The sequence below is a fragment of the Temnothorax longispinosus genome, chromosome 7 (genome assembly GCF_030848805.1).
Source record: "Temnothorax longispinosus isolate EJ_2023e chromosome 7, Tlon_JGU_v1, whole genome shotgun sequence".
NCBI lineage: Eukaryota > Metazoa > Arthropoda > Insecta > Hymenoptera > Formicidae > Temnothorax > Temnothorax longispinosus.
Window position 1 is genome coordinate 11167027 of NC_092364.1, and position 67446 is coordinate 11234472.

Sequence of the window (67446 nt, forward strand, 5' to 3'; positions counted from 1 at the left end):
CCCATACTATCTGTAAAAGTTATATACCAGTTAATATTTATAAATTTACATTTCAATCGCGAATTGTTATACACACCCCAGTCACCGGATAAGATATTTGAATCACATCTTCAATATAAGCCATTATATAGCAGTTATGTAACAAAATGTATGTAATAAGCCGTATGTTTGCAAAGAGAGACTGTGCTCTGACTCGAGGCAGAGCTTAATTTATAGGGCATTGAAAAATGAAGAGAGAGGGTTGTACGTGATTTATCTGCGACATATTATATTATCAAAAACTAGCTATCACGAAACAATAATCTTCTACTTACCTTTGCATCTTGCAATCGCGGGTGGATACTCTGAACCGCTATCAAATAAAATGAGAAGCGAGATAGTCCATATGGAGAATTTTTAAACCACATAAGCTTCCTCCCATTATCAAGACATCAAATTTCAGAACGTAGTTTAAACTTGACCACACCGTTGTCGGACATAAGATTTAACGCCTTTTAACAACTGACTTGGTTCGTTTTCGCCAATCAACGAAGAATAATCATGGATTTACCTCTGACTACTGACTTGCGAATTTACGTATATACAATTTTACATTGCACAATTGACTCTACAGAAATCTATATACATATATACAATTTTATATTTTACCATTAGAATGCTCTCATGTAAGATGTGACTCCGAATGACTTTGTTATTTCCATCAAATTTGTTTCCTTTTACCGTTCACGTTTTTACTGATTATTGCGCGACTTTATGTAATTATTTAATTTGTATCGGCTGAAGAAGACCCTGTGCGGTCGAAACGTCCCGTTCTATATATACTTATGTTTAATAAACGAACTTTAATTTGACATCCACGTCTATGCTCGATTGTTGGCCTTTATTCTTACAGTTTAAAATTGTTTAAACTTTTTACCATATTACATACTTATTTATTTGTCATGTGGCATGAATTTTGTGTCAACATGAATTCATACAAATAGGTTAGATTACTATGCACTTTATTCTCCTGATGGGGTTGAGAAAGGGCGTTTTTAGGGACGCCAACCTTTTACAAAATCATTTTACATTTACTCGCTTCCTGCCACCTAATTACTCTGCCTATACACACACACACACACACACACACACACTCATACACGCACACAACGCTCGCCTTGTCTTATCCTTAGAATCCGTACAAATATATATTGCTTATAGATAAGTTACAAAATTGATATAACGTTTTCTTAAAAGCGCAACCTTAACTGAGGAAGTAAGAGAATAATGGGAGTTCTCAAGGCAACTTCTTTACCTAAAACACCACAAATGTATTAACAAGATGATTAATATAAAGCAATGTTTATTCAATATTTTGTATTGGAAAAACGAGTAACTTACCAGTGTTCTTCTTCTTCTTCTTCTTCTTCTTCTTCAAAGTCATCCATATCGAATAAACGACGTAATCCAAAAATATCGATGTCCCCGGAATTTTCCCAGATTTCAGCGGTGTTTTCCTGGTCAATTAGACTAAATCAATTAGACGTTATATTCTCCACCGTCTTCTCGACCGTCCCCTATTCTTTTCCAAACTTTAGCTGTTTTTAGTTGTTTGATAGCTGTTTTTAAAGTTGTTTTAGTTGTTTGATAGCTGTTTGATAGCTGTTTTTAGTTGCTTGATAGTTGTTTTTAAAGATGTTTTTAAAGATGTTTTAAAGATGTTTTAAAGAAGTTTGATAGCGGTTTAATAGCAGTTATACAGATCAAATCACCGAAAGTCAATGGTGCGATATCGTTTTCAAAAACATACATGTCCCACGATGATTTCATCGAACACGTACAAAACTGCACATCATAGATTTTTCGGAAAACGCAACCGTATGGATGTTGAGATCACGGTGAAATTAAATATGATAAAAAAGCAAACGATGCATTATTAGTAGAATATAAAATGACGAATCTGGGGGATACGCTTTGTAGTCGAGAATTGGAAGTAAGAGTCGGTTGGCGTGCTTGATCGTGCGGCTTATACAACAATTGGTTCGTCCTGGCCATCAAGGCGCACCAAATTTAATGTGATATGAGCGAGTATGTAAAACTTAGCAAACACCCGTTGTGGTCGAAACCGATCGTGAAAATCAGCGAATCGCTCGTAAGGAATGAGGATCCGTCCCCGAGGTATGGGGATACCGCGGACCGTCGACGTAACGAGATATCTGATCCGTCGCGAAATCGGAATCGCCGATCTCCGATCGCGGCGGAAGTTTCTCGATCTTTATGTATATGGTGAAATACTAATGTGGCGGGATTTTGATGATCATGAAATGTTTAAAAGAGACATCGTATGAAGCGAAGAGAGAAGCCGCATATATGCGTTTGTAGATTTTTTCCTGGGAAGCATCTGTCGCGGAAATCGGAATCGCCGATCGCCAATCAAACTGGATGTTTCTCTATTACCAAATATATTGGAAAAGAATAGGGGACGGTCGAGAAGACGGTGGAGAATATAACGTCTAATTGATTTAGACGCGTTAGTGCAACACCGCGGTTTCATCATTAAAGTAAAAATGGATTTCGAAGAATTGCAGTTTGAAGGACAATAAGGACATGAAATGGAAGTTGAAGCAAACGTTGAAGAAATGGAAGTGAATGAAGAAATGGAAGTAAATGTGCTGCACATACTGTTATTTTACTCTAGGACATATGAAGTTTTGTGCGTCATGCATTGTGACATTACACGGATTGTTCTCGATGTTATACGTTGTTCGCAGACATGACACATATCCGTATATCCTCATGGATGGTCTCTTTTGTTCATCTTGTGGAGACCCATTATATCTTATTTCACCGTGTAATCTGTGCCCTATGTGTGTTTTTGTGTAAATTTTAACGGTGTAAATAGCCTGTGTAAATAGCCTGCAGTATTTTTACCTATTTTAGTGTATACATATTATTGTCTAAAATTAAGAGACTATGGCCTGTATTCTGAAGGTGACTGACTCAAGAGCCAGGGGTTTCTGGTTCAAATCCAGCGGTGGTAGGCAAATTTTCTAAGTACAATATAAATTTATTTAATTAAGCTTGCACGTAATAGCGTGAAGAGTTAATAGAGAAACGCGAACGCGATACCCCCCCCCCTACTTCTCCGCGGACCGACGCTGCCGTTGCACGCGGACCCCTTCCCGATACGATAATTCCTCCGCATAAACGAAAGATTTTATAGTAACTACGATGATATCGTTCGTATAAGTTACTACAGAAGTAATACTCATGTAAACTATTATAATTCCTGTCACATATAATCATTCTTTTTGTTACAGTGCATATGGGTGGACAACGTGCCCGTACTTGAAATAGAACTATATAATATGGTGAGGATTCGGATCCCTCGCAATCCGGTACGTATGAATATTTTCATAGATTTCACATTTTTTAAATTTTTGTTTATCCTGTTTTCAGCACCATATATACATGCACGAGATAAATATATAAGGATTTGTAAATTTGGCGCGCCTGCGTTGGGTGCGTTGGTTTAGGACGATTGACCAGGAAAACACCGCTGAAATCTGGGAAAATTCCGGGGACATCGATATTTTTGGATTACGTCGTTTATTCGATATATATGGAGGACTTTGAAGAAGAAGAAGAAGAAGAAGAACACTGGTAAGTTACTCGTTTTTCCAATACAAAATATTGAATAAACATTGCTTTATATTAATCATCTTGTTACATTTGTGGTGTTTTAGGTAAAGAACCCAAGGAACACACCAAAGTCAACAAATAGTCAAAATGACTGTATTTTGATTCAAAATGGTCACGCATTTTCTGTATGACAAAAAATTGACGGTCATAATAAAGTCAAAATTATATCAAAATGTTTTACCATTATTTTACCATCATTTTGACTTTTGTGACTTTTCCATGTATATATATACCTATGTATATATATATGTATATATATATGTATATATATATGTATATATATATATATATATATATATATATATATATATATATATATATATATATATACATATACATTTGGCGCAAACCAGAAGTCGATACGTTAACTCGTTCGGGAGTTATTTAGGCTCAAAGTTCGAAAAAGCCAGTTTATTCTTACTAACACATTATAATTTTTATTATAAGCAAAAACGTTACTTTATAAAAACACTTGGTAATTGTATAGATGGGGGGGACCACCTTGGATGACCTTGATATTTTAGTATGTTGTCAAGGTCACCCTCCTGAGTGACCTTCAGAAGGTTTTAGCCCGCGCTCGTTATTCGTTAAAAAGTTATTAACAAAAAATGTTTCGAAAATATAGCAGCTATTTTGAGTATTGGAAGGCATAAATGACTAATATATATGTCGAAATAGTTCACGCATACACTTTTCACGCAAACCGAGGTTTACGCACACCTCCCCCTGCTTTCGGGGGAGGTGCGGTAGTCCCGAAATAGTTCACGCATACACTTTCCACGCGAACCGAGGTTCACGCACACCCCCCCCTGCTTTCGGGGGAGGTGCGGTAGCCCCGAAATAGTTCACGCATACACTTTTCACGCGAACCGAGGTTCACGCACACCCCCCCCCTGCTTTCGGGCCGGCCCGAAAGCAGGAGGGGGTGTGCGTGAACCTCGGTTCGCGTGAAAAGTGTATGCGTGAACTATTTCGGGGCTACCGCACCTCCCCCGAAAGCAGGGGGGGGTGTGCGTGAACCTCGGTTCGCGTGGAAAGTGTATGCGTGAACTTTTCATGCGTGGAAAGTTAATATGCGAGATGCCATATGGGTTAGATGACGCGCTTTAAAAGTATTCAACTGTTTAAAGCGCGTCATCTAACCCATGTAAGTATTCTCTGCTTTAACAAAAAGACTTCAATTTATCAACAATTTACTACTTTAAATGTTGTGTTTTGGTAAAGCAGCGACTTTCTCGCGAAATAAAGTATTCTCTGCTTTAAAGAAAAACGTAATATTAGTCGTTTATGCCTCTCAGTACTTAAAATAACTGCTATATTTTCGAAAATTTTTTGTTAATAACTTTTTAACGAATAACGAGCGCGGGCTAAAACCTTCTGAAGGTCACTCAGGAGGGTGACCTTGACAACATACTAAATATCAAGGTCATCCAAGGTGGTCCCCCCCCATCTATACAATTACCAAACACTTTACTTTATTAAAATTAAAAGTACTTTTTTAATAAAGATATTACGTTACTGTTTCCTTTTTACGCGTTACCGTTACTTTTTGTAAAAAAAATAGCATGATATCGTTTAAAAAATTATATGTATATACATATACACACGTAGAAAAAAAAGAAAAAGAGAAAGACAGAGGGCACATAAATATAATATAAATTTGCTGGCATAACAGAAGTTTGGCTATTTTTCTAATAGAATCGATGTTAATTATAGGTTTGTTCGCGTCGCATGCTCCAATGTACACCAGAGAGCACTTGGATCACAGATAAGATGACGGTTGGGTCAGATGGGTTTATGTGCACCAACGCTCAGTGACACGAACGGACTTTTGGATCACAGATAAGATGGCGGTTGGGTCAGATGGGTTTATGTGCACCAACGCTCAGTGACACGAACAGACTTGAGCACTCCCTTCCCTTCTTCCAAACTTCCAATCGCACATCGCACATCATTGACTGGTTATTCCAAATTGGTAAATAATGGATCGTTTAGATTTTTTGGGCGGTTTTCGTATGATAATAAATAATATTAATGATGACTTTTTGGCTGAAAATCTTGTACCTTTGGCAAGAATTGGTGATTTGTTAGAAGACAATGGGAACGACGATGAAATAGAAAGTGAGTATTGATGATAAAGATGTGGCGTTTCTAACTTTGGCGTAATCTGTAAAGATCTTGTAATTTTAAATTTATTTTTTCTTAAGTAGTTTGTGCACTTTTATTGTATTTTATGATTGATATTTGCAGATATTGCCATTAACGCAATTGTTGAAATTGCAGAAGGTTTCGTCCAAAGAATACATAGAACATGCATAACTAATTACACTGAAAATATAGTGCCTATGTATACGGATAGAGAGTTTGTTATGCATTTTCGTTTGAAGAGAACACTTTTTATAAGTATGGTAGAGAAATTTAGCCATTGGCCATATTTTAGAAATTTAGGAGGTAAGTATTGATTTTTTTAAATTAGATATGTGTATACTAAAAATTTTTAACTTTATTTTGAATAAAGTTTGATCAATATTTTATAGGACATGGAGGATTCAAAGTAGTTTCGGCTGAGAAACATATTCTCACTTTTTTGTGGTTTGCTGGCCATCAAAGTGCTAGTTTCAGAGATGTTGCTGACAGATTCGATCTCTCTCTTAGTACCCTTGAATCTGTGTTACGTAGAGTCACACAATTTTTGTATGATATGAGGAATGAAGTTATTCGGTATCCTACTGAAGTAGAGAAGCAAAGAACGCAAAGATACTATCTCGAAAGTAAAGGTTTTCCTGGAGTAATTGGTAATAATGTGATTCTCTTCGATGATATTATATTTAATTTAAGCTCACAGTTTTGTAATTCAGTATGTGTAATCCAATTACATTAATTTATTTAGTGTATTTCTTTTTTGTTATAGGATGTATTGACGGCTCACATATCCGTATTGACAAACCTTCTGAAGATCCAGTGGCTTACATCAATAGAAAGCATTATTTTTCCGTACACATGTAAGGGACCGTTAATGAACAGAAGAAGTTCTTAGATGTATTCATTGGCTACCCTGGTTCAGTGCACGATGCAAGAGTATTTGCAAATTCCAGTTTGGCTGAAGATTTGCCAATACTTTGTGAAAGTATAAACTTATCACATTCATAATTTACTGTATTTTTGTATATAAACCAACTAGCTTTGTATTTCTTATTCAATTCAGTTAAAATCGTAAATATCTTGTAGATATGGACTGGTAATTATCTATAATTTTTGTATTTGAAAGTGTCCGGAGAAGATATTCACTGCCAGTATTATAAATTTGTAGTACATGTAAACTATAAATTTTCAACGCTGGCAGAGTGAATATCAAAACGCAGCCTTAGCATTAGCTGTTAATCTTAAATATACGTGCTTTTATTTCAGATGGAAGCCGATATAAATGCGCAAGTATTGTTGCATACTTCTTGGAGATGCTGCATACCCATGCCTTCTCCAATTAATTACTCCATATCGGGATAATGGACATTTGACGCAGGCCCAAAGAAATTTTAATCGTATACATAGTCAGTGCAGAATTTCAGTTGAGCATGGATTTGGAATACTGAAACAACGTTTTAGACGGTTATATTTTCTCAAGCTGAGAAATATGCAATTCATCGTCAAATTCATCTTCGCTTGCTGCGTTCTTCACAATTTGGCTGACTTGGATGATTTGCAACACATGGAAGAACCTGAAGTCGACAATCATGCCGATATAAATGCGCAAGTATTGTTGCATAATGTCCCAGCAGCAGATAGAGATGAAGATCCAGATGATGATCGACATGGTCGCGATCTCAGAGATGAATTATGTAGACAATTGTTTCAACGACGATTTGAATAAGAGTATCCAAATAAATTTGTTTAAATATTTTCTTCTAATATTAATATTTAAATATTATGTTTATTATTTTTTTTAAATATCGATATCGTGTCGTTAACATTGACATATCACATGCTGCATCGTATCAATCTGTGTCGTTCAATTAAAAAATATGTATGATGTACTTGACGTATAAAACTATCTCAAAGTGCTTTCAAATATTTATGTTGTTTTTTTTTAGTTATAAAAATTAGGAAATATAATGTACAAAATGTAATAAACAAAATGTATAAATTATATTTTCAAGAATTGCAACAACAGCAACGCGTTATTTAAATTTTAGATTGTAATTATAACGATTATAACAATTAACGATTACACAAATATATTTCATTTATTAATAATTATGAATATTACAATTATATATCTTCTATTCAGCTCATTTTAATTAAAATAGATTAAAATTTGATATTAAATTTGATGAAATAAGTTCTCATGTAATATCATAAAAAAGACAACAAATAAAACAATTTTGTTAAAAATTTATCCATACATCAGTCTTTTATTGTCATATACGCCTATTTTTTCATACAAATAGAGAAATATAACTGCATAATGTAAATGTATATTTTACTATTATATGATTTTTTTATCGATAATTATCAAAATCAAAAATGTTATCGAGAATTAACAAAAAATGTAAATTGGACAAGAAATGACAGTTTTGATTTTCAATCATTAGCTTTGTACGCTTGACTGCAAGTAAATAATGCTGCTTTATTATGTAAAAAAAAAACTCAATAAGTAAATGCAGCTTTGCTCTGTTGCAGAGTTTGATACAGCTTTGTTACGCTGTTTATCAAAATAACAGAAAAGAAATAAATGAAAAAACTGAAATAAACTTTAATAAACTAAAAATTATTTAAACTTGAAATAAAAATTTTAAATACAATTAACAAAATTATATAAACTTTAAATACATATAACTACATACGTATATGTGAAGCGTTCATAAAGTTTGTAACTTTCTCAATAAAGAAAAGAATGAAGTCGATTGAAAGTGTACACATTTATTAGCCTTTATTTACCTATGAATCCTGTAGTTACACATTTTTCCCAGTGATGCAAGATCTGTCAGATATAATTATTGTAAAAACCAACACATTTTTGTTTTTTAACAAAATTAAAATTAAACTTAATAAACTGTTTATAAATTTTATAAATTAAAAGGTGTATATATATATATATATATATATAAAAGACAATGTGTCTATTTTTACAACTATTATACCCTTACAGATCTTGTCAGTAAAAATGTGTAACTTCGCAGAATTCATATGAAAAGGTTAATAAATGTGCACAGTTTTACTACTTTTTCACTTTTAAGCCCAGATAGCACAGTGCGTCAAATAACGTTGTAATGCCGTCAAAGTGACGTCTCTTACGACAACAATCCGCCACTTTGACTGCACTATTACGCCACTTGATGCCACTGTGCTATCTGGGAGTAGACAAAGAAACAAACTTTATGAATGTCTCATGTATATAATTTGATGAACCTTCAGTCTTATTATATCTTATTAATCTTCTTCGTCTGATAATTTTTGTGTTGAGTATTTTTTATTTTCTATTCTCTCTAGTATCTTAAGTTGCCTTTCTAAGATGCTATTTCGCTCTTTTTGCAATTGTAATTGTTCTGTTTGTAATTCATTACATTTTTTTAGCTCCGCCAGATATTTTGTACGTATTTCTTGTTTGGCATCACTTTCTCTTTGTAGCACAGCACAGATGGATTCCTTAACTGATTGTAGAGTAAGCGCCAATTTGCCATCTCGTACTTTTGCTTTTGTATTTATTAAAGATGAGCAACTGCTATCCGTTATGGACGATCTGCTGCTACCTGCTACTGATAGAGATTCACTGTTAACTGCAGATGGTGTCGAAGGTGGTGAGTTTAGTGCGATAGAAGATTGTTCTTCATTTTCATTCCTGTAATAGAAAACATTTTAAATTATATATCTAGAAATGAATTAAAAAACATCTTAAGGAGATGATTACTCACTGAGACAAATGTTGATTGACCACCCTTTGCAAAACTTCTTCTTGAGAAATCATTTCATTGCGGCCAGCTACAAAAGGTGGCACTCCACTGTGACTTTTTCCAAATAATTTTATCATTTCACTGCAAAGATACATATGTATTCTATTACCTATTACTCATTAACTACTAAATATAATACTAAATACTTAATAAAAACAGAATATTGTGAGAATAACAAAATAAAAATATAAAGCAAACTGACTGAACTGTTAATTATAAATGTTTAATTCAAAAATATTACATTTATAGTTACATACAGAAAATACAAGATAGAACTTACTCTTCATATGGAAGAGGTTTAGTGCCTTTCCCAGAACTGTTTTTTCCCATGGTCCGTTCAATATGTTTATCCCATTTCTTCTTCAACAATTTAAATTTATTTTTCATGTGATTTTTAGTATCATTCACATAACCTCTTTCCTGGAAAGATTCTGCTATCGCTTGAAACATGGCCTCTTTACTTTGATATTTTCTTTTCTGGAATTTTTTTTCATGCTGTTCATACTCTGTGAAAAACAACATTATGGTTCTATGGTCCCAAATAAAATAGCCATCATTATTGACACCAGAAGTATTCTCTTTTTCATTATCTGAGCCTTGATTTGAGTCTTGAATTGAAGAGTCCAATGAAGATACAATTGTAGGCGTGTGCTGCATAGAGCTTGTTGCAGGAACCGTAACAGAAGGACTCTCATGGATTTTAATCTGAGGCTGAATTCTAGAAGGACCTGCTTTATTTGGTAAAGCATCCAAAAGTGAAGAGTCCAGTGAAGACACAATTGTAGGTGTGTACTGCATAGAGCTTGTTACAGGAACAGTAACAGAAGGACTCTCATGGATTATAGTTTGAGGCTGAATTGTAGAAGAATTTGTTTTATTCAGTACAGAATCCAGAGGCGCAGTTGTGGTTAGGAACTGTGTCGAGTCGGTTGTAGTAGTTGCAACAAAAGTCTGGGGAGGCTTGAATAACTTTATTGACACCAGTTTAGGTTTCACAGCTAAAAAATAAAACAATATTAATTATAGTACAATATTCATGCAATTTAAATTACCTTAGAATAAAATCATTTAATCTATCTTTTAGAATTTATTTTATTAGTCAATTAAGTAAAAATATAACTAAAGTATTGTATTTAAGTAATCAGCATCATATGAAATTCTTACGTTTAAAAGAAGTCTCCATAATTGTTAATTTTGAAATATTCTCTGGACTCTAGACCCGACTGACTTGAGCAATGGCTACTGTTTACACACTTCACACGCATGCGCGTGATGCGCGCATAACATAGCCTCAATTGCACCACCTTCGAAGGTGAGGCAAATAGAGCGTGCTTCTAATTGCTCCTTGGAGTGTACTCTAACGTGACGCGAACATCTAGTCGCCATCTTGGTTCAGGTGACGCGAACGTATTGGAGCGCATTGGAGTGAGAAAGAGCATGTTGGGGCATGCGACGCGAACAAACCTTATATTTAAATTAAATTACATACATTAATTTTGGCACCGTATTTATGTTACCATAGTGTTACCCTCTCCACACACACACGCGCACGCACGCACGCACATACAGAGTGAGTCATTTTAATTTACCCATCCCAATAACTTTCTTATTTTTAATTGTAGAAAAAAATGCTTCAGACAAAAGTTGTTTGGTTTAAAGGGGGATATATGATTCCTACATTAGTCATGTCGTAGATGTCGTCGTTTTCAAGAAATTTTAGGGGAAACTCATTTTTTAAATAAAACTTTATTTTTTTCCTTAAGATAAAAGTTGTAGAGCTCGTCGAGATTTTTTCAAAACACTATAATAAAACTCTCGTTTGTTAAGGATTTCCTGAGATATTTTAAATTTTGTTATAATATTTTTAATATAAAATATAAAATACCTTGTAAAGTATTAATTCACTTTTCGATGACTTTATCTTGATACTTTTATACGTAGATAATGAAAGAAATCGATTGTTGTAAAAAAAGAACAAAAAAATTTGATTAGATTTTGTAAACGCATTCAATTTTGCAAAATTGCAAATGTAAAAATTAATTTCATTATTATACGCTTTCTATTATTATTTTATATACAAAAGTGTCAAGGTAAAGTAGTTGAAAGGTGAATACTTTAGACTAACGAGGTATTCCATATTTCATATTATAAAAACATCATGAAAAAATTTAAAATATCTCAAGAAATCTTTAACGAAAGAGAGATTAGTGTTTCGAAAACGTCTCGAGATCTACAATTTTTCTCTCAAAGGCAAAATCAAGTTATTTAAGAAAATAGTCGCCTTTAAAATTAAAAAAAAACGACATCTACGACATAACTCACGTAAGAATCATGTGTCCTCTTTTCAAACCAAACAACTTTTGTCTAAAGTAATTTTTTTCTACAATTAAAAATGAAAAAAATTTGGATGTAATTTGAACAGTCAAATATCGATATCTCATGTAGTTTTAGGAAAAAATGTTTTAGACAAAAGTTGTATGACTTGGAGAAGAACAAATAATGGTAAAATAAATTTTTTAGGTCACATAAAATCATCGTCATATAAAATTCTATTTTTTTAAAATAGAATTGTATGATTTTTGTACACTGCAATAAAGTTTTCTTTTGTTAAGGAATTTTCTATTTTAAATTATATCCTGATATTTTTAATATAAAATATGAAATATCTCGTAAAGTATTCACTTTTCGATAACTTTACCTTCATATTTTTATACACAGAATGGTAAAGGAATCGAATAATAATATTAATTTTTATATTTGCAATTTGCAAATTAAATGCGTCTACAAAATGCAATCAAAGTTTTTAAAATAATTTTTTCTGTTTTCTTTTTACAACAATCGATTCCTTTCATTATTCTATATATAAAATTATCGAGGTAAAGTCAATCAAAAAATCAATACGTTACAAAATATTTCATATTTTGTATTTAAAAAATTTCATTAACAAAATTTAAAATATCTCAGAAAATTTGATTCTTTTATGAGCCTTTTTTCATGTAATCCAATTATTCTGTTTCTATCTGTTTAATGTAACGGTAACGATAAGTTATTTCTTTAAATGAATAATGAGTAACGGTAACAAGTTACTTCTTTCAATAAGAATAACGAGTTATATACAGTAACGATGAGTTACTTTTTTTAATAAATAACGAGCAACGGTAACCAGTTACTCCCGGAAAGAACGGTTTTGTTGAAGTATCTAAAAATTTAGCTAGATACAGAAAATAATTTTGTTGCAAGATCAAAATAATTATAGTAGGTCGCTAGAGTATAATAATAATTTTGTAAAAAATTTTGACATTTTAGAAATCAATTGAAATCTACATAATTATTTTGATGGTGCAACAAAATATAATCAAATTATTTTCAGATTTGTATCTAGCTAAATTTTTAGAATTTTCAGCAAAACCGTTCCTTCTGTGTTCTTGCAATGAGAACAACGAGTTACGGTAACGATAAGTTACTTTTTTGAATGAGTAACGAATAATGGCGAGTTACGGTAACGATGAGTTACTTCTTTCAATGAGTAACGAGTAACGGTAACGAGTTACTTTTTTTAAGAATAACGAGTTATATACAGTAACGATAAGTTACTTTTTCAATGAGTAACGAATTATGGTAACGAGTTACTTTTCAAATGTAACTTTACCTGATATTATATTATTAATTAATATACTTTGATATTATATTATTAATTAATTATTTATTTATTTGAAATATATTATTATAAAATATTCTTAAAGTATATGTTGGGACAACTTTGCCGAGTAATTAAGAGTTTCCGCACAAGACTCTCGTATAGTAATGTAGCGTAACGTAACGTAGGTCAACGCACAAAAAAAATGTATAACGTCGTAACCGATACGTTTCTCGTGCGCTGATCCACGTTACGTTACGCTGCATTACTATACGAGTCTTGTGAGGATACCCTTACAGTCATGATGAACGAATATCTAGAGACGGAGCACGCGCTCTGAATATGCCCCGATACGCGTGCAATTTCAAGTGAGAAGGCATTCCTGTCCCCGTTTGTACATGAGCCAGGCCACGGTCTTACATACAGGTCTGGAAACTCCACTGGAGGGGGTAGGTCGCTTATTGAAGCAACTTGTAATTCGCTTTGTCGCCACGAGAGGCACTGCGGGAAGGTAATGCCACTTGGTGTGAGACACTACCGTGTCTCTTGATTACTATTTTTATAATACAAACTTCCAATTTAGGAAATGTAAAATATAAAATAATTAATGTATTTAATAATGTATAATGTTATAATATATTAATATAATAATAATTTATAATGTAATAATATATTATGTATTTTAAATGTAAAATATGACATTTGCAAAATGATATAGTCTTGTTTGCAAGTGAGGGTAAGTAACGACGATTGATTCTTTAATAAAACCTGTTTTTCAAATACTGTGGAAACTGCATAAAGAAAAATATACTTATTGTTGCGCTCGTCCGCGCGTTCGCTGCTCACTCACTCGCGCACACACACTCGCGAACGCGGCGCGCAATCCCGTCGCCGGGAATAAGTACTCTCGGATGGAAGAGAACTGGTTTAATCAACAAATATAGTTTTTACAATAGAGCTCGTGAACACGTCCGAACGGTCCAGCTGTTCAAGAACAAATCTGACAGTCATTCGGAAAATCAATAAATCAATAAATTATATATGTGTCCCGTTGTCAAGGGACGCGCTTCGACTTGAAGCTTCCGCAGAGCGCAGCCAAGTTCAGCCCACGGGTAACGGGTGTCACGGCACGGGCGCAACACTGCCCTCCAAGAAGAACTTCTTCCCTTGATCTGTGGACTTCTTCAGGAACTCCATGCCTAGAAACAAACTGGCTGACAAAAACATCCGCCACAGTCTTTGCCCTGATATTCCTAAGCGGAAAAGCTTCCACTGGGCGAATGCCGAGGCGGGGACTGGGGAGTCTTGCGAGACGCAGGGTCCACGGAAGTATTCCCCCCCCCCATGTCCAAAGATTCAAGAGGATTCAGCGCCGGGAACAGAAAGGGGTCCACGTTGGGCCGGGAAGAAGCGGTACAAGAGGAGTCGTCCTGAAGCCGGCGAGGGGGGGAGCCTGGCCAGCTTTCCCCCAGGAAGAGCCGAGACAGGAGATTCGCGGAGGAGGAGGTCGAGAGGACCGAACGCTTCCGAGGGAGAGGACTCAGGGGACGGAGCCCGGTAACCCGCAGCAGCAGCTCGGGGTAGGGCAAGAATTCGTCTCGAAATCCCGAAGATGTGACCGCTGAAAAGCTGCCCTTCTGGATTGTCGGGACGACAATCTCGAAGAGGGAGGGCAGTGTTAATTGCGCCCGTGCCGTGACACCCGTTACCCGTGGGCTGAACTTGGCTGCGCTCTGCGGAAGCTTCAAGTCGAAGCGCGTCCCTTGACAACGGGACACATATATAATTTATTGATTTATTGATTTTCCGAATGACTGTCAGATTTGTTCTTGAACAGCTGGACCGTTCGGACGTGTTCACGAGCTCTATTGTAAAAACTATATTTGTTGATTAAACCAGTTCTCTTCCATCCGAGAGTACTTATTCCCGGCGACGGGATTGCGCGCCGCGTTCGCGAGTGTGTGTGCGCGAGTGAGTGAGCAGCGAACGCGCGGACGAGCGCAACATTATTTTTATTATTTTAAGGGAGTAAAAAAGTACTTTTATATAAGAAATGCTTTATTGGTTTGTCAATTTCGACAATTTTTTTTTCTGTACAAATTGTTTTTGCATTTTTTGATTTTCTTGAAAAGCGTATTGTCGCATACGTAATCTAATATAATAAACTATTACATATGAGAGGATTTCGGAGGCATGTTCTGTGCAAGGAAAAGAAAATGTATAGGTAGTAAGTACTTCATCGACAGTTAAGTCAAAAACGTCGATGCAAGAGCAATACTTCGCAAAGCACGCTTCAATGTGGCGGATGAGGTCGAAAAACCTTAAATTAGCGTGAATCAGTTTGCCGCGGGATTTCATGTCGACCAACTGAGACACAGCAGAAGGGCTTGTGGACTGGGATCTTACAGCTTCTTCACAACTCACACAGGATTTGTACTTTTTAAGTATCTGTTTGCACAGGTACCCTAGAAGTACAATTTATAATATTATTATGTGATTGAAAAAATGTAAAAAATAGTCGGAGCGAGACAACACGTATTCTACATTAAATACCTAAAAGCGGAGTTATGTAAGCACATTAGTATAGTAAGCACTAGGACAGAACATTAAGCTGAATTAGTGAGCTACAAACTTCAATTTTGGTTAGTAAAAAGCATTTTAAGCGGAAAAAATTAGTTAAAACGAAAAACCTGTTACATAATAAATTATACAGTCAAGGATTGGGGATTGTGTATAATTATGATCAAGGGTATTGTCAATAATATCGTCCGCTTCCCAATCGTCGTTTTCGAGTACCGCGTCCAGTTTCTTCTGAATGTCTTGCAGATACCTACAGTATTTAGCCTTACTCTTTCCATAGATAGCCTGCAGATCGCTGATTGAGACTAAAATTGGTGGTGATCTATCGTTCGATACTGTGCAATTCCCAAATTTTGGTGGCTTAATTACACTGTATACAGACAGCATTTTATACAGCTGTAAGAATGTAGGGCAGTTTGGATGGTCATTACATCCCGCAGATTGGCGTATTGTACCAAAGAATTTCTAAAACGAATTCGACGTAGTTACAATAATACGTTAAGCATTAATGCAATGCAATGACCGTGCGAACACCGTCGTATATGACACACGCAGAAGAACGTCGAAAATAAAAGTGGACAATCAGGCGCAAGCAAAAGTTTTGCGAAAGTTTGTTGAACAAAAAAAGAACTGTACCTCTAAGTTGTCCTGATTTACTTTTCCTGTCAGTAAGTACTGAAAATCGAATTTCTCAATGAGATAGCGGCACATATCCATCGTAGATTGAAGCGACAACCTGAGTCCTTTGGATGTTTCAGGAGTAAGATATTCTTCGGGCTTGATGTCTCCTTTGCAAACTGCCGACTCCCAATCGTTCAACCAACGTAATGAATCTTGTAGCACCTGATAAAAAAATTAAGATAAAACCATTATTGTTTAAAAAACTAATGATGGTTTTACCTTGAAATCGTTAGAATCCGGAGTTAGCCCTTCATTTGGAGACTTCCGATTTAATGCGTTATGGTGCGTCTCCACCAGCGAGTAAGAACTCTCGAGAGCAAAAAGAAAGAGAGAGAGAGAGAGAGAGATACTCTCGAGAGTCTCTCTCTCTTTCTCTCTTTTTGCTCTCGAGAGTTCTTACTCGCAAGTGGACACGCACCATTAAACATGTCATTTATTTGTTTGCAGAAGGAGATCGTCTCTTCACATCCAGTGAGCGATTGACATTTATGCGACAAGTAGAACGACAATCCATTAGCTACAGAATTACTAAAGATCTGTAATACAATGAATTAGTTTAGACTTATTGAACGACGATATAAACATTTATTTGCTGTCGAACTAATGTACAAAAGTACCTGGGTTGCGAGTCGAACGCGCATTTTTGATGTATTATCCAATTCCACGTGTCTTTTCGTAATTCTTGGGCATGCGCGGGCGTTACCTACGTGAACTTTGTCGAGATCGTACAAATTTGTTAAATATTCCCAGCGAATGTACTTTTTCGTAGGTGCTATCTGCAATTCAACGAAACTATTAAATATCTGTACGACGAATATAAGAAAAAATAAATAATACTTAGTATTATATTTTTCCAACTATTCTGGTATTGAAACAAAGGCAGTTATTAAGGAGTTTTGGCAATACCGTCTTTCAGATACGGTAAACGTAATCGAATGTCTATAAGACACTTATAAGATTTAAAATAAAAACACCATTTTAATATTACATGGAATTTCGATGTTAAAGAGGTAAGTAAAAGCGGAAATAAATTCTTTTTAATGTATATTTTTCTTTTTTTAGGTTCACCGAAAGGAATTGACAAAATTTTTATTGGTAAGTACGGAAACGTTAAAGAGGTAAGTAAAAGTGGAAATAAATTCTTTTTAATGTACATGTTTCTTTTTTCAGGTTCACCGAAATAAGCATGGTCAATAAGGAATTTTTGCAATACCGTCTTTCAGATACGGTAAACGTATCTGAATTGTTCAGATACATTCACTATGTACTATCTAAACAATTTAGATACGTTTACCGTATCTGAAAGACGGTATTGCAAAAACTCCCTATTGACCATGCTTATCCCATTACATTTTTTTTCAGGTATTCCGGTATTCAAATGAAGCTAATTGTAAGTATCTCCTTTGTGTGACAATTATTGATATATTTTATATTATATCTAATATATATTATACTTATGTTGACGCTATTATACATTTTTGTAACTTACCCGTAATCGCTTTTTGTTATACAACCGGTTCCGTACCCTTATGAAAATGTGCCCTTCATTGCCATTAAAAAATGCCATTGAATTCCCATTGTTCCAGACGCAATGGAAATGAAGGCATTTTTGCCAAAGATAAAAAGTTCCACACAAAATCCCATTGGTATTGCTATTGGTATTGCCACTGGTTTTGCCGTTGGTATTGCCATTGGTATTGCCATTAGTATTGCCATTGGTATTAACACTGACAATACCAATGGGATTTTGTGTGGAAATTTTTATCTTTGGCAAAAATGCCTTCATTTCCATTGCGTCTGAAACAATAAGAATTCAATGGCATTTTAATAAATGGTACTATTTTGTCTTTAATATAAATGCCTTCATTTCCCATTGCCTTTGGTTCAACGGACAATCTAATAGGAGCTCTTTATGTTCTTGATAAGATGTGGTGTATCAGAGAAAACAAATACTTTTCTTTCGTCATCCAACGGGTGCGTAAACCAGGTCTTAGTGTTTTCCATCGTGCCCCTGACGTCCAACATCTTCCACATTTTTGCATTTGTCGCAGCTCCATCGGCAACAACACCGTGGATCGTTGCTCCGCACTCTTCTAAATAGATGATCCCTTTGACCACCAATTTGGCAAGCTCTTCTCCCTTTACAGGGTTTTTCGACGCAAATACTCCGATTGTCTGCGTGTATGTGTCGGCGAGGGGTTGGAACATCATAACAAGGCCGTGTGTTGCTTGATCGTTGACGTCTGTCGATTTTGGTCCGTCATCCCCAAAATCCGTCAAGCCAGTGTAAGTGAGATTTTTTGAACAAACGGCGACCGATTTCCTTAAGTTTATTTCATCCAGCAATAGTATCCCGTGACGTTGCATACGTGTTTTAGAAGTAAACTTTTCCTTCAAGAGCTCCGCAAACTGCTTGTCGAAACCGCATTTCATATTTATAAGTGACAAGTATGTGCGTACCGTTCTTCTGCACGGTAATGGCAGAACATTGCTTCTGCGTAAAAACTCATAATATCCGGGCGATCTAATGTTCATTAACATACACAGCATCATCCACTCTTCTGTGTATCGTCTACCTTTGGCACTTGTTTTACTTGCAGCTCCGATAATTTCTTTCAGGGCTGCTTTCTGAGTGGCTGGCACGTTCAATTCTAAACACTTCTCGTCTAATGTCGTCTCTTGAATTTTAGCTATTTGGTCCTCTTTTTCTTTGACAGTCTGCATCAACAGATTGGCCTGCAACTTTGCTCGATTCTTTGCACATCTTTCGCGTCTTTGTTTCATTCGCATTACTTTCAGCTTACGTTGATCGACAGGATTCGGAAGATCACGAATACGATGCAAAGATGGACGATTTTTCAATCTCGATACTTGTTGAAGTATACGTTTTCTGAGCTTCGTGCAGTTGTCGCATTTTTTCGTTTCCAAAACCATACTGCACTCTTTGTGTCGCCATTGTTGGGTCCAGTCTTGGAATGCGGTATTAGCGGGCACACAGTGGACATCAATGTCGCCCAGACCACTACAAACATTCATGTTCTGGAATTTTTCCAAAATGCGTGGCATGGAGTCGGCTATATTATAAATTTGCTTCAGTTTCGTTCCCTGTGTGTTGACGTGACGCCCATTAACGTAATACTGCAATTGTCTGTCAGTGTCAAGAACAACATGTTTTAGAGCCAGCGGAAAGTGCATGCCGCTATCAGTTCTCGGTTTCGCATATGAAAATAGAATACGTTGTCCCTTTTGAGCGGGCAATTCACCGACGCTCCAGAATTTCGGTATTGTAGCAGAATATGTTTCACGGGCACTGGTATTCGTACTCGCTTCTTGAATGCCTATAAGACACTCATAAGATTAAAAAAAAAAAACACCACTTTAATATTAATACATGGAATTTTGATCTTAAAGAGTAAGTAAAAGTGGAAATAAATTCTTTTTAATGTATATTTTTCTTTTTTCAGATTCACCGAAAGGAATTGACAACATTTTTATTGGTAAGTACGGAAACGTTAAAGAGGTAAGTAAAAGTGGAAATAAATTCTTTTTAATGTACATTTTTCTTTTTTCAGGTTCACCGAAAGGAATTGACAACATTTTTATTGGTAAGTACGGAAACGTTAAAGAGGTAAGTAAAAGTGGAAATAAATTCTTTTTTATGTATATATTTCTTTTTTCAGGTGTACCGAAAGGAATTGACAACATTTTTAATGTAAGTACTGAATCATGTATTTTACGTTTATCACTGTATATTGCCCATCAACGATTCCTTTTCTGAGGTAAAGGGGGGGACATACAGGCCTACAGCCGCTATTGGTTACTTCTATTAAAGTCACTAGAACTTCTATGCTCCCCCCTTATCTCAGAAAAGGAATCGTTGACGAGCAGTGTATGTACACACGCGGTATTAATGCCTGGACACCGAAAATTGGATGCGTTTCGGAAACTCACTCTTTGTCTTTTTCTAAGGGGGACAGTTACAAAGAGACGAAGAGTGAGTTTCCGAAACGCATCCAATTTTCGGTGTCCAGGCATTAATGACCGCGTGTGTACTCAATAATTCAACTTTTTTTAGTTTGCATGTATATTTGTGAGTATGAATACAATCCCACATAACATCGCACATTTTATGTATATGCATTTTTTCTCCACTAATGTATATACATTTCATATACATGATTTGAATATACATTACGGTACACATAATACGTGCATCCATTAATGTATTTCGTATGTATGTGCAGCGCACAACAAATGTATGTACATTTCATATATATAATAGACTGTGATTGGTTAAACTTCGGTTAACTCGAGTTAACCGCGAATTGTGGAACCGGGCCTTACAGCCTGACTTGGCTATCTAGGATAATGTCTCTAATGTATGCCTGTATATAGCATACACGTGTAAAATGTCTCAATTCATACTTTAATTATATTAAATATTTCATAACAGCAACGTATTTTGGTTAGGCACGCAACCGCTCGTTTGACGGCGTTCGACGCGCGACGCTCGGCGTTCATTTGTTTACCTGACGCTCTTGAGTGTAGTACATATAATAGGTTAGTCTGTTAGCATTCGCGCGGCAAAAGTTGGGCGTCGAGCGTTGGCGTGAATCTCTGCATATTATTCTTCGAAGACGAATACCGGTCAATGACGAAATTCGTGCATGTGCACAGAAGTTAATTCATTGGGGAAGTCTCTATATATGGTAACAATCTGCGGTATCGATTACAGTATCAACCTGTATTGTCTGTATTCTTCGGCGTATTGGTTTTTATATGTGACTATCAGACAGAATTTTCTTTTCTAAAGTAAGTACACACTATATGTATACAGTATATATTGTATAATTTGGTTTTTGATCACTTGTATAACTTCAGTCTTTCTAACCTAGTTCTAACCTAGTCTAACCTTTAATCATGGATAAGTATGAAATAAATAAAAAAAAAAGTTTTATAGAAAACTTACAAACAGAATACACCGATCCGTAGCAATAATGAGCAGTAATTCTATGTCATCTCATAATATTAATATCCATAATAAATATATTCCAGAAATCTGTTCAAATGATAATGTTAGCACTGATAGCACAATGTTGGATAAAGATTCATGTGATAATAATGATAATTATATAAACGTTAATATTTCATACTGTGGATTACCCAATAATGTAAATAACGTTGACAAATCATCACATAATATTGAATATGATAAAAATAATGGAAATAGTGTTCCGTTACTCTCAAAACTAGCTGAATGGGCTATAAAAGATAATATAACTTTGTCGTCGTTGGGAAATTTACTTTATATAATACGAGAAATACCAGGATGTAGCGATATACCAAAGGATCCAAGTACTATTCTAATTCTTAAATACAAGAACTCTTGTAAAAACATCTAAAAAAGTAGTCGTAATACCTTTAGGATCCGGGACATATTACTATTTTGGTATAGAGAAAACAATAAATTTGTTTTGCAAAAATCATAAAATTAGTATACAACAAAATGAGGAGTTTTTACTAACTGTCAACATAGATGGTTTACCTTTAAGTAAAAGTTCTAATAGCTCGTTTTGGCCTATTTTATGCATGGTAAAATCAATAAATATTCTTTTGAAACAAGTGTTCTTAGTTGCTCTATATCATGGTTCCAATAAACCAAAACTTTCTGATGACTTTTTTAGAGATGTTGTAAATGAATGTATCCATCTATCAACTAATAAAATATTAATAAATTTTCTTAAATATAAATTCCGAATTTTAATGTTGATTTGCGATTTACCTGCAAAATCATATACTTTAGGTATTAAAGGTCATACAGGTCATTATTCGTGCACAAAATGTGACCAAGAAGGTGAAATGATTAATAATGTATTATGTTTCCCTGAAACAGAGCGCATTTGCAAAAGAACTGATACTTCATTTAGAACTGCTGCTCAACCAGAGCATCATATTAGTAAAAGTATGTTTTTACAAATACCAAACTTTAATATGATAGATAACGTACCTATAGATTATATGCATAATCTTCCATTAGGTGGCATGAAAAGAATCCTTTGTCATAAACGATACGGATGGATTTACGGTAAACCACCTTATAAGTTACGAGCTCGTGATGTTAATAACATTTCGGAAAATCTTTTAAAACTAAAGCGATATATTCCTCATGAATTTTCTAGGAAAACACGTTCCATACTTGAGTGTAAAAGATACAAAGCTACAGAATTCAGATTTTTTTTACTATATGCTGGTCCTATAGTTTTAAAAGATGTCTTATCGTCTAAAATGTATAACCATTTTGTTACATTGAGTCTTGCAAGTTCTTTAATGATAAGTCCATATTATTCGAGATTTGAAAATTATATATTATATGCTAACAGTTTGATGAACCATTTTATTTGTCAATCTAATAAAATTTATGGTCCGGACTTTGTATTTGTGGGGTTGTAGGTTGTAGGTTAGGATTAGGTTAAGGTGCGTTGTTCCCACAAATAACGAAACGTTCAATTGGGTATAATCTCGCTAGGTTTATTCATGCTCTCTGTACAAAATAAATATCTCTTCTATATGAATGTGTAGATGGTCGTGTGTGTTGGTGTAAGTTATCCTTGTGTAGTGTAATATATGCATTACTATTCTTTGAATAATTGTTTGATAATTGATTTCTTCTTCTCGAAAATAATTTCTCGCGGGACCACCAGGTTCCGTCCGGGAGTCCTAGGCTTGCCTTTTGGAGTGGACGGAATGGGACTCAGTTGGGTCTGAAGAAATCGAGGTCGTGTAGGCGTCTTAAAAATGTGGTCTGTTTGAGTTGCCACAGAGTTCTCCAGATCGATAGGATAAAGTGGGCGTCGAACACGTGGAGCTCGTGGTGGTATGTCAATCGGATAGAGTTTCCACGGTAGGAAGGTTTCTATCCTGAAGATCGGTATGGAGTCCCTCGCCTGGATCTCAGGAGCCGGTATGTCCTTGGGAGCCGGAGTAGAGATGGGTACGAGCTTCCAAGGTAGGAAGGTCTCTACCTTGGAGGTTAGGATCGGATCCCGCGTCGTAGCCTCAGGAACAGAAGTTATAGCTGGTGTAGGGCTCGGTAGGACTGGAGTCGGACTTGGAATAGATGGTGACTTGATTTCCACCGATTTCAGTGTTGCTGGGTCAGTATGACCCCACTTGGAAATCAGGGTGAATCTCCACTTCGTCTTGGACTTGGTCTGCAGGATACGTTTCCCAGGAGGTAGAGTTTCTACCTTGGTAATCAGGATGCGATTCTTCGTCTTGGTCACAGGAACAGGAGTCGGAGCCGAGGCCGTAGTCAGAGGAGGCAGCGCCTTGGTCTCAGGAGCAGGAGCTGGAGATGAAGAAGGCAGCGCCTTGATCTCAGGAGCAGGAGCCGTGGTAGGAGAAGGCAGCGCATTGGTCTCCACCGGATATGGAGTTGCCCGACGGGCTGGGTCGCGACGACCCCGGAAACCTTTCCGCGGCAGGGTGTCGGTTGACTCTTTACCGTAGATAGTTAACGCCCTGCCAAGCAGGTATAGACGAAGGCCCTGAGGAGAGCAACGCTTCGTATCTACGAAGGCCCTGAGTAGAGCAACGCTTCGTACCAAAAGAGAATTATGTTAGGGGTCCCGGTAGGTAGCACGCCCTGACTGGCGTTCTCGAAGATCGCTGGGGAGGCCCTGCTGAGCTGCCCTTTATATAAGGATCGATGTCGAACCTTACTTACGAGAGAGATACGCCGCGCAGCGGTGCGCGCCGAACTATCCCGCCGATCAATACTCATGCCGCGCGCCGATCGATATTATGCTACTATCCGTGCTGCGCGCCGCGCGCCTCCCGTCATATTATTCGTGTAGCGTATGTACAGTGGGGAGCATAAATGAGTTCCGTTACCCGGTGAGCTACGGTGCAGAGCGGTGCAGGCGAGCGCGCTACGTTACCGTTACGGTCGATAAAAGGTTCAAATACAGAACCGCGAACGCGTAAAAATGGTCAGTCACGCTGTATTGCTCGCGCGTGCATTTGATTAAAAAAACATTTTTAATACAATTTGATACACACAATTAATATTTATTACATACAATATAACAATCATAGGTGATTATGTAATTATAATTGTATTGTGCATCTGCAACTATTATTCCACCGACTAAGTATGTGTTTACTGGAATAATATAATTATAGATCATATGATAATTATAATTACAACATAATTACCTATAATTATTCTATTGCATATGAAAAATTATTTCGCGATGTTTTATAATTTTTACGATGTCGTATTATTTTCAGTATTTTATTTATAAGTAAATAAAATATTAAAATTAAAAGCTAAGTAATGTTACGGCCGATATTCCGAGCAATATTAAAGTATTAATAAAAAGCTAGACATATATACATTTTGAATTATAATTATCGAGTCAACGTTTCGACCTACTTGGTCTTTCTCAGGGCATTACATTTAAACTTACAAGTGATATAAATAAAAATAATAATAACTGTTGAAGTTCACATTATCAACACTGAAAATTATAGTCATCGCCGATGGAACGATTACGACACGCAAAAGAAATAAGGTCAAAGCCAACTTCGAATTAAACGCCGTCACAGGCCACATAATTACAATAATTGTTACCGATTACAATAAATCCTGATCTGAGTTGCAGCTGACGGAGATGCTAATTTCGTGCATTTTCTGTATATTTTAAAAGGGGCAGTCCCCTCTGTATGATCCTGGTATCAGCCATGCTCAACGTCGGAAATTGCTATGTCCGATATTAAATGGAAGTAGAGATCGGTGTTGCGTCAAGAACCTTTTAAAATATACAGAAAATGCACGAAATTAGCACCTCCGTCAGCTGCAACTCAGATCAGGATTTATTGTAATCGGTAACAATTATTGTAATTATGTAGCCTGTGACGGCGTTTAATTCAAAGTTGGCTTTGATTTTATTTGATGCTAATTTGTTGCTCGCAACACAAGTGTAAATAACAGCGGAAAACCTCAGCGTGCGGATAGTCATAAGAGTATAAAGTATCAGAAAAGAATTTGTTGCTCGTTTAAATTTGCTACTGGCGTATTGTCTGAATTTGTTGCTCTCGATATATTCAAGTTCCGAATTTGTTGCTTGCAAAATAAGTATAAACAATAGCGGAAAACCTCAGCGTGCAGCTAGTTACAAGAATAAAGTATCAGAAAAAAATTTGTTGCTCGTTTAAATTTGCTACTGGCATATTGTCTGATCTTGTTGCTCTCGATATATTCAAGTTCCAAATTTGTTGCTTGCAAAATAAGTATAAACAATAGCGGAAAACCTTAGCGTGTAGCTATAGTTATAAGCGTAAGGTATCAGAAAAGGATTTGCTGCTCGTTTAAATTTGGTACTGACGTATTGTCTGAATTTCATGCTGAGATGTTTTCCGCTATTGTTTATACTTATTTTGCAAGCAACAAATTCGAAACTCGGATATATCGAGAGCAACAAATTCAAACAATACGCCAGTACCAAATTTAAACAAGCAACAAATTTTTTTCTAATACTTTACTCTTGTAACTAGCTGCACGCTGAGGTTTTCCGCTATTGTTTATACTTATTTTGCAAGCAACAAATTCGGAACTTGAATATATCGAGAGCAACAAATTCAAACAATACGCCAGTACCAAATTTAAACAAGCAACAAATTTTTTTCTAATACTTTACTCTTGTAACTAGCTGCACGCTGAGGTTTTCCGCTATTGTTTATACTTATTTTGCAAGCAACAAATTCGGAACTTGAATATATCGAGAGCAACAAATTCAGATAATACGCCAGTAGCAAATTTAAACGAGCAACAAATTCTTTTCTGATACTTTATACTCTTATGACTATCCGCACGCTGAGGTTTTCCGCTGTTATTTACACTTGTGTTGCGAGCAACAAATTAGCAACAAATAAGGTCAAAGCCAACTTTGAATTAAACGCCGTCACAGGCCACATAATTACAATAATTGTTACCGATTACAATAAATCCTGATCTGAGTTGCAGTTGACGAAGATGCTAATTTCGTGCATTTTCTGTATATTTTAAAAGGTTCTTGACGCAACACCGATCTCTACTTCCATTTAATATCGGACATGACAATTTCCGACGTTGAGCATGCGGCTGATACCAGGATCATACAGAGGATTGCCCCTTTTAAAATATACGGAAAATGCACGAAATTAGCATCTCCGTCAGCTGCAACTCAGATCAGGATTTATTGTAATCGGTAACAATTATTGTAATTATGTGGCCTGTAACGGCGTTTAATTCGAAGTTGGCTTTGACCTTATTTCTTTTGCGTGTCGTAATCGTTCCATCGGCCGTAACATTACTTAGCTTTTAATTTTAATATTTTATTTATTTATAAATAAGATACTGAAAATAATACGACATCGTAAAAATTATAAAACATCGCGAAATAATTTTTCATATGCAATAGAATAATTATAGGTAATTATGTTGTAATTATAATTATCATATGATCTATAATTATATTATTCCAGTAAACACATACTTAGTCGGTGGAATAATAGTTGCAGACAATACAATTATTACATAATCACCTATGATTGTTATATTGTATGTAATAAATATTATTTGTGTGTATCAAATTGTATTAAAAATGTTTTTTTAGTCAAATGCACGCGCGAGCAATACAGCGTGACTGACCATTTTTACGCGTTCGCGGTTCTGTATTTGAACCTTTTATCGACCGTGACGGTAACGTAGCGCGCTCGCCTGCACCGCTCTGCACCGTAGCTCACCGGGTAACGGAACTCATTTATGCTCACGGTCGCGCGCACGTGGCGGACAGCTGACCGCCACAGTATCAAACAACATACATAACTTTCTGCATTTAAGTGATTGTGTTAAATTATATGGCTCACTTGATAATTTTAGTGCTTTTTTTTCGAAAATTATATGCAGCAATTAAAGATTCGTAAATCTACTCTGCCTTTACAACAAGTAATACATCGTGTGCTTGAGGAAAATAATATTACTGATCAATGTACTTTCTCTAATATTTCAAATGATAATTCTTCTGTAAAACTATTGATGGAACATTTAATGGACCTTTGATAAATAATTGCTCATCTCCACAGTATACAAAAATACAAACAAATAATTATTATTTAGATATTTCAAAAATTGCAGATAGACTTGTAGAACTAAAAAATAATGTAATTGTTGAAATTAAGAATTTTGCTTTTCGTGAAAACTCTACATGTTTATTAGGATCGTCTTTATTTGATATTCAATACATAAGAAAAGAAAATAATTTACTTGAAGTATAAAATATTAACTTTATTAAAAGAAAATTAGTAGTATTACCTTATAAACACAATCTTGTTTTATTTCCACTGCTACATCTAAATTTATAATTACAGCTAATTTTAGATTTGCTAAAATTTATATAATACTTCTTGTTCTATATAATACACATCTTTTTATTATATAAATGTTCTTTTTTTACAATATTATAATATATTATAATAATATAAACAGTAAAAAGTATTAACATATTATTTTACTTTTTAAATCATATTATTATAAATAATTAAAATTAGTATGAATCACATTAAATTATAAACTTATTTATTTTTATATTTAAATTTTTATGTTTAAATATTATTTCTGTTTTATGGTAAAATATCACCAAAAAGATGACTTGGTTTGTTGTCAAATTTGATGCCGAGGATACAGTAGAAGCTGTACCAAAGACGTGGTACATAAAAACAAATTCACAGTGTTATTGGCCACCAGAAGGCACTCTGAAAAGTGTTATAATAGATTTAATAAAAAAGAAACATATTCCTGAAGCAAACTGGATGTTATATGAAGCTACTATTTTGGGCATTTATGGTAAAATACATTTATATAAAACCAAGTATAAAACATATTATTTTATAATATTGATCTTAATTCTGAGTTTATAGTATTAATTATTATAATAATAATTATTATAGAGATATTACAGTGAGTTATTTATGATAATTGTAACTAATATTTGTATTTTAATCTATATCTATTTACGTTCTCAAGATCAATGAACTTTTTTAAGAGCATTATTTTTAAGTGTTAATTCATTTCTGAAGTAAGTCTTATATCCTGTATTGTAATTAATATGTTTTATGTTGTTTATTTTTTATGTATATAAAAGATATATGTAAATAAAACATATATTAATTATAATACAGGATATAGGACTTACTTCAGAAATGGATGGATATATATATATATATATATATATATATATGTTGTATGAAATTAGCAACGTATATTGCTTCCTCATAGAGGAAGCTTTGTTTTCGTGATTTTCGTATATGAACCTTTGATTGTGTATAAAGTTGGATCTAGTCAATCAAATTTAAAAAAAATATATATGAAATAGGGGTAGAAGAAACCAACGAAGAGATTGGTTTTTGAGTTTTTTCTGCCAATATGTTCAGATTGTTGTAAAACGTCGAAATATCGCCTAAAAAAAAATGTCCGTATGTGTGTGTGTGTGTATGTGCACATTTGATGTTGTGGTTGCTCTAACTTCCGCAAATATTGAGATATCGGGCTGTTTTTTTTTTTTAATCGATAGAGTATCATTCAAGGAAGGTTGGTATTGAATTTGACGATGATCGGTAAAGGGGTTCTTTTTTAAAAAAATTTTAAATTTTTTAGAAATGTCCGTGGTTGCTCTAACTTCCGCAAATATTGAGATATCGGGCTGTTTTTTTTTTTAATCGATAGAGTATCATTTAAGGAAGGTTGGTATTGAATTTGACGATGATCGGTAAAGGGGTTCTTTTTTAAAAAAATTTTAAATTTTTTATAAATGTCCGTGGTTGCTCTAACTTCCGCAAATATTGAGATATCAGGCTGTTTTTTTTTTTAATCGATAGAGTATCGTTCAAGGAAGGTTGGTATTGAATTTGGCGATGATCGGTAAAGGGGTTCTTTTTTAAAAAAATTTTAAATTTTTTTAGAAATGTCCGTGGTTGCTTTAACTTCCGCAAATATTGAGATATCGGGCTGTTTTTTTTTTTTAATTGATAGAGTCTCGTTCAAGGAAGGTTGGTATTGAATTTGGCGACGATCGGTAAAGGGGTTCTTTTTTAAAAAAATTTTAAATTTTTTTAGAAATGTCTGTGGTTGTTCTAACTTCCGTAAAATTAGAACTCTAACTTTCGTAAAATTAGAAATATCGATCTATTTCTAATTTTATTATATTTTTTAGTCTTTTCTACCCCTATTTCATATATAATTAATTAAAATTCAGTCTGTAGAAAACTTCATAAGTTGCGAGTTTCACATGTTACATGTCATTTAGTGAATTTCAAGATAATATCGATTTTTAATAATATATTTTTACGAAAAACGGAAGAAAATAAATAAGTAATGGAAGAATATAAGAATTGTAAGTTAAAATTACATTTGTCTACTACATATATATAATATATATATATATATATATGCATATGTAATATGTTTAATATTAATATAAATATAAATAGAATATATTTAATCTTTTAAAATTCTAGTATTGGATGACGGTTGGTCATTGTATTATCAAAATACATTCTGCGCGGATCGCAGTGATTATTATGAAAATGCATTCTGCGCTAGGTGCAATAATTATTATAAAAACGCATTCTGCGTTAAACGCAGTATACAATAAAATGTATCTATTATAATCAGTTTAAATAACGAACAGAAATCAACAAAAAATATGCTATGTTCAACAACCTGCATTATATTATTTTTTAGTGGACTAAGCCTCAATAATTGAGAATTCAAAAAATGATGTTTTAAGACAATAAAAAAGTGTGCAAGTAGAAACTTGCACATTGCTTCCTCATAGTTTTTAAGTGTGCAAGTAGAAACTTGCACATTGCTTCTTTATAGTTTTTAAGTGTGAAAGTAGAAACCTTCGCTCACAAAGCTTCCTCTATGAGGAAGCCAAAAAAATAAATACTAATAATTATACATTAAATAAAATAAAAGCTTACTCATAGAAGAAGCTTTGTGAGCGAAGGTTTCTACTTTCACACTTAAAAACTATAAAGAAGCAATGTGCAAGTTTCTACTTGTTTTTAATGATTATAATGTATGTGTTTATTTGTCTTTCAGGATGATATAATGCATATGGAAGTAGAATTTCTAGATATGAAGACAGTGATACTTCAAACATTTCTCACGATACTTTAAAAAGTAATGATATCAATATTTCAGCATCACAAAACATAAATGCAATGTTAAGGAATAAACACAATAACTGTAAGGGAGTATTGATTAAAAAAGAAAATAGGAATCAGATAAAAAACAGTAATGCACATATTGAACAAGCTAAATGTGCTGAAGGCCTTCAGAAAAATGACAATACACTAAAAGATTCAAATACTCGTGTACAAAAATCCGAAAATGAGGAAATAAATAACACCAATTCAAGAAAGGGGGAAAAATATCAAAAAAAGAATTGAAAAATACTATTAAAATTTCAACGAAATTAAACGATGTTTATGCACAAACATATGAATTAAAAAGGGATTATTACAATGCTAAGCTAGAATATTTAAGGAGATTGGTGGAAGCGCATGAAAAATTAGCCGGTGTTACACAACTGTGACAAAAAAGTAATATTTGAATATTACATTTATACACTTAGTGCTTATATGAAGAGATTAATATTTTTCCTTTTGTTTTATTGGGTTTATTCTCTAAATTATTATGCAAGACTGATGTAATATAAATTTTTTTTTTTATACTTGCAAGATATAAAATGTTGGTCTATATGCTTATTTTAAATGGAAGTTGTAGAAATAACAAATTTTATTTTTTCCAAATATTACTATGGCAATGTTATTTTATAACTTAATATTTAGTTTTGTTTAATGCCGTATAAATAATATTTATCAAAAACTTATGTTGTACACATTAGTGATTGACTGTGATTGTACTACAGTTAAGGGATAAAAATTAGTTGTTCGGCCTTCACATGAGACCGTCGTGTTTTTCTTCCGACCCGCCACGAATTTTATATGTTTGACGCACAATGATCCATCATTGCTAAAATAACTTGAAAAGGACCCAAAATAGTGGTCGAAACGTCGTTGTGTTTTGCTTAATAAAACTTGCCAGTCAGGCCGTTTAACTATACCTAATAATTAATGTTAATAAAAATATGGAATTATTATTACCAATTGAGTATTTATGGAGTGATACCCTTTTCTATTGACATAAATGTGTTCTGGATAAAGATTATTGTTTTCTGCTGGAGGAAAAATAGCTATATGGGTGCAATCTATGCAACTTATAGTACCCGGAAATTCATATCTTCTATAGAATCTTAAATAACAGAAAATAGTAACATAACATATCTATATTGAAATGTATGCGACACGTACAAAATAATTATATTACTAATTTGAATTTAAGTAAGGATCTAATGATTTACAATAAGAGAGAAATATGCGTCGGCAATTGGAGCCGACGCAAGATATTAAATGCGAAATTAAATATTAAACGTAGAGGGAAATTATCTTTGTAGTGTGTAATATACGAGCCGGGAAATTTACACGGATTCAATGCCTGTGCAATAGGGTATTAAAAAAAAACGTAATATTATATTACTAATATAATATTTTGTTGTATGTTTTGTTAAAGTTTTGTTTTTTTCTATACACAATTATAAGACATTTGTATACATACTCTGTTCGTAGTTCATTCATTTCTGCTAATGTAGAAGGGAACTTTATCCACTGGTTCATAATCTCTTCTCTTGTTATAATATCAATTACTTCATGGATACTGCGAGAAACCATTGGTTGACTAACATCCATGTATATGTTTTTTCCAATATCCATTTGATATGATCCCCTCGCAAAGAAACGTAATGCTGTTATAATCTGTGAACATATTACTTTCTTATTTAATGTGTTTATGTTAATAAATAAAATTCTGTCTGTTATATTAAAAATATTAGAATTATTACCTTGGTTGTAGAGCTGATTGCAGATATTCTCCTTTGTGGAGTCATATGTGGCTCGACAATGTCTATTACATATCTTGCTGCGGCTTTACTTAGATGATATAATTGTACAAATTTTTTATTGGATAACTCAAAAGGATCATCTGGATCACGAATACGATTATTCCGATCTCTTCTTTCTTTTACTATTTCAGCGTTTTGTAACACATTCATGATTGGAATATTTATTATAATATCTTCCAAGTCCATTTTTGGTTTCTATTAATTGTACGTATTATATTTGTATCGAACTTGTCTTAAAACATGTATGTTTCTCTTGCAACGACTGCTTTGACCCATGCGTTGCATTGCGAACGAAAATTTACGTATACGTTGCGTTTGCGACTGTCAAGAATGCTGTTCTAGGGATTTTCCACTGCGATTATTCGCAACGTCCTACTTGCGTATACGCAACTATTTCTGCGACTGTCAAGAATACTGCTCTAGGGATTTTCCATTGCGATCATTCGCAACGTCCTACTTGCGTATACGCAACTATTTCAAGAATAGGGGCCATAACGTTGGAATCATTATTGTATCAGCTTCTTCCATTGCTGTAAGCGATTGTCCATCTTCAGAAATAGGCAATTGAATGCATGAGACATCTGTATACAAAAACAAAATATAAAATATATAATTAAAAGACTATATATACTCATTATATTTGCTTTAGCCATGTAACACATACCTTGTACGTGAGGGGTGTCTACAGAGTTGATAACAGAGCTCACTAAATGTGAAGACGATTCGGCCAACGAGTCAACGGCTTCATTGTTTGTGGCATCGTTCAACAATTTTGTTGGTACAGCAAGCTTACTAGCTGCGGATACTTATATGGGGCCTGTAATATGAAAGAAAATGTGATATTATTTGCGCTTTCACATATTAGTCATTGTTTCCGAATTTATGTTTAATCAGTAACTTTACAATTGAGCTGAACGTACGACTAGCGTCGGAGCGCTCCGTTGTCAGACTGACTGTTACGCGAGATCGATAGCTTTTCGGAGCATTGGAAATTTAGCGACCAATCGGTTCGCGAACCGTGGCACGCACGCGAAACATGCGTGATAATTCCGGTATGTCGAGAATCGAAAGGCCTTCCGCAGTATTTATATATAAATAAGCCGGGTCTAAGAATGTCACAGAGCGCTGCCAGAATATTAGAATCACGTGTACACCACCTCTCAGCTCACGTGTACTAGTGTCGAATGTTTGTGTGAGAAATTTATGAGCGCATTCCGTAACAGTCATAAAATTTATATTATTAACGAACCTGTACAATGATGCGACCGCTCCCATCTCGTTTGATCCATTCACGAATAATATGCTGGTCTTCGAAATGCTTGTCACATATAACGTGCGTTGGCTTCAGTTTGACGATCCCGGGAATAGCTGCTACCCATAGTCTTAATCGATCGACATCTTTTGGCACGCGAAACACAGATCGATTAGATTTGTCGCCTCTATTGCCCGTTTTGCATGTCGGCACAGCACACGGCTTTGTCATCGCCAAATAATTGATCGGTCTCCTCGGCAAAACTATAGTAAATCTCGCCGTTTCTGCCGAGATCGACGTCCTCGGCGATTACCCTGAGTATGCTACGATGCAAAGGCGTGTCCTTTGTCACGGTGGTCTCGTATTTGATCGGATAGAACAGCGGATTGAGATCGTTCGTGTCGAGAATCGTCACCACCACCGCGGCGTCCGCCTCGAGCGCAATCACTCTGTTTCTACCGTTGCGTTTGCTCAATGTGGCACGCACTTCGACCACATATCGGTCTTTGCGTTCGCGATTTAGCACGTCAACGTTGTTGGTTCGAGTCCGAATCAGGAGGAAACAAAAATCACCGACCGTGCGCTCCTCTGCTTTAAAGAACTTTTCGCGATCGCCGCTCACTATGCAAAACTTTACGTCACTGTCGGCGGACACGAGCTTTATGCCGTTCCTCGGGCACAACATACGTCTTGCCGATGGAATTCTCGGGAATGGAGACAATGCACTTTAGGTACGTAGCTACGCACTACAGTCTGACTGTGACCGTGACAAAGCTTAATTTGTTGGTTATGTTTGTCGGCATTACTCGTTCGTAACGACTCTCGTGGCGGTAAAGCGAATTAAAGGTTGCCTCAATAAGCGACCTACCCCCACCACAGAAAATTGAGCGAGTTTCCAGACCTGTATGTAAGACCGTGAGCCAGGCATTTCGGACGATTCGAACATTCGACACTCGAACATTCGGACATTCGGACATCGGGAGGGGGAGGAGGGTACCGCGTTTTCCGGCGTCGCGGGGGACGGGGGAACCGCGTTTTTCGGGTGTCGCGGGGGAGGGGGAGAAGGGTACCGCGTTTTTCCAGCGCCACGGGGGAGGGGTCCGCGGGGTGAGAAGACCCGCGTTCGCGTTTTCCGGCGCCACGGGGCGAGGGGACCCGCGTTTTCGCCGCGCCGCGGAGTCCGCGTGCAACAACCGCGTCGGTCCGCGTGACGTCACACGGCACGCTCGCGTTATCTCCCCCTCGTAGATGTTTTCCCCGTCCCCCGGTCGCGCGCGTTTTCTCGTTCGCGCGCGGTCCCTCTCGCTCCCGTTCGCGTTCTCGCTCACGATTGCGTTTAAATAAAGGGCCTAGCGGAGTAAGCATGTGAAATTGGCCCTTGATCATACAGAGCTGACATTAATGTCGCAAGTTAGTACCAATATGATAAAACTTTCCACCAAATATTATTTAAAAAAATTCATTCTTTTAGAAGTTATGCAGGGAGAAAGTAAAATAAAGAAATGTATTTTTCTCGAAAACCATTTGACCGATCTTGATGAAAAAAATATATGTTATGTAGACTAATAAAACTAATTAACAAAAAAAAATGTCCAAAATGTTTGCCAAAAAAAAGACCAAAAAAAAATATTTGAATTTTTTAATATTTTTTTTTAGGGTAATATTTTCGAGGTACCCCTTTGAAATTTTTACGAAAATATCTCTTAAAGTGTCCACTATAACATATATTTTTTTCAATTTTTTTTAAATGGTGGAACATAGTTAAAAATACGAAAATTGTAAGCGTCGCGTCACTCCGGCGCACAGTGCAGTGCCATTCCGCGTTGCGGGTGTTCGATGTGATTTTAATAGCACATATGTACCTTTGCAATTAGCCTATAATATGTATACTTTTTAATTTTTATATTTAAAAACTGCAATCTGCAAAACCAGTATATGCTGCATATGTATTAACAACATGTAGCGGTTGCAAAGCTAACTGCGTCGTGTGCACCGCGATTGACTGTAATATGTATCGCCGCCGCTAGCGCTACCACTTACATCCGCACCTAGCGCCTCTAGCGGCTACAAAGCTAACTGCGTCGTGTGCTCCGCGATTGACTGTAATATGTATCGCCGCCGCTAAGCACTACCACTTACACTTAGGCGCTGCAATTACAAAAATGGGTTTTGGTTTGGTACACTAAAGATCTAGCCGGCAAGATCAGCTACAGCAGGTTGTAACACGGAACATTATATAGCAACAAGTTTGGCTGTAACTGAGATCTGTTGATATCTTTTATTAGATCTCTTTAGAGCGGAGTTTTTTGTCGCGGATACTTTTCATTTTGTACGACAAAACTTGGATTTTGTCTCTTAAAGCTAGTATTGCTTTATGTATATGTACTTGTGTTTACGTATTTAAGTCTTATTTTTATATTGTACATAGGAATTGTACGTAATCATTTCTAGTGTGTATTTTGACTGCATAAATAAGATGTCTTTAAAGCGCGCCATCGCGCACTTAAAATGTGCTGGTTGCGACATCTTTCTTAAAAAAAGTAGAGGTAAAAAAAAACTAGTAAGGAGTACAGAAGAAGCACATTCTTTTTCTAACTTATTAAATAAAACTATATCTGTTAATGATATTTTATGTAATAAATGTCGACTATCTATTTATAAAATTAAAAAAACCCCCGACAGATTATCGGAATGTGAAACAGATCTTCAGGTTGAGTTTACTAGGGATCAAACATTGCAAATTGCAGTAAAATCTGAAAAAGACGTTTCGGATATCGAATATATTCAAATTCCTCTCCAAAGAACAGTCTCTACTCATAACTATTGCTGCATTTGTTCTTCGAGAAAAGATCTGATTGTTATTCGTGAAGAAGCTCGTATACAATCATATTTAAAAAGAAAAATATACATTCCAGTTGGCAACAGGTGTTGTAAAAGTCATGTAATTAAGAATAGACTTTTTGAAGAAGACCTCAGTCTTTTGAAAGTGCACTCCAACACATCAAGTCTTAGTGTAGCAGAGTTGTCCAAAATGATGGAAACTCTTACTGTCAAGTGTGATTCCACATTATTCGATCAAGTAGGCGAAAGTAGTTTTTCAGAAAAACAACTTCTGGTCTTGACAGGATTGACATGGGATAATCTTAATAAATTAAAGGATATGATGACTTCGTTAAGAAATAGTAAATCGCGTTCTGTCATTCAAGCTTTAGTTGTTTTTCTTTTTAAACTACGCACGGGTAATTCCAATAAAGTGATAAGTTCCATCTTTCAACTAGAATATGAACAGTCAGTATCTGATTATTGTGGAAGTATTATGAAATCTTTTGAAAGGGACATCTTACCAACTCGCTTTGGTTTACAAGCTCTAAATAGAGATGATATTATCAACAATCATACTACCACAATAGCAAAAAAATTGTTTGATGTCCAAGAAAACATGTTTTTGATTTGCGATGGTACGTATGCGCGACATCAAAAAAGTACTAACTCTGAGTACCAAAGAAAGTCTTTCTCTGGTCAGAAGAAAGTACCTCTTTGCAAACCTTTTACCATCTGTGCGACTGACGGATATGTCGTTGATATGGTCGGACCGTTTCTCGCAAATCAAAATGATGCGGACAATTTGAAAATTATCATGGAAGATCCAAATGGTTTGTCCAAATTCTTAAAAGAAGGTGATACTTTCGTTCTTGATCGCGGTTTCCGAGATATAAAGTCTGATTTGGAAGAAAAAAATTTAAAGTATTGATGCCAGCTTTAAAAGGAAAACGAAAGCAGTTGACGACAGAAGAATCAAATCAATCTCGGTTTGTAACTAAAATTCGTTGGGCAGTAGAATCTGTTCATGGCGTATTAAAACAAAAGTATCATCTTCTAGATCACAAAATTGATAACAAGTTGTTGCCTAACGTTGGACTTTACTTCAGGATAGCGTCTTTTTTAAATAATACTTTTGGAAAAAAACTTGACTCCGATGAAGACACTTTTGACGAAATTGTTCAAAGGATGCATACTCGAAAAAGTGTCGAAAATACTTTAGCTATTGAAGCTGAAAAAAAGGTTGGTTTCGACAAAAACTTCCTCTCCAAAGTATTACATCTAAGGATTTATTAGATTTTCCAGAAATGACTGAAAGAGATTTAAAAATATTTTTCACTGGCTCTTACCAACTGTCACAATCGGTATCTTATTTGGCGGAAATGCTCGATAAAAACGGAGAACTCAATCTCAAATTCGTAAAAAGTGAGAAAAATGTGCTTAAAGTTGAAGTTCAGTCTCGACACGTTTCTCGCAAAAAACACCGGTGTTTTTTAAGGTATATACCTAACAGCACAGGAATTTCTGGAGTAACACATTACGCATGTGAATGCGCTAATGGGCTACGAACAATTGGATGCTGCTGTCATATTGCTGCAAGTATATATATTATCTATCTCATGCAAGATATTTAGCGAAAATTTTGAAACCAGCAGAAATACTAAGCGATCTGTTTAAGAAAACAAATAACATTCCAGTAATAGAAAGTGATAGTGAAAAAGATTAAATAAATTGTAGGTGTAGGGTGTAATGAGAGGCGGGGGGTCTTACATTCAAAAAGCACCCTGATTTTACGGAAACGTAGTGAGAGGCGAGGGGACTCACGTTAAAAAAGCACCCCGATTTTACGGAAATATAGTGAGAGGCGAGGGGACTCACGTTAAAAAAGCACCCCGATAAGGAGTTTAAAACCGTATTGCAACCTCCACGTGGTAAACTGGAAACTATAAAAATTAAAAAGTATCTGGAAATTAAAAATTCAAAAGTACCAAAACCCATTTTTGTAATTGCAGCGCCTAAGTGCAAGTGGTAGTGCTAGCGGCGGCGATATATATTACAGTCAATCGCGGTGCACACGACGCAGTTAGCTTTGCAGCCGCTACATGTTGTTAATACATATGCAGCATATACTGGTTTTGCAGATTGCAGTTTTTAAATATAAAAATTAAAAAGTATACATATTATAGGCTAATTGCAGAGGTACATATGTGCTATTAAAGTCACATCGAACACCCGCAACGCGGAATGGCACTGCACTGTGCGCCGGAGTGACGCGACGCTTACAATTTTCGTATTTTTAACTATGTTCCACCATTTAAAAAAAATTGAAAAAAATATATGTTATAGTGGACACTTTGAGAGATATTTTCGTAAAAATTTCAAAGGGGTACCTCGAAAATATCACCCTAAAAAAAATTTTTTAAAATTCAAATTTTTTTTTTGGTCTTTTTTTTGGCAAACATTTTGGACATTTTTTTTGTTAATTAGTTTTATTAGTCTACATAACATATATTTTTTTCATCAAGATCGGTCAAGTGGTTTTCGAGAAAAATACATTTCTTTATATTACTTTTTCCCTGCATAACTTCTAAAAAAATGAATTTTTAAAAATAATATTTGGTGGAAAGTTTTATCATATTGGTACTAACTTGTGACATTAATGTCAGCTCTGTATGATCAAGGGCCGATTTCACATGCTTACTCCGCTAGGCCCTTTATAATAATATAATTTTCTATGTATAAACATAGAAAATTCGCTTACCACCGCGGGATTTGAACCAGAAACCCCTGGCTCTTGAGTCAGTCACCTTCAGAATTCAGGCCATTGTCTCTTAATTTACACAATAATATGTATACACTAAAATATGTAAAAATACTGCAGGCTATTTACACAGTTAAAATTTACACAAAAACACATAAGACACAGATTACACGGTGAAATAAGATATAATGGGTCTCCACAAGATGAACAAAAGAAACCATCCATGAAAATATACGGACATGTGTCATGTCTGCGAACAACGTATAACATCGAGAACAATCCGTGTATTCTGACAATGCATAACGCACAAAACTTCATATGTCCTGGAGTGAAATAAGAGTATATGCAACACATCTTTGTCAGAGGGTGTAACATATTCACTTCTGCTTGATTCAACACTCTGAAAATTTCGTCTGGAATATCCTTATCAGCCATTTCACTATCATAACACAAATCGTCTGACAATATTGCGTCATCATCAACTTCCATTCCATCCTCGTCATTCACTTCCATTTCTTCATTCACTTTCATTTCTTCAACATTTGCTTCAACTTCCATTCTTTCTTCTTCTTCAAACTGCAATTCTTCGAAATCCATTTTACAGAACGTTGTATGCCTCAAAAGACGCAATACACGGTACTACTGTTAAAATCACACAGTGCAGACAGTACAAACAGTCGCGACACTTGAAATTTTTCGACAAGACAAACACGTCCGAACACGATCAAGCACGCTAACCGAATCTTACTTCCAGTCCTCGACTACTGAGCGTACCATCAAATTCATCCTTCTACATCTCACTATTGTCACATCGTTTGTTTATCATATCTAATTTCACCATGATCTCAGCATCCATACAATTGCGCCTTCCGAAAAATCTACAATGTGCAGTTTTGCACGTGTGCGATGAAGTCACCGCAAGGCACGTATGTTCTTGAAAACGACATCGCGCCATTGACTTTCGATGATTTGATCTGTATAATTGCTATTGAACCGCTATCAAACAGCTATCAAACAACTAAAACAGCTATCAAACAACTATCAAACAACTAAAAACAACTATCAAATAGCTATCAAACAACTAAAAACATCTTTAAAACATCTTTTAAACAACTAAAACATCTTTAAAAACAGCTATCAAACAACTAAAACATCTTTAAAACAACTTTTGAACAGCTAAAACAGCTTTTGAACAGCTTTTAAACAACTAAAACATCTATATTATACTACAAACTATGTAGGAAAAGGAAAATAAAACATTTATATATACATATATAGTTTATTTTAAAAAATCATAATTTTTTCTGGTGTAGCGACCATCAGTTAAATATTTTTAATACATTTTGTAATGCGCAATTCTTAACATGTTTTCCGCATCTTACAGTATTAGTAACATCTAGATTATTTAAAGATTCGATATCTTCGTAATCTGCATCCAGTCTCAATTTTTAGATTTTTTTTTCGCTTTATTCTCAAGCAGATCCACCAGCCATTCTCGTTTCTGGCATCCCTTGACGTACACAAGAGTCAATGTCTCGTCACCCTCTCCAAGTACGGCCGATGTAATTAGATGTTTCGCCATGCTGTACGGCATGTTTCCATCCTCCCATCGTAGTCCATGGTGATTTGCAATCAACCAGGAAGCGCATGATTTGTCGGATTTCATGAGAAGATTCCATGGCATGGGACATGTAAAAACGTAATGCGCCAAAACGGTTCCGTTTCTCAGAACCGCCACCTCTTTCACGACAAATTTCATCCCTACGGTAAATTCTTGCAGATCGACAAACGTCGGTACGATCATGACGAAACGATGGAGCAATCTGTATCTTATCGCAGTACATCAGTGTCTCTTATATTGTAATATCTGCTTATATTGCAATATCTGCTAATATTGCATTTTACATGATTTTGTGCACTACGTTCGACAACGGACAGCATTCGATTACGCGATCATGCAAGATGAGACAATAGGCGGTAGTATTTGCCGGTACATTCTTTTTACAGTCAAATTCTATTCGCACATCCACGGTGGCGCTCTTGACAGATTCGTTTTGTCGTGAGCAATCAATGACAACAAAAAGTCCTTTTGTCAGAAATGTAACCACGGTGCAAAGTGTATCGAAGTAGTCGCATCCGTAATAAGCTTTACAAAAACGCGCACACATATAGAAAAGGACGGCGTATCGATTTTTGCCAAAATCCAGATTCATGTCATCGTACGGATAAAATTCAGAGTTTAGATAAAGTTTCACGTTGGTCAAGTTTGGTCAAGTTACAGTCATCGAATACGCTAACATCTTGCGACATGATATTCTTGCGCCCGGTCTGCAGCGCAAAGATAACGTATCGCGGCTTCTCCAGCTGAGTCGCCGTTTTGACGGCCCACGAATGCTTGGTCGTGCTCTGCAACATGGGGTACTCGTACAGATCCCATGAACGGAAACTAACACTAAGATATCGCCCGCTTTCCAAGGCCCGTAGCATGGATAGCTTATTGACCTCGTTTAATGTGACGTGAGGCATTCGCCGCTGTATTTTAAACAATTCAATTTCTGGCTCCGTCGGCGGCGGAAGATGTCCGAAAAATCTGCAGACTGACAAGGGAAAAGAATTTTACAACGCCAACGTGCAGAAACTCTTGAAGAAACATAATATCAATTACTTTCGACCTATTCCGTAATGAAGGCATCGGTCGTCGAACGATTCAATCGCACGCTCAAGAACGACATGTGGAAAATGTTTACGCGCAATGGAAATTACAAATGGATCAACTCGCTGCCGAGTCTCGTATCGGATTACAAAGCGGGAAACCATCGAACTATCGGCATGCGACCCATCGATGTTACCCCCGCGATCGCCGACAAGCTCCTAACAACGGTGTACGGCCACGTAAAGATCGCTGCTCCCGCGCGATTCAAAGTGGGCGACTCGGTACGCGTGAGTAAATTCAAGACAATCTTCGAGAAAGGATACACGCCAAATTGGACCACGGAGGTGTTTAGAATCGTCAAAGTGCAGAAAACTAATTCTGTGACGTATCTGTTGGAAGATTCCTGCGGAAAACCCGTCGCGGCTTCTACGAATACGAGTTACATCGCGATGCTAATCCCGACATGTATCTCGTTGAAAAAGTTTTGTGCAAAAAGGGGGATGAGGTTTATGTAAAATGGTTAGGATTTGATAATTCACACAATTTATGGATACACAAGAATAATGTATTGTAAAAATTTATTACAATATAAAAACATATACATACAAATGAGTCATTTATTTTTCTAAATATCTAAATATAATTACAATATATTTACAATGGTATTTTATAATGTCCCCACGGCAGCGTTTCGGTAGAACCGGGTATAATGTATCGCTTATCGTCGTACGGACTTAGAGCTATTTTCGTTTCGGACACAGTGTACACCTCGTGTTTTTTGGATCTTATGCAGGTTTGCTGTCGCGTCATTTCAATTTCGTCGCGCAGACACCGCGTGTAATCGTCGAACGTTATCGACCTGGCTACAACGTTACTCACACACCTTTAACACACGTTACTACACAACGTTACTCTTAACACCTTTAACCTTTTCGTATCACCTTTTTCGTATCTTTCTTACCGTCCACTCGCAAGGCGTACATTTTTGCTCTAAGCCCGACAAATTCGGTCATTATCGCACCGTTACTTTCGTCTTTCATTAACCCCGGTACTTTTTTATTGGCGAGTGGGATACCGTACGCATTATCGATCGCATAATCGCTAGTGTCAAATCTATTAATGTGGCGCTTCATGATATCATACACGTCGTCGCACTCGATGTGATAAATGAGACTGTCAGTATCGGTGTACGTAACTTTACACTTGTCGCGACACAGCGGTAACATGTACTCGAGATGAAATTCGTATAAATATGTCTTGGATATATCGAGGATGCACATACCCACTGTTATGCCGCGTCGCCGGTTGGTGACGGCTTACGGCAAAACGTTTATTATTTTCGGGATCTCTTGACCTTACGAGTTGGGACTCGGTAGGCACAGGCGGGCAGACTAGGAAGCGGTCGGGTTCGCAGGTGGAACGGGGGTGTAGGCGTCGTTAAATGAACTTCACTTCGTTTTACTTTATATTGGAGCTTTATTTCAGCGCCCCTTTTACACTCACTAACTTACACTTGTATTTGCCTTTCACAATTACTATAACTCGCACGCGCTTTGTTATAATGTAAACCTTCGCGACACGACTTACGGGAACGGTCACGGGCAGAGTCTCCGGTGTATTACTCTCCGTCGCGGCTTCTTCGACGGTCCCTTATTTTGCTTTGAGTTATGCCCTGTCGGCGCTTTTCTGCCGGGTTCGACGGTCCCCCGAATGAGGTCGGTCAGTGACCGAGCGCATTCGCAATCTCGCTGTACTCCGCGGTTCCGCGATTGTCGAAATGCGTTGTCGCACATTCTTATGCATATCGCAATAGTTCGATTGACGCGGAAGCTTGATGAACTTCCGCGTCCGCGTCAGCGTAAATTGAGGAGTCTTTCGAAAGACAATTTCCTCGAAGTCTTTCGAAAGACTATTCTATAATTTTATTATAAATAATTTAATAATTACCCGTTGTAATTTTAGATTACAACATCCCTCCCCCGTTAAAAAGAGAAAACGAGGTTCGCGAGTTTTCTCTATATTCTTTAATTTATACTTTGTTGTATACCCATTTCTATATTTTTCCCTTATATATATTTTACATTTTATAATACCCGTGTACAATATTTTGGTATAATCGTTTACTATTCTATTAGAACCTAGTACTTACACTACGTTTTAAAATTGGTTTCGGAAATCCGTATGGTCGAAATGATCTTTCTTCGTCGTATAATGTAAGTGGTGATCGTGGGTCCTTTTTCTTTTTTATTAATACGTATATTACAGTGCTTACTATGGCTAATGTAATTATACCGCTCGCTGTCATTGGGTATATGAATTGTTTTCGGACGTAAAAATTTCGGTCGTCGTCCTCTAGGTCAGTATTCATTTTTTGTATTTGTGTTTTTAATTCTGTCAGCTCAGCTCGATGCTGAGTTAAATCGTCCGTTGTCTCGTTCCGTAATGTGATCGTTTCATGGTCATATGTAAGCGAAATATTTACTTCGGGTAAATATGTCTCTATATCTGTCTCGTATATTGTTTCTTCAGCTTGTACTGTCATATCGGTTGTCATTAGCTTACACTCCTTTTCCAGTAATTTTGCCAGTGTTGTTGATTATCTGCTTCTCCTCGTGTTCATTACATTGTATAAGTATTGGCTGTTCAGTTACTGTTGAATACAGCCAATCGTGTGGTCGTCATAATGAAATCCACTTTGTTTGTGTTGTAACAGTGTGTCTGAATTTGCACATTTTGTAGTAATGTTGCTGTTGAACATACATTTGTATCTCGCACGGTGCGTTTCCATCTATACGATATACCGGTGTATTTTGTGTGCATACGTACTGTAGATTGGTAGAAGTACACTTTGCCAGATAATCTTCATCTAAAAGCATGTAGGTCACTCTTTCTTTGTCTATTGCTATTATTTTATTGTCGACTCTTACTGATGTGAGTATATTCTTGCGCGTGAGCACAGGAAATTCAATAACGCTCATTATATCGTAGAGCGGTAATGTGATTAGGGGAAAAAGTAAGACGGTATATATTTGATTATTCTTGTAGAATGCCTTTATTGTCGTGTGTTTTTCAATCGTAAACCAGTCTTCGAGGTGGACTCTAAACGGGAAATATGATCCCGGTGGCAATAGCTGACTTGCTTCTTTCAATTGCCAGGTGATATCCTCTACTGGCATTAATTTCGGATGCATTGTTCCTTTTCTTATGCATGCCAAATATTCAAGTATGTTCTCGACGTCGCGGATTAGATCTGTGATTACCGCTATGCCAATTTCAAAATGTTCTTTTATTTCGTCTTTATTAAGGTAATCTGTAACTCGTTTTTCTAATAGATTACGATTTCGTTCCATTATGCCTTCTAATTTCTCTATATGCCCTATGGTGGCATTCATCACCTTGATCTGATTCTGCATTACGTGGTGTAACGTTTGTTGATTGTTTCCCAACAGTTGCAATTGTTCGTTGATGCGCTTTTCATCGTTTGCATCCATCGTTCCGAACAGTGATTTTGCTATTGAACCTATTCCGTTCACTAATCCCCTCCTTGAGTCTGTCGACGTTTTGTATATTGTGTTGATCTGCGTGAGGATTTTTGTCAAATATTCTAATTCTCTTCTTGCGATATTTTCAAAGGTGAGGCACGTTTTCTTATGCAGTAATTGTAAAATCTTATTATCGCATGTAATTCTTGCTTCCTGTAGATATTTTTCAATTTGCTCGTGTCTTCGATTTAGCGTTGTTAAATCAAATTTAATGACTAACTTCCATGTCTTCCGGGAATAGTGCATTGTTCCAAGCTTCTCGTAATATATCCCTGGGTGATATTGGAATTGCTGGATTTTATAATGTGGTTCCGTTTTTTCTGCTTGGGCTAATGCTTGCCCTCTCCAGCACGCGAGTATTCTGTAACAGAGACATTCTGTTTCAGGGTGTATTTATTTCTCTCTTTCCCTTTTTTTTTGTTATTCTTCTATAAAAAGTTTTAATTTGTTTACATGTAAGCGCATTATTTTTCTTCCTTTCTTTATAGTATAATTAACATCGGAATTCTTTTCGATAATTGTGTACGGTCCTGTCCATAGGGATTCAAGTTTCTTTGAACGTCCTCGTCGTAACGTTTCATCGTGCATGAGTACTCTGTCACCTACACGAAAACTGGTTTCTTTAGTCTTTGTATCATACTGTTTTTTCGCTTTAATCTTTTCCTCTTGTACGTGTTCCCTGGCAACTTTGTTGGTCGCTCTTAATCTTTCCCGTAACTCTTGTGCGTAATCATCATAGTTATACGTGAGTTTAGGTGGTTTTGTCAGTGCTGTCGGTAATTCAGCTTGGTGACCGTATACTAGCTCAAACGGTGTATACCCCGTCGCTGTGTGCGGCGTTGTATTATATGCGAATATCGCAAACGGTATCCACTCATCCCAATCCGTTTGGTCCTCGTTTATGTAGTGTCGCAGGTATTCTGCTAATGTTCGGTGGGATCTTTCGAGTGCTCCGTTGCTTTCGGGATGATACGCGGTAGTTTGAATTTTGTTTATCTTCAAGAGTTTACAGGTGTTTTTGAATACCTCGCTCAAAAAATTCGTGCCTTGATCGGTCAGAATTTTTTTCTGGAATTCCATGCTCTAAGACAATTTTTGTCACAATTTGCTTACTTACTGTACTTGCTTCTTGGTTTGGAATTGGTATCGCTTTACTATATTTTGTTAAATTATCTTGAAATGTTAACAAATATTTATTTCCATTTGTTGTAATCGTAAGTGGCCCTACAATATCCAAAGCACATTTCTCGAACGGCTTGGTAGGTGTGTCCGTAATTACCAACGGTACTTTATTTTTCCGCGATAACTTATTTCTTTGACATAGCTCGCATTTAGCTATATATTTTTCGACGTCTTTCGTCAATCCGCGCCAGTTATGATTTAACCGGATTCTATTTACTGTTCGTTCGACGCCTTGGTGCCCTCCTATAGGTGCATCATGGTACTCATGTAATATCTGCTTCTTTTCTTCTTCTGTATATATTCTTGCTTCCTCTTCGTTGGAATTATCCTCGTTTATCGTGTGGATTTTCGGTTCTTCTTCTGCGGCAACTTCGTCTCGTGTTACATTGCGGCTCAGTGCGTCGGCGTTTACATTCGCCTTTCCGGCTTTGTGTATAATTTCGTAATTGTGTTCTTCCAGCTGTAATCTCCATCGAATCAATCTTGAGCCTAGATCGTTAACGTTAAATAACCATGTTAACGGCTTGTGGTCGGTCACAATTTTAAATTTGGTGCCGTACACGTAAGGTCGGAAATGTTTGACCGCCCATACAATGGCTAGCAACTCTTTCTCTGTGGTGTTATAATTTTGTTCTGCTCGTGATAGAATTCGACTGGCATAAGCTATTGGCTGGTCTTCACCTATCTTTCCTTGAGATAGTATTGCTCCGATGGCATGGTCGGATGCGTCAGTAGTTATAATAAACTCTTGCGTAAAATCCGGATACTTAAGCACAGGTGCCGTTGTTAGTTTTTCTTTTAAATTATTGAAAGCATTTTTTTGCTCTGAAGTCCATTCAAATTTTTCCGTTTTCTTTGTTAACTTTGTTAACGGTTTGGCTGTCTTCGAGAAATCTTTTATGAATTTTCTATAGTAACCGGCTAAGCCGATAAATGATTGCACGTCCTTAACTCTTTTTGGCGTAGGAAATTCTTTTATCGCTACTAGTTTTGACGGGTCTGGAGAAATTCCATTCTCCGAAATAATGTGGCCTAGGTAGATCACTTCCTTGCGCAAGAATTCACACTTCTCCGGTTGTAATTTTAAACAGTTTTTTCGGAGTCTTTGTAGCACCTCTCTTAATCGTTTGTTGTGGTCCTCCAGGCTAGGTCCATACACTACTATGTCATCTAGATACACAAGACATTTAATTCCCTGTAGGCCAGTTAGTACAGAAGTCATTAACCGCTGAAACGTTGCGGGTGCGCTCTTTAGTCCGAACGGCATGCGATTAAATTCGTAGTGGCCGTAAGGTGTCGAAAATGCCGTCTTGTGTTTATCTCGTTCGGCCATCGGTATCTGGTGATACCTAGAGACCCTCCAGGGAGAGACTGGCCAACACGCCGCCATTTGCATGCAAACAGGAAATAGGATTGTACGCGGCAAAAATTAAAGTGTACCAGTTTAAAATATCATATATATATATATATATATATATATATATATATATATATAAAAGTGTATATTATTTTAAATATAAAAATAACAAAACGCGATAAAAAAATAATAAAACATTACTAAAGGAATTAGAAACAGATAAATAAGTGCTCAAATATTATTCGTGTGTATAGTTATAAAAGATTTCAAATAAAATACAAATATCTACACGGTTCTACTTTGAACATTTTTCAGTAAAAAATAAAAACAAAAAGAATTTAAATAACAAATCCAGCAATAATATTTTGTTAACAGCAATATTCTTCTATTAATAACTTGTATTACTTTTGCCTTTATTAACGGTATTAAATAAATAATTTAACAGTGCTTAGCTTTTATTTAAATGTTTATTATTTTTCTATAATTATGTACCTATTTTCAGAGCTATTATTGTATTTGTTAACAAAATATTACTTTAAGATTAAAAATAATTTTACTTGTTATAGATTGGTTAACAAAGAGCTCCCTATAATATTAAAAATAATGTAAACTTTATTGTAAAAATCAATATCTAATAAAATTATAATTCTGAAGTACAATCTATAATCAAAACTATAAAAAAAGTAAAGAACTATAAAAGAAGTAAAGATACACGAAAGAGAAATATATAATCAGTAAATAACCAAGACAGCACACATGTCCAAAAGCGGTACATAAGACGTGTAAAACATCTTTTAGACATCTTTTAAACGTCTTACGAAAAGATGGCTAAAAGACGTCTTATGTCCCGATTTTGGACATGGTGCTGTCTGAGTAATAAATCACATTATCGTTATTAATAGGTATATTTATTTGAAAAATTCCATTGATTGATGTTTTCACTCTTGCAAAATTGAACGCAATTTATTTGTTAGCTCCATCTAAAAAAGAAAAACAATTAAAATTACTTTAAATTAAATAGATATTTATAAATTAGATTTATTAATTAGATAATTATAAAGATGTTAAATGTTTATGACCATAGCACTGAAGAAAGTCTGATAATAGGTGTGTTCATAAAAATAATAAAACAAACCTAGATAGCACAAAATATCCTAGAAGCATCCTAAATATGTCCTTGGACATCCTGAAAAATGCTTCAGGATATCCTTCAGATATCCTGGAGGTCCCTAGGATATCTTATACTATCAAGAAAATTATGAATTAAAATTACAAATTTTATTTTATTAAATTATGCATTGCCATGCTTTTACTTGCAAAAATAACAGATTTATCTTGTCGTAATTTATGAGATGAAATTTTCATACGAAACATATAAAATCTACATATTATTTTTTCTTTTAAATTGTGGCACTTAGGTAAGAAATATTTAATTTTTTGACATTTTTCAATAAAGAAATGTTTTAACTTAACTCTACTATTTTTATGTTTGCTATACTTAAGAAAAACTCGGAATATTTTTTCCATCTGTAAAAAGAAACGCAATGTCGCAGAATTAAGGAAAAATAGAGAATTGGTGTGCCAAGCTCTAAGCCGTGTAAGTAGATGATAAAAAGCATTACTGCTTCTCATTGATCCAGTAGCTGAAATACATGTAATACACACTTTTTAATTTTTGAAAATACTTCTAAGTATATATCCACCAATGTGATGTATTTTATTTAAGTCTGTTTTACTCCAAGTAATTACTGTTGTATTTAAATCATTATTAATGTTTTCATAAACAGAGTTATCAATTAAGGAACTTTCTGAATCGTGGTTTACAGTCAATACATCAAAGAAATCTGAAAAAAATGATCTGTCATCTTCTTCATAACTGCTATTACTAACATTCTTCATAAATTGAGACACTGTAATTAATTTTAAATTATTTTTAAACTGAAGTGCATTAGGAATAACATTTTTACGTCTTACAGTAGAAAAAAAGTTTTCGATACAATCTTGCGTCAGTCGTGCAGGTAAAAAAAATTTAAAATTTTGTTCGTTTATCAAAATCAAACTCAAGTCTAAAACTGTAGATGTTGATAATATAACTGCAGCTTGAAATGGTTTCCAATTCTCTTTTTCTCCAACTTTTAATTGAGTAAATAAGTTAATTACCTCATGTAAAAAATCTCTAGTTTCTAAAAGTTTTTCAGGATTTAAAGAGCTAAGAGCAAGAGAAACATTTCTACTCGCCATAATATCATACCAACGCCTTAAAAAATCTATAAACCATGCAGTGGTTTGCCGAGTATCATGTTGATCATTATCTGCTAAAAACTTTAAAGAAGAACTGACATCTCGATTAATAACTTTCAATGCATTTGAAACTTTCATTTTTTGAAAGTGATCTTTTGATACTAAATTCTCCTCTCGCATATTTGGAGCTAATTTAATATCACATTCTTTATCAGCCTCTATAATATCAAATAAATGACTAGCTTTAACTTCATCGCAAGGTAATTGATATTTTATTACAAATTCATTTGGAATTTTAAAATTAAATTTTAGTAAAGCCCTACATATATTTTTTAAAGCATGTGGTACATCAGAGTAAAAAAACAATTTTCTTTCGGGGTTACAAATATGTTGAACGTAATTGACAACTTTAGAACGTCGAGACACTACATTAAATTTTTTCCACATAGATTGATTATTTGGTCCCATATCTGATGTAATTGCATGTACAACAAGACCTACGTTTTCAGCTTTCTGTATTATATTTCCTCGCAAATTGACTTTAAAATATCACCACGCGTTGAATTAGCTGTAAAAAAATATGCAACTACTTGTTTCCAGCGACCGGCCAATCCAGCTAACATGAAACAAAGAGCATGAGTCGCATTTCCTTCATGTTCAGGTAAAGTTACTTTTCCATAAAAACTGTCAGTAGCTACATCATACTGTTTACCAGGAGTGATGCTCATTTCATCCAAAACTAAAACGCAATTTTTATCATAATCATTTTTAAATCGTGAAACTTTAATTCGCATAAAATCGAAAATTTCATTGCAAATTCCACTTTTTAATATTAAACTCTGTAACGTTCTTCTGAGAGTACGCTGACTAGGTAAAGGATAATTTTGTTTTAATAATTCATTATAACCTGTTGTGCCACAAGTGAATTTTAATTTAAATGCTCGTACTAATGTTTCTTTACTCCAAGAAGATATTTTTTTAAGTTTATTTTGTAACAAGTGCACTTGGTCGTCGTTCAATACGCTTCTTAAAATATAAGATTTATTTTTACATACTTCTTGCTGTAATCTTTTTACTTTATTCTTTGTTCGAAATAATTTACTCTTCATTACATTTTTCAATTTATTACTTTCTTTTAATGACTGCTTCATTTTTGCTAATTTCCTTTCAAGTTTTCGCACTTGCGAACAATTACAGACAGTATCAGTGTTGCATATTGATGCTACTTCTTTTTCTTTATCAAGTGTTTCTTCTCCTCGTACCAATTCACCTCTTTCTTTGAATTGTATTTTTTCTTCATTTTCTATTTGTTCTTCTCCTTCTTCTAATTGTATTCTTTCTTCATTTTCTATTTGTTCTTCTCCTTCTTCTAATTGTATTCTTTCTTCATTTTCTATTTGTTCTTTTCCTTCTTCTAATTGTAATATTCTTTCATTCTGTAAATGCTCTTCATGTACTTCAGCAACATCAACAAATTCTATAATACGAAAAATATAGACAAATTTTTACGTTAAAAACAAAAGTTTATTATAACGCAATTATTTTACCAAAATCTGCAAAAATTGTTATTTTATATTTATATTTTGATTTATAAAAACCAGTTAATAAAATAATTATTGTAAAACAACAAGTTTTTGTTATTATATGAATGATTTAAAAACATTTCATTAAATATAAGAATATAACCAGTAAATTATTAAATTTACAGATATGCACAACGCATGCCTACACATGCACACATGCGCACGCGGACATTTAAGTCAAAATCTTATTATTAAAAAATACATACCATAATTTGGAATAGGTTGTTGTATGACATAAAAGTCCTGTTCACTACTTTTAAAAATAGTTGGAATTGCTGTAGATTTTAATCTCTTTCTTCCATTACGTGTCTTTTCCCACATTTCTTTTGTGAAATAAACCTTCAACATATCATGTAAATAAAAATTTTATAAAATTTATTTTAATATTTTATAAACATCTACTTTTAAAAAGTTATAAATTTACAATTTAAATAAATTTTACTTTATAAATTATTAAATATTCTTATGTATTAAAAGAAAATCATTTAATTAAAGAAGTTGAGACTTAACTTCATAATTATTAAATATTCTTATGTATTAAAAGAAAATTATTTAATTAAAGAAGTTGACTTATTTTGTGAACACACACATACATACAATTATATCATATAAACTAATATGTAAATAAGATTTTAACTTGAATGAAATTATAAAATAAGAAATACTGTAATTTTTAAGTATAATTAAATATACTTCTTTTCGCATGAGTATAATCAAATTCAAATTTATATGGAGATTATTTTTAAGTTTTATTAGTGGTATATATAGCAAAATCTAAATATCGAAATGACACATGACATAGATGTGTGTCAAGATTTTTGAGAAAACTGTGATTGCTTAGAATATATATTCTTATGGTAAGTGATATTTTATGTATTTATTTCCAATATAAAATTAAAATTTAATATAATACTAAATATATTTAATATAATACTAAACATAGATATAAATCCAGACAATCAAATCTGTCAAAATAAATTTTGCAAAGTATCTGTTACAAATTTTGTTGGCAAAATAGCAGTAGAAATGTATTAAACAAAATCAATTAATAGTATAATGGCAGATTGATAGCAAAGCATTTGTGTCTTTCTGTATCTATAACTGAAATGTATTTAAATAAAATATATGATAGAGCCTATTCAATTTCTACTACTAATCAATTATTAAGGTATGTTGATTCTGCTGATAAAATATGAGTTTAATGCAATAGCAACGATGATACTGGATCTACTTAGGCAATAGTCAGACTTAAGGAACCTATTTTTTGTAAATGTTAACAATATTGTTATGTGTTTTGCGCAGCTATTCTATGATGTATTATACCTGTGCAAGGCACATAATGATGTCATTAACATTTACAGAATAGGTCCCTAAATCTAATAGCTAAGATTTTGTTTACTAGAAATATAAATAAGTTATAAAATATTTGTTTCTTACCTCACATAAATAAGAATTTATTGTTGGTTGATAATCACATCTGTTTAAATTTTTTATCCATATTTCTCTTCTTTTCGGATTTAGGAAATCTGCACATTTGGAAACGTTGTTTAGATTTTATGCACATAAACTTTTTGGATGAATTTGTGCAATATGCTGCGCAGCAACTAACCATTCTTGCTGAAATATTGTAAATAAATATATTACAAAATTGATTATGTAGGTTAGATTAGGTTAGATCATAGAAACTATTATTTTTAATATTAAAAAATAGAAAAATAATACTTTTCTCAATTAAAATTTACCTTATAATAACGTTGCACACAATTATTTTTATAAGATTCTTCTTTTTTCCTCTCAATTAAATGCTTTTCAGAGCGTAATACGGCGCACGAGAACTACGAAAAGACGCAAGATGATGTCCACCATTGAACTATATACATAAGACTGTATCTCTTATTTCCGGTTTGAATGCAAATGGCGGTAGCCAATCAAAATCGGGTTCTCCTTTTGGCCAGTCTCTCCCTGGAGGGTCTCTAGTGATACCCAGATGCCAGATCTAGCGTAGTAAAATACTTGGCGTTCCCCAACTGATCAAGTATATCAGTGATATTCGGCAGTGGGAATGAGTCGCCTATCGTTAGATCGTTTAGTTTCCGAAAGTCTACAACTACTCGGAGCCTTGGATTTCCGGCTGCGTCAGCTTTTTTAGGTACCACTAACAACGGTGCATTCCATTGGCTAGTACTGCTTTGAATTATTTTGTTTTCTAACATTTCTTGTACTTGCCGATTTACTTCCGCCTTATGCTTGTTTGGAAGTCGGTATGGTCTTACATTCACAGGCGCAGCGTCAGCGCGTGTATTTATTTCGTGTTTTACTGCTGCAGTACACGATAATGGCTCTCCTTCTAAATGAAATAAATCGCCGTATTCTTCGCATATATGTTGGAGTGATTGTTTTTCCTCGGCGTTTAAGTGCTGCGTACGTAATGCTAGTCAGATGCGTTCGTTTCGAGATACAGCAGGTTTAGTTTCCTTTCCCGTCAAAGTTGCATGTATTTTTGTATGAGTATCTGTTTCTAGTTCTTCCAGCGTAACTTGTGGAATCGGTATTTCGATTTCTTTGTCTGTAGTATTTATTACGCTTACAATGCAAATATGATTCTCCGGTTTCACTAGGCAGTTTCCAATATAAACTCCTGGTTTCATCTCTCTTGCTTGTACGATACCTTCTTCATTTTTATCCGTAATTGCCTCTATTATAATCTCGCTGCGAGGCTTTAGTGTGACCTTTCCATACGGGTGCAATTTGAAAGTTTCTTCCTTTATTTTTAATTGCATTTGCTCGTAATCGCAAGATGCGGCGTGTGTCCGTAGGAAATCTATTCCTAGGATTCCATCGTATTCTATGGCCATGTCTTCTCCTACCACATAAAATGCGTGTTTAATTTTTAATTTATTTGTTTCAATGGTCGCATACACTTTTCCGATTGTGTGTATTTTGTGTCCCGTGATTCCGGTGAGAGCTATGCGATCTTTATAGACTGGGGCGTCATCTTTTAACGCGTTTAGCTTTATTAATGAAATTGTTGAACCAGAGTCATATAGCATATTCGATGCTCCGGGTTTTACCTCTCGTATGGGTAATCTTGTTAATAACAGTTCTGGCTTCGTACGGCCGTATGGCACACTTTTGATATGTGTAACCCGATATTCTGAGGCAGGTCGTGGTTGTTTTCTTCTCGCCTCCTCTTGCTCGTCTTCGCTGCTTGCAGAGTCAGCGTTTTTCCTTCGGTTCGGCACTTTCAATTGTTGTCTTTTTTCGTTTTCTCTATATTTATTGGTGTTGGGGGTGTAGTTTCGCCCTTTTAATGTCCAACACTCATCTCGGTTGTGCCCCGATTTTTTGCAATAATTGCAATATTTCTGCAGTGCATTTACTTGTGCAAGTTTGCTAGGTTTAGGTAATGCGTTTCCTTGGCTTCGGCATTCCCGTCCATAATGACCAGTTTTTCCGCATTTAAAACATTGTACGCTCTGATTTTGGGGCTGTCTCGTATATCCTGGCTTATTTTTGTATGGCGAGGCGCCCGTTTTTGTCGCGGTCGGCCCTATGAGCTTTTCTTCCGCGCTCGCTCCCGTTATGGCTTCTTGTAACGTCGCATATCGCTGCGAACGTACAAGTATTTTTAATTCGTCGCGCAATCCTATTTGAAAATTAATTAAGGCTTGTTTTTGTATCGTTTGCTGGATCGCGCGTTTAAACATACTGGAGTGATCTTCTCCTTCTATCATAGCGTCATATAGCTTCATGGCTAGTAGATCGACTCGTTGCCCAAAAGCATGTGCGCTTTTGTTTGGCTTTTGCTTGAGCGTATTAAACTCAATCTGCAAATGGGTAGTGCTCTGCTTGACTTGATAGCAATCTTCTAATTGTTGCTTTAATTGAGCGAATATTTGTATATCTCGCGTTTCAAAATCTTGCATTGCCTTTCCTTTTAATTTTGTATATAAAATCGCCTGTACTAATGATTCTTTGTCTGTAGGCTGTATATTATGTACCGCATATGTGCACGCGTTTATAAATTCTTGTAATTTTTGTCGCGACGTCCCATCGAACTCAGGGATCATGCTTCGTGCTTCTTTTAACGTTATAGCATTCGGTATGGAACTACGCCGATTTCTTATATCGTGTTCCGTCCGTCCGTAATTTTCGCTCGAATATCTTCCGTTTCCGGCTCCTACTTGGTCGCCGTTTCGTGCACTATTTTCTAGTGTTATTAACCGTTCTCGTAATTCGCGCGTTTCGTCACGCATTTCTATACGCGATTCCTCTTGCATTTTCTGCATTTCAAGAGACACGGTAGTGTCTCGCGCCAAGTACACGCGGAGCGAGACCGACCGTGACTCTTTTACGCGACGCGACGGGTTGCGAGTACCCGAGATGTTGAGATCTCGATAACGAGTGAACGGATCAAGTTCTAAGTAGGCTTGATCGATAGCTTGGGGTCCAATTAGGGGGGGGGTTTCTCTTATAATATTCCGCTCCGTGCCCTACGAGCGGAGATATTGCGACGCAAAGTCCAAATGTGAAAATTTTTTATTAAGATACTTCTTCTTCTTCTTCTTCTACTTCTAACGCCGACGTTATATGATGACGTCATAATCAGAAACGTTACTTTCACTTTTTCGACGCTGGCGGCGCAGGTATCGCCAGTTTCGATATCGCGCGCGTATTTCGAAATTAGGTCGATAGACTTATCGGTCAGGAGGAAGATTTCTATTTAGGTAAATTAAGTATATACTTATATAATATATATTGAGTCAATTGCTTCATGTTTATCTGGAGAGATTTCGTATCCTTACATCGTATTACCACCGCTGCCGGAAAAGAAGGTTCTCTACGCTTGGCAGAAAGTGCCGCTAGGGAATTTTTAAGTCGATTCTTATGAATCAAGCTTGAATTCGATGTCTAGGTATCCCAGGTTGCCGATGACGAGGTCCAGATAGTGCGCTTCATAGTTTTCGGTGTCCAGGTGTAATAATACGTTGAATTCGATGTCTACGTGTCCCAGGTTGCCGATGACGAGGTCCACATAGTGCGCTTCGTAGTTTTCGGTGTCTACGTGTATTAATACCTTGAATTCGATGTCCACATGTCCCAGGTTGCCGATGACAAGATCCAGATAGTGCGCTTCATAGTTTTCGGTGTCCAGGTGTAATAATACGTTGAATTCGATGTCTACGTGTTCCAGGTTGCCGATGACGAGGTCCAGATAGTGCGCTTCATAGTTTTCGGTGTTTAGGTGTAATCGTACGTTGAATTCGACGTCTAGGTGCCCCAGGTTGCCGATGACGAGGTCCACATAGTGCGCTTCGTAGTTTTCGGTGTCTACGTGTATTAATACCTTGAATTCGATGTCTACGTGTCCCAGGTTGCCGATGACGGGATCCAGATAGTGCGCTTCATAGTTTTCGGTGTCCAGGTGTAATCGTACGTTGAATTCAATGTCTAGGTGTCCCAGGTTGCCGATGACGAGGTCCACATAGTGCGCTCCGTAGTTTTTGGTGTCTACGTGTATTAATACCTTGAATTTGATGTCCACGTGTCCCAGGTTGCTGATGACGGGATCCAGATAGTGCGCTTCATAGTTTTCGGTGTCTAGGTGTAATCGTACGTTGAATTCGATGTCTAGGTGTCCCAGGTTGGCGATGACGAGGTCCACATAGTGCGCTTCGTAGTTTTCGGTGTCCAGGTGTAATAATACGTTGAATGCAATGTCTAGGTGTCCCAGGTTGCCGGTGATGAAATCCACATAGTGCGCTCCGTAGTTGTCAGTGTCTACGTGTATTAATATCTTGAAATTGATGTCTAGGTGTCTCAGGTTGCTGATGACAAGGTCCAGATAGCGCGTTCCGTAGTTTTCGGTGTCTAGATGTAATAATACCTCGAATTCGATGTCTACGTGTCCCAGGTTGCCGATGACAAAATCCACATAGTGTGCTTCGTAGTTTTTGGTGTTTAGGTGTATTAATAACTTTAAATCTGAATGTAGGACACGTAGATATCGAATTCGAGGTATTAATACACGTAGACACCGAAAACTACGGAGCGCACTATGTGGACCTCGTCATCGGCAACGTGGGACACCTAGACATCGAATTCAACGTATTATTACACCTGGACACCGAAAACTATAGAGCGCACTATCTGGAACCCGTCATCGGCAACCTGGAACACGTGGACATCAAATTCAAGGTATTAATACACCTGGATACCGAAAACTATGAAGCGCACTATGTGGACCTCGTCATCGGCAACCTGGGACACCTAGACATCAAATTCAAGCTTGATTCATAAGAATCGACTTAAAAATTCCCTAGCGGCAGAATCAAGAGACACGGTAGTCTCGCGCCAAGTACACGCGGAGCGAGACCGACCGTGACTCTTTTACGCGACGCGATGGGTTGCGAGTACCCGAGATGTTGAGATCTCAATAACGAGTGAACGGATCAAGTTCTAAGTAGGCTTGATCGATAGCTTGGGGTCCAATTAGGGGGGGGTTTCTCTTATAATATTCCGCTCCGTGCCCTACGAGCGGAGATATTTCGATGCAAAGTCCAAATGTGAAAATTTTTTATTAAGATACTTCTTATTCTATCTACTTCTAACGCCGACGTCTTATATGACCTTTTTAAAAAAAAAGGTAAAAAAAGGTAAAAAAATGTGCCAAGTACACGCATAGTAGTATATATGTATTATGTTGTTACCTCGAAAAAAACAAAGTGGTAGTATTATACCTCGAAATAACACCCTGTACATACTGTTTATACAATGCGTAATACTACAAAAAGGCATGATATCTGTACAAAATTATTTTTTAAAAAAAAAGGTAAAGAAAGGCGCCAAGTACACGCATAGTAGTGTATATGTTGTTACCTCGAAAAAAAACAGTGGTAGTATTATACCTTAAAAAAATCTAAGTAACAAGTGGTAGACGAAATCTTTGTATCTTGAAAAATCTCGAAAAAACCTAAACAGTAGTATATCTTCATCTCGAAAAAAAAACAAAGTAATAGTATTATACCTCAAAAAAACCTAAGTAACAAGTGGTGGACGTAATCTTTGTATCTCCAAAAATCTCGAAAAAACCTAAGCAGTATTATTTTTATTTCCAAAAAATTATTACTCAAGTGATACACATCACAAAATTACGTTACCTTATCAAAAAATGAGTCGCGCTTCAAGTGATCTATTATTACAATTACAAAAAAGAAATAATATCTCTTTTTAAATTACAGCGCCAATTACAGAGAACATATATTTTTCGAGATACAAAAATTACGTCTACCACTTGTTACTTAGGTTTTTTCGAGGTATAATATTACTACTGGTTTTCTTCGATTAGAATAAAAAATTGAATCATGAAGAATTACACAGAGGTAACAGTACAAAATACAAATATTTTATTAAAATATTTAAACCTAACAAGGGAATACAAGGTATTTAAATACAAAGTTTATATATGTATTTTAAAAGATTTAATCGCATTGCAAAGAATTACAGAGGTAACAGTACAAAAAATAAAAATATTTTATTAAAATACATAAATTTTTCTTGTCAAAAAACTTGGCGCTGCTACACACCAGGCTGACCTAATTTTGAGGTCTAGCAGCGCCAAGTTTTTTGACAAGAAAAATTTATGTATTTTAATAAAATTTTTTATTTTTTGTACTGTTACCTCTGTAATTCTTTGCAATGCGATTAAATCTTTTAAAATACATATATAAACTTTGTATTTAAATACCTTGTATTCCCTTGTTGGGTTTAAATATTTTAATAAAATATTTGTATTTTGTACTGTTACCTCTGTGTAATTCTTCATGATTCAATTTTTTATTCTAATCGAAGAAAACCAGTAGTAATATTATACCTCGAAAAAACCTAAGTAACAAGTGGTAGACGTAATTTTTGTATCTCGAAAAATATATGTTCTCTGTAATTGGCGCTGTAATTTAAAAAGAGATATCATTTCTTTTTTGTAATTGTAATAATAGATCACTTGAAGCGCGACTCATTTTTTGATAAGGTAACGTAATTTTGTGATGTGTATCACTTGAGTAATAATTTTTTGGAAATAAAAATAATACTGCTTAGGTTTTTTCGAGATTTTTGGAGATACAAAGATTACGTCCACCACTTGTTACTTAGGTTTTTTCGAGGTATAATACTATTACTTTGTTTTTTTTTCGAGATGAAGATTACTACTGTTTAGGTTTTTTCGAGATTTTTCAAGATACAAAGATTTCGTCTACCACTTGTTACTTAGATTTTTTGAAGGTATAATACTACCACTGTTTTTTTTCGAGGTAACAACATATACACTACTATGCGTGTACTTGGCGCCTTTCTTTACCTTTTTTTTAGAATTTCTCTTACGTCGTGCGTTTCCGTAGATAGCGGTGCGTACTGTGCGTCAGATTGTGACTGTGCCATTTCAATTTCCTTAACTTGCGCTTGTGGCTGGTTTGTGTGAGTGCGTTCTTCTAATAGGGGTTTTTCCGTTCGCGTCTCTTCGCCGTTTTCCCGATAGTATTCGCTAGGGTCGAATATATCGCTCTCGTAAGAGGTTAATGAAAATTCTCGTCGCAAGGATACTCTGCTAGGGGTTCGGCTAACGTATGGTCTGCTTTTACGCGGTTTTTCGTCCGTCCGGTCAATGGGGTCGGTTGAGAATAAACTCTCGTCAATCTCACCAAACGGAAACTCGCGCCCAGTAACAACGTTTTCCGGTAACTCGGTTTCGCTGTCCGAGTGTCGCGTTTCTAATGCTACACGAACGTTATCTAAAGTCGCTTGTGTTGTCGCGCGCGGACTATTTACCCGTGGTGAAAATTCGTTGATTAGCCACGACGCATTGGCTATCGGCGTTCGGGGAGGACTATTTTCTCCCGACATTCACGCGTAGTACAATTTTAAATTTTCTCGACTTACATTAGAAGTACGGCTCGCATGGTCGCTCGCAGGCTCCGTTGTTTGCGGCTGGCCCTGGCGTGAAGTAAGATGCTGGTTGTCGAACGCAGTTGCTGCTTCTCGTTGTTCGCTGCTTCTGCGTTGTCCGCTGCTTGGCGTCGTCCGCTGCGTTGGCGTTGCCCGTTGCTTGGCGTCGCCCGCTGCTTTGGCGTTGTCCGCTTCTTGGCGTCGTCCGCTGCTTTGCACTTGGCCTTGGGTGTTGGCCTTTTATTTTCTTTTTGCCCTTTGGTGTCCTTGAGGATGCCTTGATCGATCCCTTTTGGCTCAGTACCGTTGTGGATACCTTGGTCGCTCTGTACCTTGGTTATTTCCGCCGGTCGATCTGATTCTTGGTCAATCCACAGATGTTCCACCGTACTTATTTCCTTCCTTGTTAGTCGTACTCAGCGTTAACTGTTAGACTTTATTTGCGTACCTTAGGCAGGCTTGCTGTTGTCCTTCCTAGTTGTCCTGGTGCTTTGGTCAATCCCACCGCTGCCACCAAATTATGTTATGCCGCGTCGCCGGTTGGTGACGGCTTACGGCAAAACGTTTATTATTTTCGGGATCTCTTGACCTTACGAGTTGGGACTCGGTAGGCACAGGCGGGCAGACTAGGAAGCGGTCGGGTTCGCAGGTGGAACGGGGGTGTAGGCGTCGTTAAATGAACTTCACTTCGTTTTACTTTATATTGGAGCTTTATTTCAGCGCCCCTTTTACACTCACTAACTTACACTTGTATTTGCCTTTCACAATTACTATAACTCGCACGCGCTTTGTTATAATGTAAACCTTCGCGACACGACTTACGGGAACGGTCACGGGCAGAGTCTCCGGTGTATTACTCTCCGTCGCGGCTTCTTCGACGGTCCCTTATTTTGCTTTGAGTTATGCCCTGTCGGCGCTTTTCTGCCGGGTTCGACGGTCCCCCGAATGAGGTCGGTCAGTGACCGAGCGCATTCGCAATCTCGCTGTACTCCGCGGTTCCGCGATTGTCGAAATGCGTTGTCGCACATTCTTATGCATATCGCAATAGTTCGATTGACGCGGAAGCTTGATGAACTTCCGCGTCCGCGTCAGCGTAAATTGAGGAGTCTTTCGAAAGACAATTTCCTCGAAGTCTTTCGAAAGACTATTCTATAATTTTATTATAAATAATTTAATAATTACCCGTTGTAATTTTAGATTACAACATCACGTAGATTGGTTTGTCGAACTTTACCTCGAGTTTTCGCATTTCTATTGCTATTAAATTCTCCGAAAAGACGCTTCGGCTATGAAAATTTAGTTTCGCGATCATTGCCTACGCGCCGTATCTACCCTCCCAATGAGTCACGAGTCGCACGTCAACGTGATTGCGCACATTTTCCATGGTTTTGCCAAACACTGCATTGTTCATCAATTTGTATAAATTTTTCTCGAAATCATTCTTGGCCAATGTTCTAAATTTCGTATTGAAGTCTATATAATCGCGAAGCCATGGAAATTGCGCGAATTTCCATATGCGGTAAATCTTTGATATACGGAGACCGTGACGAATACACTGCTGCAGGTTGCGATAATGTATTACATAACGTTTCTTATCGTATAATGTTGCGAAGAGCTTGTCCTGCCGCTTGCCGGGTGGTTTATCGCGCGTCGGACAGAACGGTAGGTCAGTGTGCGCGTCGTGAAGATGTTGCGGATACTCCAAGTCGACTTCGAGAATGTAGCCTATCGAGGAATCCAATGCGACATCCATAACATTAAAATCGGTTACGTCGTCGACCTATTGAAAATCTGCGTATGGCAATGGTTGACTCATTGCCCAGCCGTACAGGTTGTTTACGTTGAAATACATCAGGTACAACGACGGTTTCGATGGATCGTACGACTGCATGTACTTGTTGGCCAGCAAATATTTGTTTGAACATTGGGTGCATCCAGAAGCACGATCGCTCACTGAGCGCTCATTGAGCGCTCACAAGTAGCCGCTCAGTGAGCGTTTTTTGATGTACTGAATGTACGCTCACAATAAATGCTTACTATACGCATTTATGAGACGTATAAATTAGATGTTTATATAGGTGTTTATTTGCATTAATTGTGTTCTAAAAATTATATTATAATTTTTAATAATGCAAAGACATATTGCTATGATGTTTTTAGAAAATGCAAGTGAAGAAGACGATATTGTGCAAATCATTTTACATTGTGAAAGCAATTTATTTGAGGTTAATATCTTATTAAATCACACAACTTGGCATATTCGTAATGAAAATTATTTTGAAATAACAATTCCACAATATTCTCTATGCGATTTCCGCGCACATTTTCGAATGAGACGCACGACAATGGAGGTAAATATAGCAAAGGACCCCGTACAAAATCGTAGGATTTTGGACCTCACTGAAAATTTCTGAAACTTTGATATGTTACAGGTTATGACCTCCTGATCAAAAGTCCTCATGGGTGCAAGACTAAAAAATGGATAGATTTTGAGATATAGAGGTTAGAAGGTCATCAACTGCCTCTACGAGCGCCACTCGGCGCGCGTATTTTTATGACTGTATTCGTGTGTGTTTATACATGTGTGTGTGTGTGTTTGTTAATATGTGGGGCATACTTTGCGTTTGCGTTACCGTCGGCATCAGCGTGATCCGATGTGCACCGCGGGGAGGTTGCCGAATCGGGTTTAGCACATCATTTGGCCCTGAAAAGGGCCGATTAGATTCCAGATTTTTTGTTGTTTTACGTACCTTACATTTACGTAAAGTCGTAAAAAAGATTACCTTATGGCTTGGCTTATATATTATATTAGTTGCCCCACACAGCACACGATATCCATTGGACGTCTATGGACGTCCAATGGACATCGTGTGCTGTGTAGGGCTCTAGACAACTTCTATGTTTTCATCTGCTGGTAAGTTCTGTTTCCAGCATCCAGTACATGATGTAAGATAGTTGTTGGGGGATACTTGACATTCTGTTCGTGTCGAGCATAACCTAAGTACCATAGTGCGCTAGCGACATGCGCACACGATCCAAGTGTTCTTGCACCACACTTACAAGTGCAATAGTATCCCGTTATCGGTGGATCATCATTAATATGTAACAATGCATCTGTGCAAGTGATAACATTTCATCTCAAGCATTTTTACAACGGAACGATTTGAACACCGCAGCCGGCGCCAGCCAATCTGGGAATCACTTGATCAACAACGATCAACGTTAATCATTTTTAGTTATTGTGGTTAAGTAAGATGCATGTTCGTCATTGTTACATATTACTGGTCAACTAAGGTAATCGTTGGTCATATTTGGTATTAGTGGTCAACTGAGGTAATCGTTGGTCATATTTGGTATTAGTGGTCAACTGAGGTAATCGTTGGTCATACTTGGTATTACTGGTCAACTAAGGTAATCGTTGGTCATATTTGGTATTAGTGGTCAACTGAGGTAACCTTTGGTCATAATTGGTTTGGTTATTAGTGGTCGATTGTCTCATATTAGAATAGGATATACATCTGAATCGTCCAGCGTTTTTGAAATATCAGTCTCATTTTATTGTATCATTGAAGAGAACAGCAGTCAATGGCTTTTAGAAACAGACTAAGTTGTTATGTATGTAATAGGCAAGCACCACCGGCTCAGATGAACAGAATAAATGGTGAAAATAATGCTCATAAATGTGAAATAGCCACTTTTATGCGTCAGGAGGCCAATAATCCACCCCAAGAATGTAATGATGGTACTCGCATTTGTAACCAGTGCAACATTGCCATAGCAAATGAAATAAGAATTTTGGAGCAGGATCCTAATTGCATACGTTTAAACGTAGTAAGAGGTGCCTCGGGGCATTCTTGTTTTATCTGCAATGCTCGAAATAATCTTCATAGGTTATCATTACAGGCTCGAGTAAATATTTTCGTTAAAGTTAATATTTTTGTCCCTGAATTCACGAGAACATGCATCCACCATTTAGATGAGAATGATCAAGTTTTAAGTGCTTTCATTGATGGGTTACAGTCATTCAATAGACCCTATATTCTCAGAGGTGAAGAGCTATTACATTTTCTGCAAGGACTCAGGGCTTGCGCAAATAAACATATAAATGCGAAATACAATAATGAGACTGATTTTTCAGATGATGAATTCAAGGATTTGACTTCATTAACGAAAGCTCAATTCAATGAGCTTTATGAATATTGCGATCCCATCCCAGTACAAGGTGGTTCTAGATATGTACAAAAAAAACACCTCATAACTTTTTTATGTAAACTACGGCAGGGCGTTACAGATGTATTACTTAAAATAATCTTTCAGTATCCTACTCGACAATCAGTTAGTCTTGCTATAAGCACTGTTCGGCAGTCTCTCGCTTTAAGATTTGTACCTGAAAATATCGGATTCGGTGCTATTGACAGAAATACTTACATTCAAAGACATGTTACTGACTTTTCAAATCGCCTTTACAATCCACAGCCAGAAACTCGCAGGGCAATAGTAGTGATTGATGGTACCTACACCAAAGTAGAAAAAAGTTCCAACTTTCGCGTTCTCCGTCAAACGTTTTGTATGCACAAAGGGCATCATCTTTTAAAACCAGCTTTATTAGTAGCACCAGATGGTTACATCTTAGCCATACAAGGTCCGTATTTTTCCGATGCACGAAATAATGATGCAGCTATGCTTCTCAAAGAGTTTAACGATGACGTAGAGGGAATGAGAGCATGGTTTGAAGAAGGTGATATTGTTCTTGTCGATCGGGGGTACAGGGATGCCACTGATTTTCTGGAAGAAATCGGAATTTGCTATGAAATGCCAGCATTTTTACAGCGCAACGAACGCCAACTTTCAACTGAGGATGCAAACCGTTCTCGGTTACTTACGAAGTCAAGATGGATAGTCGAATCTCGTAATGGCCATCTGAAATCCATATTCAAATTCTTTGATAAGGTAGTTCCATATGCTCATGTTTTAAATCTTAAAGATTTTTATGGTATAGCTGGTGGATTAATAAATAGATTTCATGAACCTATCATAATGGAAGGAGCAAATGAAGATTCAGCAAGAGCGATGTTACAAAGAGCGCAGGAAGTTAATGTCCTGAAAGCAAGAGTTGAAGTAGACAACTTGTTTAATAGGCGTGGACAGTGGGTTCTTCTTGATGAAAATCAAGTTCAAGATTTTCCACATTTTGATTTGCAATATCTGCGTGATCTTTGTTTTGGTGTATATCAAGTGAATCTGGCGCCAGGATATATACAGGACAAACGTCAGAGAGAAGCTAATGAGGTATTTGAGTATGACCAAAACAGATTAGAGCCAAACTTGCTAAGACTAAGAATACATTCAAGACACCAAAATCGGACTAGGTATCAGTTATGGATATCTTACAATAATGATAACGACAATGATGATCCACCGATAACGGGATACTATTGCACTTGTAAGTGTGGTGCAAGAACACTTGGATCGTGTGCGCATGTCGCTAGCGCACTATGGTACTTAGGTTATGCTCGACACGAACAGAATGTCAAGTATCCCCCAACAACTATCTTACATCATGTACTGGATGCTGGAAACAGAACTTACCAGCAAATGAAAACATAGAAGTTGTCTAGAGCCCTACACAGCACACGATGTCCATTGGACGTCCATAGACGTCCAATGGATATCGTGTGCTGTGTGGGGCAACTAATATAATATATAAGCCAAGCCATAAGGTAATCTTTTTTACGACTTTACGTAAATGTAAGGTACGTAAAACAACAAAAAATCTGGAATCTAATCGGCCCTTTTCAGGGCCAAATGATGTGCTAAACCCGATTCGGCAACCTCCCCGCGGTGCACATCGGATCACGCTGATGCCGACGGTAACGCAAACGCAAAGTATGCCCCACATATTAACAAACACACACACACACACATGTATAAACACACACGAATACAGTCATAAAAATACGCGCGCCGAGTGGCGCTCGTAGAGGCAGTTGATGACCTTCTAACCTCTATATCTCAAAATCTATCCATTTTTTAGTCTTGCACCCATGAGGACTTTTGATCAGGAGGTCATAACCTGTAACATATCAAAGTTTCAGAAATTTTCAGTGAGGTCCAAAATCCTACGATTTTGTGCGCGGTCCTATTGTTTATAACCAAGTTATAAACTATATTTACATAACTTATTAATTAATAACTTATATGTAGGAACTTGTAAATGTTATTGGACGATATATGGATAGAAGGGAATACTATATAATTCCGCTAGAAAAGCAAGTGGCGTTAACTGTGTGGATATTGGCAAAATCAGAGTCACATTTGGCAGTTGGAGATAGATTCGGCATATCTGCTAGTTCAGCACACTATTGTTTGCAGAATATAATAAGAACATTGGCTTTATTGATAGGTACATACGTCAAATGGCCAAATGCAGCAAATATAGAGAATATTGCATATGTAAGTGATATTATATTATTTTAAAAAAATCCATAAGTATTATATTTATCACTTCTTGATATTTCTCA

At 36.1% G+C, this 67446-nt stretch overlaps 3 protein-coding genes and 3 long non-coding RNA genes across 9 annotated transcripts; 2 read left to right on the top strand and 4 right to left on the bottom strand.

Annotated features, from left to right (window-relative positions):
• The first annotated feature begins 552 nt into the window (after positions 1-552).
• LOC139816200 (uncharacterized) lies at positions 553-7225 on the top strand. Of its 2 annotated transcripts, XR_011732970.1 has the most exons (7): positions 553-3377; positions 3439-3642; positions 5398-5802; positions 5932-6132; positions 6219-6476; positions 6593-6808; positions 7090-7225. XR_011732970.1 is itself a non-coding variant. In XM_071783583.1 (6 exons), the coding sequence occupies exons 3-6, from the start codon at positions 5664-5666 to the stop codon at positions 6685-6687; spliced, it is 693 nt and encodes a 230-aa protein (XP_071639684.1). In that variant the 5' UTR covers positions 553-3377; positions 3439-3642; positions 5398-5663; the 3' UTR covers positions 6688-7083. The 2 variants fall into 2 exon arrangements, 1 of the variants encoding a protein (XP_071639684.1); XM_071783583.1 differs by lacking the exon at positions 7090-7225 and having other exon boundaries at positions 6593-7083.
• A 1777-nt stretch (positions 7226-9002) lies between these two features.
• On the bottom strand, positions 9003-10804 carry LOC139816937 (uncharacterized). Its single transcript, XM_071784768.1, has 4 exons — positions 9910-10804; positions 9591-9710; positions 9367-9517; positions 9003-9029 (listed from the first exon to the last, which is right to left on the bottom strand). Exons 1-4 carry the CDS (start codon positions 10425-10427, stop codon positions 9003-9005), a joined length of 816 nt encoding a protein of 271 aa, XP_071640869.1. The 5' UTR covers positions 10428-10804.
• Positions 10805-15306: 4502 nt separating this feature from the next.
• LOC139816076 (uncharacterized) lies at positions 15307-20635 on the bottom strand. 3 transcript variants are annotated; one of them, XR_011732913.1, is made up of 5 exons: positions 18017-18051; positions 17145-17303; positions 16747-17063; positions 16483-16689; positions 15307-16311 (listed from the first exon to the last, which is right to left on the bottom strand). XR_011732913.1 is itself a non-coding variant. In XM_071783408.1 (5 exons), the coding sequence occupies exons 1-2, from the start codon at positions 19720-19722 to the stop codon at positions 17227-17229; spliced, it is 1203 nt and encodes a 400-aa protein (XP_071639509.1). In that variant the 5' UTR covers positions 19723-20635; the 3' UTR covers positions 15307-15731; positions 16483-16689; positions 16747-17063; positions 17145-17226. The 3 variants fall into 3 exon arrangements, 2 of the variants coding, with proteins under 2 accessions (XP_071639509.1, XP_071639508.1); XM_071783408.1 differs by lacking the exon at positions 18017-18051 and adding an exon at positions 18597-20635 and having other exon boundaries at positions 15307-15731; XM_071783407.1 differs by lacking the exon at positions 18017-18051 and adding an exon at positions 18597-20635.
• Positions 20636-20893: 258 nt separating this feature from the next.
• On the top strand, positions 20894-32250 carry LOC139816078 (uncharacterized). The gene is made up of 3 exons (XR_011732915.1): positions 20894-21339; positions 28216-28414; positions 30674-32250. It is a non-coding gene; the product is annotated as an uncharacterized lncRNA (long non-coding RNA).
• Positions 28213-34758, bottom strand: LOC139816077 (uncharacterized). The gene is made up of 5 exons (XR_011732914.1): positions 33844-34758; positions 33259-33411; positions 32535-33175; positions 32252-32448; positions 28213-28323 (listed from the first exon to the last, which is right to left on the bottom strand). It is a non-coding gene; the product is annotated as an uncharacterized lncRNA (long non-coding RNA).
• Positions 34759-49047: 14289 nt separating this feature from the next.
• On the bottom strand, positions 49048-53955 carry LOC139816027 (uncharacterized). Its single transcript, XR_011732899.1, has 5 exons — positions 53728-53955; positions 53423-53602; positions 52192-52324; positions 51458-51879; positions 49048-51141 (listed from the first exon to the last, which is right to left on the bottom strand). It is a non-coding gene; the product is annotated as an uncharacterized lncRNA (long non-coding RNA).
• Positions 53956-67446: the final 13491 nt, after the last annotated feature.

Excerpts from the sequence above, each read along its gene's own strand:
- LOC139816076 (XM_071783408.1), bottom strand. The coding sequence starts at position 19,722 with ATGCACTTTCCGCTGGCTCTAAAACATGTTGTTCTTGACACTGACAGA. Across the intron at positions 17,304-18,596 it reads GTGCGGAGCAACGATCCACG|ATAGCACCTACGAAAAAGTA; the intron begins GTGTTGTTGCCG and ends GTTGAATTGCAG.
- LOC139816200 (XM_071783583.1), top strand. The coding sequence starts at position 5,664 with ATGGATCGTTTAGATTTTTTGGGCGGTTTTCGTATGATAATAAATAAT. Across the intron at positions 5,803-5,931 it reads GAACGACGATGAAATAGAAA|ATATTGCCATTAACGCAATT; the intron begins GTGAGTATTGAT and ends TGATATTTGCAG. Across the intron at positions 6,477-6,592 it reads AGGTTTTCCTGGAGTAATTG|GATGTATTGACGGCTCACAT; the intron begins GTAATAATGTGA and ends TTTTTGTTATAG.
- LOC139816937 (XM_071784768.1), bottom strand. The coding sequence starts at position 10,427 with ATGCAGTACACACCTACAATTGTGTCTTCACTGGACTCTTCACTTTTG. Across the intron at positions 9,711-9,909 it reads AAACCTCTTCCATATGAAGA|TGAAATGATAAAATTATTTG; the intron begins GTAAGTTCTATC and ends GTATCTTTGCAG. Across the intron at positions 9,518-9,590 it reads GTCAATCAACATTTGTCTCA|GAATGAAAATGAAGAACAAT; the intron begins GTGAGTAATCAT and ends TTTCTATTACAG.